Here is a 72,089-nt window from a genome sequence, read left to right on the forward strand (position 1 = left end):
GTTATATCATCCAGATCAGCCTTCAGGATTTGCAAGAAATAAGGACTCTCAGTAAAACCCTGAGGCATTACCATCAAATTGCTTTTCTTCCCAAGTGAAGGTAAAGAGGTATTGGCTCGATTCATCAGCTGAAATACCAAAGGATGTATTGCATGAGTATTACAGTAAAGAATTTACATCCAGTGATGTATTAGGGTTAGGAAAACCTAGATAGTATATTCAAAAGCAGAGACATTACTTTGCCGACTAAGGTCCATCTACTCAAGGCTATGGTTTTTCTTGTGGTCTTGTATGGATGTGAGAGTTGGACTGTGAAGAAAGCTGAGCGCTGAAGAATTGATGCGTTTGAACTGTGGTGTTGGAGAAGACTATTGAGAGTCCCTTGGATTGCAAGGAGATCCAACCAGTCCATTCTGAAGGAGATCAGTCCTGGGATTTCTTTGGAAGGAATGATGCTAAAGCGGAAACTCCAGTACTTTGGCCACCTCATGTGAAGAGTTGACTCATTGGAAAAGACTCTGATGCTGGGAGGGATTGGGGGCAGGAGGAGAAGGGGACAACCGAGGATGAGATGGCTGGATGGCATCACTAAGTCGATGGACGTGAGTCTGAGTGAACTCCGGGAGTTGGTGATGGACAGGGAGGTCTCACGTGCTGCGATTCCTGGGCTGGCAAAGAGTTGGGCACGACTTAGAGACTGAACTGAACTGAACTGAACTGAACTGAGGGATAGCAACGCAAAGCTCTACCCTTATTCCTTAGATTCTCTTACCAGTAACAGGGGAGTGTTACAATGACCAAAACAAGGGATAATGACGCATTGAAACTTGTAATCTTCTGTTATGGGCCTTATGCTTTGAAGGGCTTCTTTAGAAAGTAAGTAATCCTGGGAAGAGATTTTGAGAAGTCAGTTTGAATTTTGATGGGAGATGCAGAAGGAATTTTATCAACATTCTCTGGAGACTTTGCAGATAAGAAAAGCAGTAGCTGATTCAATAAGGACAAATGAATCACTGTTTCTGGAATCTACTCAAACTCTGTCAGAAATGGAGCAAATGAAAGATGTCAAAGAATCATTTTATTCAGCTGATGGTTTACTTTAATGACTCTGTCAATTTCTAGAACTTCTTCTTTCAGGAGAAGGAAATTCCAACATGATCCTTCTCTTAAGAAACCTTAGCCCAATAAAAGGATGGGGAAGGGTAGGGCGAAGATTAAGGAGAAAAGGGTTTATATCTTTCATAAGACCTAAACAAAGTGGAAAAGGAAGAAACATCTTGAGGTTCATTAGCACACCCATTATTTGAACTGTTTTAACACTGTACCAAAGGTGAGGATTGTTTTATAATATTGAGGTGAGCATTGAGTTTGTGGCTCTGGTATCACTTTGAACTGAGAGAGATTCATCCCCAATCTGGAGAAATGTGTTTTCAAGCTGATTAAGAGGAAATATTGGGAAGATCCCCTCGCCCCATAGATCCTCAGAATTCTCTTGGAGAATTGGGAGCATATTGGAAAGACTGGTTAGAGGTAACCAAAATGCTTAAATTTGTAACAGTGTCTTCTCTGGTGTTCTGGATGTTTAGAATAGCAGAAACTAGGAGGTTTTGTTTAGGAGCCTTCATTTGCTGGAGTTATCAAGAATTTTGGCAGTATTCCTTTAAGGTAACCCCTCTAGAATGTGAGAGTTGGTTTGCCAGATTAACTAAGTCTGCAGTGGTCATGGTTTCCCATTCCATCCTGGTCCTTATTACTAGAAGAGAAAGATCTCAGTTCAACCTATTAATATAAACAGAATTAAAAGTTATCTGGATGGAATCAACATCTGAAGGAAGACCACAGTTTTCTTTATAAACATTCTAAAGTAGATTATAAACATTGTGAAGAGGATCAGAAGAATTTGGGGTGCAAGCTTGAATTTTGTTCCATCAACAGACTTTGGGAAAGCTCTAGGATTTGCTCAGTGAAACTGCCCAGTGATTGCTGGAGCCTGTTCATATAAACAAGTTAGCAGACTGGTCTCCCATTTGTAATTTTAAAGATTTTTTTAGGATATTTCCAGTTAGCACATTTTATCCATTACTGGGCCTGGCCTTTACTGACTAGCATCTGAATTTAGCTGTTGAAAGTCAAAGAAACCAGGTTGACAAGTTTGAGTGACCAGATTAAATTCCTCAGAAATCTCTGAGGATCTTTGGTTACTTTGGGAAAATCTTTAACTGAAAAAAATAAAAACAAACAAACACAACTTGTCCTGTACTTCCCCTTTGATCCAAGGAATATAAGAATTAAAAGTTTAGACTCTGGATCCTCAGATGAATTAATTTTAGAGATAGGTTCTGAGAAAACTACAGAGTGCAGAGAGTTTCAGAGGAAAGGGCAAGTTTAGATAGAGAATTGTATGTGTGTGTGTGTTTGTGTGTGTGTGTGTGTGTGTGTGTGTGTGTGTGTGTGTGTGTGTGTGCTCAGTCATGTCTGGCTATTTGTGTATCCTCCCTGGCCCCGCTGGATTGTAGCCCATCAGGCTTCTCTGTCCATGGGATTTCCCAGGCAAGAATACTGGAGTAGGTTGCCATTTTCTTCTCCAGGGGATCTTCCCAACCCAGGGATAGAGCCTGCTTCTCCTGCATTGTAGCTGGATTCTTTTTTGTTGAGCCATGTGAGAATCCCAGCAAGAGCTTTAGTATGAAAGTGAAAATAAAAGTTGTTCAATCCTGTCTGACTCTTTACGACCCTAAGGAATTCTCCAGGCTGGAATACTGGAGTGGGTAGCCATTTCCTTCTCCATAGTTGGATCTTCCCAACCTAGGAATCGAACCCTGGTCTCCAGCATTACAGGTGGATTCTTTACCAGATGAGCCACCAGGGAAGTCCAAGAATTAGTCTGGGAGAAATCAAGGTTTAGAGGTAGTTGGTATAGAGCGGAAGAAGAAAGATAATGTCTGAGGTGGAGTTTGATATTGAGATTCCAAGGAGAGAGACACCATGGCATCAGAGGTGGAACTTGAGACAAAAAGTCAAGGACATTAGATTGAGGCTTCAGGAGCCATTTTACCTTTCTTTCATTTTTTATTTATCTCAGTTAATCTTAAAATCTTATTTTGCAAAGAGGTGATTTTAGACTCCTGATAACCCTGGCAAGTCTCAAAATACCAATCAGAGTAAGCATTCCTCTCAGTCCTAGAACTTTTTGAGCTATTATAGTCCAATTCATTTTTATGGAAATTAAGTCTGGAGGTTTCAGAATTTTCCCATAATGGCCATGGCTATTCTAAATTGGCTTTGGTAAGGGCAGTCCATTTAAGTTAGAAATGCACACGAGGAAGGACTGAAGTTTTTACTTACTTATTTGACTGCATCGGGTCATAGTAGCAGCACTCAGAATCTTCAGCCACAGGATGTGGGATCTATTTCTTCTTCTTCTTTTTTTTTTTTTTTTTAGTTGCTGCATGTCAATTCTTTGTTATGGCATGCAAACTCTTAGTTGTACCATGTGGGATATATTTCTCCAACAAGGGACTGAACCCTGGCCCCCTGCATTGGGAGCACAGAGTCTTAGCTACTGGACTCCCAGGGAAGTCCCAGAACTGAAGTTTTTAAACATCAAATGGTTGAGTGTCCCTGTTGGTTGTGCTCACTCCCTCCAGATATATAGATAAACCTTAGGAATCTCATTATTCAGAGGCTATTTCTCTAGAGTGAAAACAAAACAAAACAAAAAACAAAACACTTTCAAACAACTCAGAAAGGTTATAGCACAAACAGTTCAGTTTAAACAGCTTGCAAGCTAATACCAGTCAGTTCTAAGGAGATAGCTTGGTCCTGGAGGAGCCAGGGTAAAGACTTTCTTACCCAGTCTCCAGAGGAAAACTCCTCCCAAAGGAACAAGATAAAGTCTGAAAACTGGCACAGTTTCAGAGAAACAACCTTTGTTCCTAAAGGAATAGGTTGAAGGCTAGCCAGTTTCAGGAGAAACAGTCCTTGTCCTTAAGATAATGAGCCAAAGCCTTCTCAGTCAGTTTCAAAGAAATAGTCTGATCTCAAAATCAACTGAAGTGCCCAAAGAGTACTCCCATACAGAACAAGATCTTTTTACCAGAAAGATAAAATCTTTAAATTGATCTTGAATAAAGTTTGGAGAGCTTCAGACACAAAGGGGATTTGGGCTCAGATCCAGGAGCAAGTTGTATCTTTCGACTTCAGCGTTGGTGAATGACAGTGAAGTCCATTGCTGGAATCAGATTCATTTGCTCATCAGCCCTGGGGCCATCAGAGGTTTTCTGTGGCCCCTGTAAGTGCCACTAAATTGTTGGTCTGAAATAAATAGACTGGCAGATATTTCTCTGGCAAAGCTGGGTTTATTCAGGTTCAGCAGAGAATTTCAATTTAGGTCTGCAACCTTAGGGAGCCATGTGCAAGCCCCTGCACAATGGAAGGCTAGCACTTTGACAGAGAGGAAAAGGAAGTTGAGAGGGCTATAGTGGACAAAGACACATGGCTTTTCATTGGCTGAGTCCTCACCAGGAAAGAAAAGGAGACTTCTTGTTGGGCTCTGCTGTTATCACATGGTATAAGAGCTTCCCCTGCTGGTCTCTCAACTCTACTTAATTTGTTTATAATACTTATTTATTTACTTATTTTTACAGAATTCACTGGACATACATACAGTTGAAGAACCAAACCATAGGTCATACACCTGGCTCTATCCAAATATAGCAAATGTAAGACAATCAAAGCCATCTCCCAAATACACTGGCATTACAATGAAATATCAGAGTGGACTTTTCCCTGCAGATTTTCTGTTTCAAAGACAAGTTAAATGTGTGTTTTGTCTTTTTTCTGCAAAAATGTTGAGGGAGACATTTAAAGTTTTCTCTTGACCTCTTCTTTGTTTTCTGAAATAAAAAGAATCAAATAATTCAATAAAAAAATCTTAATACCAAAAAGAGGAAAGAAGAAAGCTGTGTATTGCCAGGAAATTAAACAAAACTATACCTGGAAGGAATCACAATGGGGTAGCTAATTAAACATTTGAAATCGTGGATGTATGAACTTATAATATTGGCTTCAAGCTTGATTGCTTTTCTTGTTCTCTTTAATGTAATTCACCAGAATTAAGGTAATATGAAGTTAATACATTAAACACACATGCATGAACACATGCCATGGTTCTATAAAGATAACAATATAGGCTATACTGAATTTAGAGAGAGGCTTCCCTGGTGGCTCAGAAGGTAAAGCGTCTGCCTGCAATGCAGGAGACCTGGGTTCAATCCCTGGGTCAGGAAGATCCCTTGGAGAAGGAAATGGCAACCCAGTCCAGTACTCTTGCCTGGAAAATCCCATGGACAGAGAAGCCTGGTAGACTACAGTCCATAGGATAGCTAAGAGTCGGAGATGACTGTGTGACTTCATAAAGAGGTATAGATTTTATACTCCTGCAGACAAGAGGCTTTTTTTTTTTAAGTACACAAACTCTGGGAAAATATAATTTATATGTAAGATGTTTCCTGATGACAATCTTTTCCACAAAATTTTTAGCACTTGCTATATGCAAAACTCCATGTTAAGTGCTATCAGAGACAAAATTGTGGCATTAAAGAGGAAAAATTATAATGTTTGAAAATGTGATGGAAACATTAAAGGTAAATAAAATTAGCTATGCAAATTGTGAAACAGTTTTATCATTCCATAATTTAAATGAAAGTATAAAAATTCTACATTTCTCAAGATAGAAAATTAAAAAAATACACTTCTTCAAATAATCTATCATAATAAACATCTATTGCCACATATACAGTATTATCATCACACTATGTCGTTATGGAGAATCTAAAGGTAAATTAGACATAGACTGGTCTTAAGCTGTTAAACCTGGAATGGCATTCCATCTGGGCATATATGGTAAGAAGCTGATTCTTAAAAATGAAGACTGAAAGGTGTATATGTAGCTATAAATATTTTTCTCACACATCAAACTGAAAAGTGAAAGTGAAAGTCACTCAGTCGTGTCTGAATCTTTGTGACTGTACAGTCCACGGAATTCTCCATTATTCCATTCTTTTTATAAACCATTATAATCCCAATGTACTACTGAGATTCATGGAAGTATAATATATTACATGGGATGAACAAGAATGGAACACCTCTTGGTTCCTTCATATACTGAATTATTGATTATTTATTGAATGTTTATAAGGAGGCATATTGTGCTCTAGATGACAGCATATCAAAGTAAACAAAAGTGCAGAGTCCTGCCTTCAAAGAATTTACCTTCTGGGAGGAAAAAGAAGGTAATGGATAAGCAAATATAAAAACTATGCTTTCAGAAATTGAAGAGTGTTATAAACATAAATTTAGTGATATAAAAGAATGAGTAAGAGGGGCAGTAACTCTAGAGAAGACCCATGTAAAGAGATCCAAATGAGGACGAAGTTTTGGTTATGCAAAAAGCAGTGAGGAAGTATCTTTAGCCAGAAGAACTATTAAATTTCAAGCACCAAAGTCTAGAAACAAGCTTTTCTAGACTTTGTTGTTTGCAAGGGACAATAAGAAGACCAGTGGCCTAAGGTGAGAAAGAAGGGTAAGAGATAAAAATGGAGGTACTTCCAGTTTTTGAAGGGCCTTGTAGCAATGGTAAAAAGTGTGGATTTTATTTTAAATAAAGTGCACTAGAAGCTAGAATAAAGTATATTGTTGTTGCTTAGTTGCTAAGTCATGTCTGACTCTTTTGCAATCCCTGGGGTGTAGCCTGCCAGGCTTCTTTGTTCGTGGGATGCTCCAGGCAGCCATACTAGAGTGGGTTGTCATTTCCTTATCCAGGGAATCTTCCCAACCCAGGGACTGAACCAGTGTCTCCTGTATTGAAGGTGGATTCTTTACTGGTAAGATACCAGGGAAGCCCTAGCATAAAGTATAGCAGAGAGGAAACCTGAAATATATACTTAAAGTTTGCTCTGGCTACTCTATAGTGAATGAATTGTGGGGGAATTAATCCTTAGGGCAGAGACTAATTTCTGTAATATTCACCTCCTCACTAGAGAGAGAGGAAGGAGTTCCATTGCAGGTATGCATCTCCTCTAAAAAGGATCATCCCCAGACCTGGATCCTTCTCCTTTGTAGCTTTCAGCGGTGCTATCATTCTTCATTATCTCCATTCACAAGCATCAGATCCTTATTCCAGCCCACAGAGGAAGAAAATGGAGAGTTAGCAATTTCTCTTAAGTGAAAGTTAACACACATAACTGCTACCCACACTTTGTACGTGACGTGAAGTCTCTCAGTTGTGTCTGACTCTGTGAGCCGTGGACTGTAGTCCACCAAGCTCCTCCATCCATGGGATTCTCCAGGCAAGAATACTGGAGTGGGTTGCCATTTCCTTCTCCACTTCCTAGGGTAGAATTAATTATGTGGCCACATACTCAGTTAAACTTTGTAATTCTATTACTACATGGAAGAAAGGTGGAAACAGAAAAACCAGGTAGAAAGTATATACAGCCATCTAGTCTAGGCTGTGGGGAGGATGGTGTCTTGGACTAGGAAAGTCACAGAGAAGAAATCACCTTAATATCCTAGGCATGCTCTGTGTTTTGTCACACATTGATCAAGCCGTAGAACTCATGTCTCATATTCAATGCCCGTCCGCCTAAAGAAATGCATCTCTCTTTTTGTGTGTGAGTCAGCCTTTAATGCATAGTTTGTATGCTGCTAATGATGTGAACTCCAGGGGCTAAATCACTTCACTTCAGTTTTTACCTCCATATTTACTACCTCTGTGACATTTAGTAAATCACTCAAACTTTCTGTTCATTTTTCACACCTGTAAGTAAGTAGGTAATGACGGTACCTACCTTTAAAAATAATTGTTTCTAAGAAGGCTTCCCCGGTAGCTCAGATGGTAAAAAATTTGCCTCCAATGCTGGAGACCAGGGTTCAATCCCTGGGTCTGGAAGATTCCCTGGAGGAGGAAATGTCAACCCACACCAGTATTCTTGCCTCGACAATTTCATGGAAAGAGGAACCTGGAGGGCTAAAAACCATAGGGTCACTAAGAGTTGGACATGACTAAAGAAACATAGCACATTATATAAAGTGACATTTATAAAATTTATAAATTATATAATGACTTCCCTGGTGGCTCAGATGGTAAAGTATCTGCCTACAATGCAGGAGACCCAGGTTCTATCCCTGGGTTGGGAAGACCCTCTGGAGAAGGAAATGGCAACCCACTCTAGTACTGTTGCCTGGAAAATCCCATGGATTGAGGAGCATTGTAGGCCACAGTCCATGGGGTTACAAAGAGTAGGACATGAATGAGAGAAAAAAAAAAAAATTAGGTTTAGGTTTAGGGTTAGGGTTAGAGGATTAGGGTTTATAAATATTATTTATACTGTAATTGTGCTAGGCATACAGTATGTACACAGTAAGTGCTGGGAGTTGATTTTTCAAAGGTAAAACTCCAGTTTATGTTTAAGTGGAACAAATACCCTAAAATGGAATTTCATACATCCTTCTTTTAATAGTCCTTTGAAAAGTTATGACCAACCTAGATACCATATTCAAAAGCAGAGATATTACTTTCCTGACTAAGGTCCGCCTAGTCAAGGCTATGGTTTTTCCAGTAGTCGTGTATGGATGTGAGAGTTGGACTGTGAAGAAGGCTGAGTGCCAAAGAATTGATGTGTTTGAACTGCGGTGTTGGAGAAGACTCTTGAGAGTCCCTTGGACTGCAAGGAGATCCAACCAGTCCATTCTGAAGGAGATCAGCCCTGGGATTTCTTTGGAAGGAATGATGCTAAAGCTGAAACTCCAGTACTTTGGCCACCTCATGCGAAGAGTTGACTCATTGGAAAAGACTGATGCTGGGAGGGATTGGGGGCAGGAGAAGAAGGGGACGACAGAGGATGAGATGGCTGGATGGCATCACGGACTCGATGGACATGAGTCTGAGTGAACTCCGCGAGATGGTGATGGACAGGGAGGCCTGGCGTGCTGCGATTCACGGGGTCGCAAAGAGTTGGACACGACTGAGCGACTGAACTGACTGAACTGACTGACTGAACTTTTATAGAACTCAGGCCTTACCTACTCTTTTTGGTTATTTGCTCTATTGTGTTTCTTCTCTAGGCCTCCACTTAAGGTGCCAAAGAAAGGAAAAAAAATATCCTTCTACTTTGTTATATAAAAAGTGCATACACATAAAAATTTTTCAGTTCAGTTCAGTCGCTCAGTCATGTTTAACTCTTTGCGACCCTGTGGACTGCAGCATGCCAGGCCTCCCTGTCCATCACCAACTCCTGGAGTTTACTCAAACTCACATCCATTGAGTTGGTGATGCCATCCAATCATCTCATCCTCTGTTGACCCCATCAATCTTTCCCAGCATCAGGGTCTTTTCCAATGAGTCAACTCTTCGCATGAAGTGGCCAAAGTACTGGAGCTTCAGCTCTAGCATCATTCCTTCCAAAGAAATCCCAGGGTTGATCTCCTTCGGAATGGACTGGTTGGATCTCCTTGCAGTCCAAGGGACTCTCAGGAGTCTTCTCCAACACCAAAGTTCAAAAGCATCAATTCTTTGGTGCTCATAAAAATGTTTATTTGCTGCTTATTTGCTTCTGGTGTTAACAATTACTATTTTTTAGAACTGGCATTGCTTGCTTATGTATCTATTTTAGATGTACTTTTAACAGTTTGATCAGATATGGCTCATTATAAGTTGATATATATTCTCTCACCTTAGATGTATATATGCATTAATAGGGTGATGGTCACAGTTGCCTCATGCCTCACTACTTATCTGCAGGAAAAGAGAGAGCTTTTGATATAGATTTGTTATTCAGTCACCCATTCATGTCCATCTTTTTTTAACTCCATGTACTGCAGCACATAAGGCCTCACTGCTCTCACCATCTCCTGATGTTTGCCCAAGTTCATGCCCATTTGATCAGTGATGCCATCCAGCTATCTCATCCTCTGATGCCCTCTTCTTCTTCTGCCCCCAATCTTTACCATGATCAAGGAATTTTCCAATGAGCCAGCTGTTTACATCAGGTAACCAAAATGCTGGAGCATTGACATCAGATATAGATATAGATCAATAAAAATGTTTGTCATGTTTCCAAGAAGGAATGGAATGGCTCTCTTCTTATGAACCCCCAAACCAGTTTTACAAAATTCAGGATATTGGCCTTAAAAATGTGAAACAAAAAGCAATAGTTAGCAAAGTATTCAGGATCAAGGGTCATGAGTAAAAGGCAGCTTGAAGAAGATCTATATGCTCAACTAAGAGAGACACCAGTGAGAAAAGATACATAAGTAAATTCATACAGCATCTACTGGACAATAAACCAGATTGGAGACAGGGGAGGAGAGAACTGAGATTCACACAGATCTGCACAACTGAAATATATGTGGAGTTAAATATCTGAAATGGATGTTAAAATATATTTTAGTTTGGGGTTAAAGAGAATTGCCCAGGTAAAATATAATAAACACATACAATGAACCTTGAGTCTGTTTAGTGGCAATAACTCAAGGTTCTCCCAAAGGCCACAAGATGCAAGGAAAGCATGCTTATTTTCATTATGTTTATTCTAAATACAATCTTCCTAAAGCTACTTAGGAAAATGGCTTCAATTTGCACACATTGAATTAATGGTTCATCCTATTGTTCATCATTCATGTGGAAGAAAAGAACTGAAGATTACATTATGGCAGAAAAGCACAATCTCAGGACACACTTCCCGGGAGAGCTGTGTACAAGACCAAATAGAAGAGGTGGTTTGAACAGGAAGGCACATTTTCATAAGTGATCACAAGTGACTGTAAACTGCTTTCTTCAGAATGAGGCACTTGGTGTATACATTTGAAGGGCAACATATTAAGTAATAAAAATGTTAGAAGAACATAAAATAATATCTGAATGCTCTCCAGAGAGAGAGAATATTTTAAGTAGGACAGAAAACCCAGAAACCACAAAAAGACTGACAGACTTGACTATACACAAGTTAAAATGCCTGAATGATAAATATACCCAAACAAAAGAAAACGACACACCATAAGTTGAGAAAATGTAATTATCATTTACATAATAAATTGATACTTGGCGTGTTCTTAATATTTGAGAGCCTTCTAAAAATTGATTTTAAAAAAGACACAATCAAGAGGATATAATGTCAAAGATTATAACTAGGCTATCCACGAAGAGGAAGTACAATTGGTCAGTAAACAAAAATTAAGAAGCCTCTAATTATATGACAGGAAATACAATCAAAAACAGGAATATAAAGTCTTTACTCATCAAATTTGAAATCTTAAAAAAAAAATCAAAGTCATGTATTCTGTCAGCAATGTACAGAATTGGGCTCTCTCAAAGGTCACTTTAGAAGATAATATGGTATTAGAATCTATCTTACATTTACAAAGTATCTCCATATAGGGATACACAAACAGGAAATTTTTCATTACAAAAATTGTTTATGATTGGGAACAACTAAAAAAAACATGAATATCTGTACCCTACAAATTATATTCTAATGATTGCAGTATAAGAGGAAAATTTAATAAATATAAAAATTAAAGAAAGAGGATCAGGGCACGGGAACAAAGATTGGTACCCTATAGCCAACTAAGTTACATGGTAGCATTTCGCTCATCTTGGGAGTGTGTTATATGTGATATAAACAATCTTTCTGGTTGAGAGTCCCTTGGACTGCAAGGAGATCCAAATAGTCAATCCTAAAGGAAATCAGTCCTGAATATTCATTGGAAGGACTGATGCTGAAGCTGAAACTCCAGTACTTTGGCCACTTGATGTGAAGAGCTAACTTATTTGAAAAGACCCTGATGCTGGGAAAGATTGAAGGTGGGAGGAGAAGGGGATGACAGAGGATGAGATGGTTGGATGTCATCACCAACTCAATGGACATGAGTTTGAGTAAACTCCAGGAGTTGATGATGGACAGGGAGGCCTGGCATGCTGCAGTTCATGGGGTCTCAAAGAGTCGAACACAAATGAGTGACTGAACTGAGCTGAAGTTAAATAAGAAAATGAGATGCAGTAATCTGAAATGGAAATTTGGGAATTTTGAATTTAAGATACTAGGTTTCAAAATCTAGCTTATTTCTCCGATCCTCCTTTTTCTCATCTGAGAACTCTCATGGAGTTCAAATGCTGAAATCCCAGGGCTGTTTTGAGAATGAAAGAGATAACTTTAAATCACAGAATGTATGTCCTTATAGAGTATACGTGCTTGATTTAGGGAAAGAAGCGCTGTAAATATGTGAAGATTCCCCCAGCACCAGCTTCACCAAGACTCATCTCCATATTGAAATAAGTAATTGGCACAGGATCAGGAGCAAAAGTCTGACTCATTGTTCATGCCAAACATGCAGATGAAGAAAAGTGTTATTTTTAATTTAGTTGCTTTGAAATATTGTTGTTGTTTTTCAGATACTTCCTGAGCATATAAATATTCATGAGTGCAAATCAAATATTTAGTTATCATCCAAATTAAAAGATGCAACACCCCTTAAGAGGAAAGGATGCTTTTAAAAAATACTTTTTAAAGTTTTGTAACTTTGATGTAAAATATAAAGCTTTAAAAGGGTATTGAAATTTATGGAGCTTAATTATTTTTCAACAGAGAACAAAGAAATTAAGACTGGTCTAAATGTCCCTATTTTCTAGAAAGTAATAATACAAGTTAATTCTGTCATGACTTGGGAAAGCTCTTTCACAAATACCTATTCTCACTCCCAATAATCCACAACCACTGTTAAAAAAGCCTGGAGTTTAAATTTATGCAAAGAGTGTATGAGACAGAATCACAAAAGAAATACTGACTCATACAAGTATGCTTCCTTTACATAGGAAGGGAGGTAAACCTGTACAACTTCCATGAGTTTTTCCCCATACTTTTTCTATGGAAGTTAATGGTTATGTAGAGTTGAGTGAGTGATGATTGGCTGCATGCCAAGTGTAGGAACATTCTTTATTCATATTAGCTGTTTATTAGCACTTAAAAAGATTAGTTTAAACTTAGTTGCAGATTTAGAATGACTTTTATAGTAGAGTTTCATTTTAAAGCTTAAATATAATACTCAATGAATTTATAAGGTTGTGTTGCATTTGAGAGAGCAATCCCAACTTCTAGAAGTCAATCCTAAGGCACAAGTATTTATACCATATATAAATTAGGTTACAAAGATATTCATCATAGCCTTTTTTTTTTTAATAAGTGAAAATAAGGTATCAATATAAAGTGTTCCACAATAGAAGATTAGCATGGGGTTTTTCAGGCAAGAATACTGGATGGAGTTACCATTCCCTTCTCCAGGAGATCTTCTTGACCCAGAGATCTGAACTGCTTCTCCTACCTCTCTTATGCCTCCTGCTTTGGCAGGCAGATTATTTAACACTGAAAAACCCAGGAAGATGTTATCAGACACCTACCTATTCAATGTAGTACTATTATCAACAAAAATGTTGAAAATGTATTACCTTGAGATGAAGTTTACAGTAATTTGGTAAGTGAAATAAGACTCCTTAATATATAAAATGTCAATATGTTTTAAACATATGCATATACAGACAAGTAAAAGCACACTGAATAATTTTCTAAATGAATCTAGGTAAACATATTGTTCACAGTAATTATCTTGGGAGATATTTTATATTTTAGCAAATATGTTGTGTATCAACATGATCTCATTGTTTTTAAAATCAATACATATTTCTCTTTAGTCACAGAAAGTGTGAAGTATGTTAGTTGCTCAGTCGTGTCTGACTCTTTGCGTCCCCATGGACTGTAGTCTGCCAGGCTCCTCTGTCCATGGAATTCTCCAGTCAAGAATACTGGAGTGGGTAGCCATTCCTTCTCTAGGGGATCTTCCAAATCCAGGGATTGAACCCAGATCTCCTTCATTGCAGGCAGATTCTTTACCATCTGAGCCACCAGGGAAGTCCAGTCACACAAAGCAGGATTACAAAAGTAGTAGCTGCTAACATTTGTTGATTGCTTACTACACGCCAGGATCTATTCAAAGTACATGCTGTGTATTTTTTCATTAATACTTTCAACAACCTTGTTATATTAGTACTATTTTTTTTTAATGTTTTACAGGTAAAATAAATAAATAAATAAAAATAAAATAAAATGTTTTACAGGTGACAAATCTTGGGTATGGAGCATGGCCACAGCAAAGGTAAGGGTGTTTACCCAGGCAACCTGGCTTCAGAAATAATCCAGAAATTTAGTTTACTTAAATATCTAATGGTCACATGAAGTGTGTGTGTGTGTGTGTGTGTATGCATGTATGTATGGTAACCTCTTGCTTATTTACCCCAAGGCTTTTGTAGATGTTCCCTGCAAGCCTCTGTGCTCCTATGGTATACACAGCAAACTTTTGTCTTTGAGCCAAATTTCTTTACATTTTTGATTTATTTAAATTTTTTGCCTTTAGACTTTTTAAGTTACTTGAGTATGATATTGTATTTTTATATCCCCAGCATACAGAAAATACTTGTCAAATAGAAGATTCTCAATCAATATTTGTTGAATGAATGAACGAATGAGTGATGTAAAAAATTACATTATATTACACTTGGCATGATTCATGCTTCTCTGTGAGTCTGATATTTCAAAATAATTCATGGCAAGCCCTTCAAATGAGAGGAGAAGAAAGCATGTCTTTGCTTTTCTGTATTCTCTCCTCACTCAAAACAATTGTAAAGTAAAAGCAGCAGGCACACACAGATCATTAATTTAGAGAGAAGAAGCCTTTCAAGATGAAGAACAAAAATACAAGCCTGTCTGAGAGGAAAATTTAAGAGGCAGAAGAAAGAACTATATCTCTTATATTTTTACCAAAGAGAAATTACTCCATTCAAAACTATTTTAAAGAGAGGGAAATACAGATGAAATGAGAATGAATTGTGCCAATTCAATGAATTATTTCATGGCAAAGTTGTTAGTAGATTTCAATCAGGTGATGCTTCAATTGTGATGAGGTTTCTGTTTCTGTTTTCGTTGTTGCTATTGTTGTTAGTCCCACTTCATAACTTAATTAATAAGCAAGGAAAGAAACAAAGTCAAGGTAACTGGGAAACAAAATTTAGACAGTGTTTTGATCGTGGATCTACAGTAATAGCATCTCTCACCCCCACTTTGACTTTCTCTAACCAGTCTCATTGAGGACTAGGAAGCAGAGAAAAGCAAGTTTTCATTCATCTAGGATAAGCACAGACATGTGTTTAAATTCTTTGAAGTTACATAAAGTAATGTGAATAAAGACGAAGAATCATACAATGACCAAATTTCAGATGACAATCAAATTTCACTTTAAAGAGTGGGGATATTTACCGCTGGTCATGATTATTTGATTCCTGTTTGAATGAACAGTGCATGCAATGAATAACTGCTCATCTGCTTTATAACAGGAAAGAACGTTTAAAATTAGCCATCTTTAGTTCTGTCATTTTGATTCTTGAAATAGCACAATATAACACCAATAGTGTATAGAAAGATAAAATACTGCATTCACAAAGTGTAAATTCTAATATAGGGATTAAGAAATATATTGTTAAATATATTTTTACATTAAGGCAAATAGATGTAGAGAGCCTTTGATACTGGCTTGTACATTATTTTAGTACAAATTACTTTTGGGTATTCTTAAAAATTTTTGTGTCCTATTCTTCAAAAATTGCTTTAGGACTAAACTTTCTACTTTAATTATGGTGTGTGTGTGTGTGTGTGTGTGTGTGTGTGTGTGTGTGTGTGTGTGATGTCTTTGTTTAGTTAACTCTTTTGCTGAATGTCAAACCTACCTGTTTACCAGCATTGTTTCCAGAAGTTTCAGGGACTATTTTTGGATCTGTTTCAGAATCTATCAAGTGATAACTTGTTTTACCCAGGCTGTAGTTCCTCTGCTTAGAAACATGGCCACCACATGGAACCCATGGTAGTCATTAGTGGCCTTCTTATTCCCTACAAGGTGTAGAGACCACTTAATCCTGATTTATATGGGAAATGTGATCACTCTTTGTTTTAATGCTAGCAGCTTGAACCAGTCATTTCATCTGCTCTGAAGCAAAAGCTGTCTGAGCTTTTATATTAAATAAGGATCATAAAACCAGTACTAGTAAATGTCACAAAGAGGGCCATTTTGTTCAGTTTCCTGGGTTTGCTTTAATCTACCGAGTGTAATAAGATTTGTTAGTGGACTGTGAGCTCCACTGAAAGTGGCCAGTTCAGAAGGAGAGATCCCTAATAAGTCATTTCAGAAGCTTAATGTCTGCCCTCATTCACTTTGGAAGGAGATCAAGGAACATGCCATTTGAGATGCATGACTTGCTGTCCTGAAAAAAAAAAAAAAAAAGCTTTTGGCAGGAGTAGGATGGAGAAAGAAAGTGTTTAGGCAGCACCCCAGAGATCTATTTAGCAAACTCCAACATCAAAGTGTTACATTTCCCAGCCCACTGTAAGACTTTAATGTCGAAAGGAAGTACAGGACTGTATAGCCCCTAAGTGAAAGCTAAAGCTTGGATATGCAAGCATACTCATGTGTTCAGTGTGACAACAAAACAGTTTAACAAGCTCTGCCAATGGTGATCTCGGATGTCATTTTCTCATGAAAAGAAATGCACATTAGTATCCCTTGGTCAACTGGAGTATCTGTATTAATTTTTCCAACTCCAGTAGACATTTCTGAGTATAGTATGCATCAGACAGGGTTTTTCAGGGGTGCTAGTGGTAAAGAACTCACCCAATGTGAGAATAAGAGATGCAGGTTACATCCCTGGGCCAGGAAAATCTCCTGGAGGAGGGCATGGCAACTCATTCTAGTATTCTCACCTGGGAAATCCCATGGACAGAGGAGCCTGTGGGCTACCGTCACAAAGACGTGGACACGACTAGCTAAATTCCTGTGCTATAAATAGTATCTAAGTGGGATCAGTCAAGTAGTTTAATATCATGGGCCTCTTTTGTATCCCATGCCCAATGTTTTCTTTCCCAATTATGGCTACTTCGGAATGAAAATGAAAGAAACCAAAACATTTTTGTTGTCAGTTGAAAGATGTCCATGGTTTTTAAAAAGAAAATTTCTCTGAAGTTAGCTATGAAAATGCTTCATATACACACTATAAACTCAGTTATCTTTAGTAGTGTTTCAGGCCATAATCTTTACAATTTAGGTTTAGAGAATTGCTTTATTTACAATGACAATTCAAGAGAAGAAGGGAGAGATTTATAATAGAGGTAGTAATTTTTTCTTTTTTGAATTTTTTACCAACATATGATTTTTCTATACAACATGTCTTGCTGAGTCTGATTCTTGAGGGATTTAGTGTTATTGATAGAAGAAGAAAGAATAGAGTTGGTTATGTGGATAATTTATTTGATTTTACCATGCTGCATGTTTTTATAAGAAAAACTTAAAAGAAAATTAAACTCATTAAAAAAGCACATAAATTGTTTTTGCAACAAAGCAATTAAGGAAGCCTGCCTATCCAAAGTGATGGGTAATATTCTAAGCACAAAAAGGGCTAAATTGCCTTCTGTTTGAAAATTGTGTGCTATCTCTTGAGATTTAATAAGAAAGGGATGTTTGGGATTAATATGAAGATTCAGCACCCTCTTTATTTATGAATTACTAAGAATTTGCTACAAGTTTTAAAGTTAGAATCAATTCAAATAAATTTCTCTATGCATAATTTTTCTCTAGTCTGTCCCTGAAACTAAGCAAAAACATTTTAAAGTAAAACATAAAAATTAAAACTCAGAGATTACTTTCTATTACTTATGAAGATACAACCAGGGCAAAAGGTGCATCTTAACTTTTAAAGTATTCACCAAAATTAAAAATAAATGGATTCAGAAAGTTATTTTCCTGTCTCTATATCTTTCCCTAGACTGTATTAAGCACATATGATTTATGTCTATTTACATTCAAGCAGCAGTGATATACATGGAGGAAAGAACAGAATCTAGACAGAGCATGGCATGTGTGAGTAACTGCATGAAGGTTTTTTTTTTTTTAATTTTTAAACAACTTTATTTATCTAAAAGTTTTACTCCATATCATGCATTTTTTTTTGTTTTACTTTATTTCATTTATTTATTATTGAAGTATGGTTTATTTACAACCTCCTGTTAGTTTCAGGTATACAGCAGTGATTCAGCTATATATATATATATATATATATATACACACACATACATATGTATGCATATACATAACACTATATGTATCATGGTATAATTGATTATACATTGATTATCACTGTATAATCATACTGTATGTATATGTATACATATATGTATATATATATTTTTCTTTTTTCAGATTCTTTTCCCTTATAGGTTATTACAGAATATTGAGTATCATTCTCTGTGCTATACAGTAGGTTCTTGTTGTTTATTTTATACATGCTGCTGCTGCTGCTGCTGCTGCTGCTGCTAAGTCGCTTCAGTCGTGTTCGACTCTGTGCAACCCCGTAGAAGGCAGCCCACCAGGCTCCCCTGTCCCTGGGATTCTCCAGGCAAGAACACTGGAGTGGGTTGCCATTTCCTTCTCCAGGGCATGAAAGTGAAAAGTGAAAGTGAAGTCGCTTAGTCGTGTCCGACTCTTTGCGACCCCATGGACTGCAGCCCACCAGGCTCCCCCGCCCATGGGATTTTCCAGGCAAGAGTACTGGGGTGGGATGCCATCGCATAGTAGTGTATATATGCTAATCCCAACCTCCTAATTTATATCTCCCACTACCCCCCTACTCCTTTGGCAACCATAAGTCTGTTTTTTGTTGTTGTTGTTGTTTTATATTTTATTTATTTATTTTACTTTACAATACTGTATTGGTTTTGCCATACGTTGACATGAATCCACCACGGGTGTACATGAGTTCCCAATCCTGAACCCTCCTCCCACCTTCCTCCCCATATCATCTCTCTGGGTCATCCCAGTGCACCAGCCCCAAGCATCCTGTATCCTGTATCGAACATAGACTGGCAATTCATTTCTTACGTGATCGTATACTTATTTCAACGCCATTCTCCCAAATCATCTAACCCTCTCCCTCTCCCACAGAGTCCAAAAGTCTGTTCTTTACATCTGTGTCTCTTTTGCTGTCTTGCATACAGGGTTATCGTTACCATCTTTCTAAATTCCATATATATGTGTTAGTATACTGTACTGGTGTTTTTCTTTCTGGTCTACTTCACTCTGTATAATCAGCTCCAGTTTCATCCACCTCATTAGAACTGATTCAAATGTATTCTTTTAATGGCTGAGTAATACTCCATTGTGTATATGTACCACAGCTTTCTTATCCATTCATCTGCTGATGGACATCTAGGTTGCTTCCATGCCCTGGCTATTATAAACAGTGGTGCGATGAACATTGGGGTACACGTGTCTCTTTCAATTCTGGTTTCCTCAGTGTGTATGCCCAGCAGTGGGATTGCTGGGTCATAAGGCAGTTCAATTTCCAGTTTTTTAAGGAATCTACACACTGTTCTCCATAGTGGCTGTACTAGTTTGCATTCCCACCAACAGTGTAAGAGGGTTCCCTTTTCTCCACACCCTCTCCAGCGTTTATTGCTTGTAGACTTTTGGATCACAGCCATTCTGACTGGTGTGAAATGGTACCTCATTGTGGTCTTGATTTGCATTTCTCTGATAATGAGTGATGTTGAGCATCTTCTCATGTGTTTGTTAGCCATCCATATGTCTTCTTTGGAAAAATGTCTATTTAGTTCTTTGGCCCATTTTTTGATGGGGCCGTTTATTTTTCTGGAATTGAGCTGCATAAGTTGCTTGTATATTTTTGAGATTAGTTGTCTGTCAGTTGCTTCATTTGCTATTATTTTCTCCCATTCTGAAGGCTGTCTTTTCACCTTGCTTATAGTTTCCTTTGTTGTGCAGAAGCTTTCAATTTTAATTAGATCCCATTTGTTTATTTTTGCTTTTATTTCCAGTATTCTGGGAGGTGGATCATAGAGGATTTTATTGCTGAAATTTAAACTGTGGAAAATGAAAGCGGTCACATAGAAGAAGTTGATGACAAGCAGAGAGGCCAGGAAATGAACACTTTGACTGGTTATGCTAGAGAATTTATATGTCATCTTGTAAGAATCATCATTCCAATGAGGAACTTTAAGTCTAAAATTGATGTGGTCAAATTAGCATGGATGATTTTAATACATATTTAGAAAATATAATTGAGAAAAACAAGAGTTAGACTATAACTAAGGAGACTGGTTAGGAAACTATTACAGTAGTACAGAATTGTAATAACTATACCCTGAACTAGCATAATAGTTATAAGGATAAAAGATCAAATTCAAAATATACGTAGAAAGTAAAACTGGAACAATATGGTCATGGGGTGAGGGAAGCAGTAGATTCTAAATTCCCATTTTGGTAAAGAGGAGAATCCTGTAAATATCAACTGAGAAAATGAGAGTAAATTAAAGATGATACTTAAGCAAATAAGATATATTAACATACTCTATAATTAAATGTTAAATTTTTTTCATGTATTTTTTTTTTTAACTTTTGGTTATTGAAGTTGAGAATCAACACCTTACCTCTCCTTGAGAATTGCTTTGGCTCAAGACAGACATCTCATCACAGGTCAGTCCTCTTTCCAGCAGAGCCTTCATTTAATGCTTGATCAGCTTGAATGTAAGAAAGTCCAGAATCTTCACCCCAACTTGGGAACTCTGAAAAGGTTATTTCATTTCCAAAGCTACTTATGGATCAGAAGATGCCTTCATGTACCTGCACTGAAGCCCGATTTCACCCTCTGTCCAATCCTGTTTCCTCACCCTCCCTTTTTTAGATGTTGAATCCAAGAGTACAGTCAGCCTTCTATATTCACAGGTTTCCCATCTGTGGATTCAGCCAAACATTGATCAACAATATGCTTGAAAATGTGTTTTCTTCTTAGATGAAAATACAGATTCTGAGGAGAAGCCTACTTTTCAACTATCCATCCCGCTTAAATGACTGTCAGTTCTCCTTTGACCAAGAGGATCAACCAAAAGTCATAGATGTGAAAATACCTCATATTATCAATGAACCACTGGAAACTCCTTTCATCTGATATCTTGTTATGTGGAAAAATTTTATATAGGTAAAAAAAATTTTTTTATATAGATAAAGCCACTGTCTTTAGGTTCTTTTCTACATGTAGTCAAAATTATACTACATTACATTGTAGTGAAAATGTGTATATATGTTGATATTGGAGACCTATTAATATTATTGAAATTGATTTCCACCTGTGTTTCTTTCTTTATTATTATTATTTTACTTTACAATACTGTATTGGTTTTGCCATACATCAACATGGATCCACCATGGGTGTACATGAGTTCCCACTCCTGAATCCCCCTCCCACCTCCCTCTCCATACCATCCCTCTGGGTTATCCCAGTGCACCAGCCCCAAGCATCCTGTATCCTGCATTGAACCTAGACTGGCGATTCATTTCTTATATGATTTTATACATGTTTCAATGCCATTCTCCCAAATCATCTAACCCTCTCCCTCTCCCACAGAGTCCAAAAGTCCGTTCTGTACATCTGAGTCTCTTTTGCTGTCTCGCATGCAGGGTTATCGTTACCATCTTTCTAAATTCCATATATATGTGTTAGTATACTGTACTGGTGTTTTTCTTTCTGGCGTACTTCACTCTGTATAATAGGCTCCAGTTTCATCCACCTCATTAGAACTGATTCAAATGTATTCTTTTTAATGGCTGAGTAATACTCCATTGTGTATATGTACCACAGCTTTCTTATCCATTCATCTGCTGATGGACATCTAGGTTGCTTCCATGTCCTGGCTATTATAAACAGTGGTGTGATGAACATTGGGGTACACGTGTCTCTTTCAATTCTGGTTTCCTCAGTGTGTATGCCCAGCAGTGGGATTGGTGGGTCATAAGGCAGTTCAATTTCCAGTTTTTTAAGGAATCTCCACACTGTTCTCCATAGTGGCTGTTCTAGTTTGCATTCCCACCAACAGTGTAAGAGGATTCCCTTTTCTCCACACCCTCTCCAGCATTTATTGCTTGTAGACTTTTGGATTACAGCCATCCTGACTGGTGTGAAATGGTACCTCATTGTGGTCTTGATTTGCATTTCTCTGATAATGAGTGATGTTGAGCATCTTCTCATGTGTTTCTTAGCCATCTGTATGTCTTCTTTGGAGAAATGTCTATTTAGTTCTTTGGCTCATATTTTGATTGGGCCATTTATTTTTCTGGAATTGAGCTGCATAAGTTGCTTGTATATTTTTGAGATTAGTTGTCTGTCAGTTGCTTCATTTGCTATTATTTTCTCCCATTCTGAAGGCTGTCTTTTCACCTTGCTTATAGTTTCCTTTGTTGTGCAGAAGCTTTTAATTTTAATTAGATCCCATTTGTTTATTTTTGCTTTTATTTGCAATATTCTGGGAGGTGGGTCATAAAGGATCCTGCTGTGATTTATGTCAGAGAGTGTTTTGCCTATGTTCTCCTCTAGGAGTTTTATAGTTTCTGGTCTTACGTTTAGATCTTTAATCCATTTCGAGTTTATTTTTGTGTATGGTGTTAGAAAGTGTTCTAGTTTCATTCTTTTACAAATGGTTGACCAGTTTTCCCAGCACCACTTGTTAAAGAGACTGTCTTTAATCCATTGTATATTCTTGCCTCCACCTGTGTTTTGAATGTAGGGATTAATAAACCATTTTGATTAGAACTTCAGAGACCTTTCTTAATTTTGGTATTTGTTGATTTTTATCTTTGTGAATCACTAACCTTTTTTTTGATCTTGATAATACTTTCTTTCTTCCATATTTGTTTGCTACGACTTACTTTAGTCTTCTGTGATGGTTACATTTATGTGTTAGTTGGCCAGACCATGAAATGTCTAGATTCTATCTGTTTAAACATTACTTTTGTGGATCTGTGAGGGCAGAAGAGATTAGCATATGAAGTGGTGAACCGAGTAAACTAGTTGTCCTCCCAAGTTTGGGTGAGCATTTTCTTATTCTGTTGAGGACTTGAATATAACAAAAAAGCAGAGGAAACCTGCATTTGTTCTCTTTCTGACTGTTGAGCTGGAACATCAATCTTCACCTGCCACTAGCATTACTAAGTTCTCAGGCCTTCAGACTTGAACTGAAATCTACACCATTGACTCTCCAGTTCTAAGACTTTCTAACTATCCCATTACTGTCTTGGGTCTCTAGTTTGCAATGACAAATTGTAAAACCTCTCAGCTTTCATAACAATGTGAACCAATTCCTTATAATAAATCTCATTATATATAGATATATTATGCATAATATAATTATATAATTATAATATATTTAGTTATATGCAAGTTAATCAAATCTATAAATATATAGATACATATCTATATATGTCATAGTTAGATCCCTCTTTGTATGTGTATACATATATACATACATATCTTATATAAATATATCTATCTTTTCCATTAAATATATTCTATTGATTCTCTTTCTCTGGAGAACTTCAATAGAACTTTCTTAAAAATCCACTAATATTACATTTATTATGCTCAATTACTTTTTCAATGTTTTTATACAACTGATGGTACTCTTTCTGTTTTATTTTTCTTATTAGTGCTGTCCTGTCGTGGATTTATAATTTTTAAGTATATTGTTCTGCCATTTAAGATGATACATACACAGAATGAAGAGAGAAATCATACTTCCTATTTCTGGACCTATTGTAAATGTATAGAGGTCAAGACTTCATGGTTTTAACTTGCAATTACATAAAATATAACAAAGCAACAAAATAGAAAGCTCATAAAAAACTCACACCTATGATTTATTTTCAATAAAAGTGGCCATGTAATTCAATAAGCAAAGTCTTTTTCATCATATGATGGGAAAATTGCAAATAAAATGCCCCCCAAAATGAATCTCAATCCTTACCTTAAATAATTTATAGTACAATAATTAACTGAAAAGAGAGATGGCATCAGTGGTAAAGAATCTGCCTGGCAATGCAGGAGCAGTAAGAGAAGTGGGTTTGATCCCTAGATTGGGAAGATCCTCTGGAGTAGGAAGTGGCAACCCACTCCAGTATTCTTGCCTGTAAAATTAAATGGACAAAGGAATCTGGTGGGCTACAGTCCATGGGGCCTCAAAGAGTCAGATATGACTGAGTGATTGAGAACATAGCCATAAGTGGAAGAGTTAAAACTACAACATGTGAAGAATAATACTTACGTTGGACTTTCCTGGTGGTACAGGGAACGTGGATTCATTTCCTGATCTGGGAAGATTCCACATAGAGCATTTAAGCCCATATGCCACAACTACTGAAGCCCGCATGCCTAGAACCTGTGCTCAGCAAGGAGAGAAGCCACCAAAGTGAGAAGCCACACACAGCAATGAAGAGGAGCTCCTGCTAGCCACAACTGGAGAAAGCCTGCCTACTGCAACAAAGACAGAGCACAACCCAAACACAAACTTTTCCAAATAAGATCTAGAACTAACAAACAACAATATTAAAAGATGCTTAATACCATTAGTCATTAAGGAGATGCAAATGAACAAAACAATATAATATCATTAATCTCTTTTAGAATGATTTAAAATTAAAAAAGACTATACCAAATGCTCTTAAGGATATGGAATAATTGAAATTCCCACCTGTTTATAGTAGCAATGCAAAATTACAAAGCAACTTTGGAAAACAGTTTGGAAGTTTCTTATGAAATTAAATATATTACCTATCATTTAATCCAGCATGCCCACTTCTGATTTTTACCCCCCCAAATGAAAACTTGTATCTGCAAAAAGATAATTTCCTGGTGGCTCAGGTGGTAAAGAATCTGCCTGCAATGCAGGAGACTCAGGTTCTATCCCTAGGTCGGGAAGATCCCTTGGAGAAGGAAATGACAACCCACTCCATTACTCTTGCCTGGAGAATTCCATGGACAGGGAAGCCTGGTGGGCTACAGTCCCAGGGTCACAAAGAGTTGGATATGACTGAGCGACTTTCATTTTCCACTTTTTATAGAAAAGATGGGCTTCCTAGGTTGCACTAGTGATAAAAAACCCGCTTGCCAACGCAGGAGACAGAGGAGATGTGGCTCAATCCCTGGGTTGGGAGGAACCCCTGGAGGAGGGCAAGGCAACCCACTTCAGTATTCTAGTCTGGAGAATTCCCATGGACAGAGGAGCCCAGCAGACTACATACAATCGATGGGGTTGCAAAGAGTCTGACAAGACTGAAGCAACTTAGCACAAACCCATAGAAAAGACAAAAAAAAAAAAAATTATGGCAGAAAACAAATGAATTGTTACCAGGGACGGTGGGGATGGAGAAAGGACAGAATATAGAAAAAGCCACAGGTAAATTTGGGGGGCTATAAAAATATTTTAAATCTTAATGTGACATGAACTCACAACTGAATATATTTGTCAAAACTTAACAAACTGTACATTTTAGGATCACATTCACCATGCCATAAATTAATATACATCATAGTTTTAAAATAAATTGTATGTTTTGCATATTATCAATTGATTTCATAACATATCTATTCAATAAGTACCTAGCACTTTTCTAAAGCATCAAGAAGAATACATTTTTCTTCAAAAAATCTTTTATTAAAAGAAAATTATATGTTAATCATTCTTAAATAATAGCTGCTTTTACAATGATTATACTTTCTGCTTTTGAAATGTATTTCTACTGATCAATTGTGAACTGTAGGAAGGTAAGAACAATGCACATATAAATTTGCTTTGTAATACATCGGGAGTTTGGTCTTGTAAAAGTTTTAATATCATGAGGTATGTCTGGTTGTAAACCTATGTATTCCTAAGGGATCAAATGTACTTCTGTTCTTCTCTGACTCATGACAGAAGTTTCAGAGTGCAAGTCTGAAAATTCCTGTATTTGTTTCCTAATTAAGTGGAAATCACTTATTATGGGATTCCTGTCTTAAAGGATAACGAAGCATAACAGCAAAACAGAACAAAAATATTCATTTTGGTAAAAAAAAAATTATAATGCCTATATTATAAAAAATTAAAGCCATACATACATATGAACAGCATTTTGAGAGAGATAACTCTGTTTTTATCTTGGATTTGAAACAGATTTTTATGCATCAATTCTCTAAAATATATACAACTGTTCACCTCCTTCACATGTACTTATATTGCCATTGTTTATTTTTAAACAATCCAGTTTCTAGGTCATTTGAAAGGACCAATCCTACAAAAGAGATCATATTGCAAAGACAATGAAGCTGATAAAGAAAAAGAATTTTACTTATGATATTATATTTCTATACTATTAAAATTAAGTTAACATAAAATAATATAAAAGCTAGGCATACTGGATAAAAGGAATTTATCAAATAGAGAATATTTACAAAATATCTTTCTTCAGAGAGTTTCAATGTTCACATACATTATCTCATGTTTGATAATGCAATATGAATAATACCTCATTAAAATTATGGCTGGGATTAAATAGGAGCACACTTAGGAAGTCAAGGAGGCTGCAAAATATGATAAAACCATATTTTATAAGACTTCTCATTTGACTAAAAATTAGTTTGAAATCTTCAGTGTGGTCACTGAAAAAAACTTAGTCTGTCTTTGAGATTAAAAAAAGATCTGCTGAAGAAGAAATAATATAGTTATACTTTATATTCATTTTGTGATACAGAAGACACATTATTTTATGCTTATATTACACAATTAAATTTCATTATAAAAACAAGATTAGAAGAGAACTTTGTAATTTAAAAACATACATATATGAATTTTTATAATAAAACACTTTCTGGATGATAATGTTTCTACGCTTCTAGATCATTAAATATCACAATGCACAGAAGTCAATTTTAGGCTTGTTTTTAAGTTTAAATCAAAAGAATTTGCCATTTAATCCCCAAAACATCTGTAATTTATTCTGCTATCTACAATGCTTGACACTGATTACCTCTATTCAGAGTAGGCATGCAAATGTTTGCAAAACATGAAAATGAGAGTTGTGGGTATGCAAACTGATAATAGTGGGCACTCTAATTTCACCATAACTGGTAAGGTAAGACAGTGTAACACCAAAGCCCACCAGAAAATATGAAAATAGATAAAATTCTACTGTAGTAATTTTTCATCCAGTATACCAGAAATAACTCATTTATTTAAATGTAGTAGCTTAAATGCAATTACATTTTTTGCCAGTCACCACACTAATGCATCATTTCATAAAGCAAAAATCATAAGGATCAAATCAATATGAATATTTCTCTTTCTGTACATGACTGCTTATTGCTTTTTGAATGCAGTTACTTTGATGTAATTTACAAAAATTAATCTTCATTTTTCTTCTAGCATTTCACAGTAAAATGAATACCTCCTGTTAAATCCAATTCCAATATAATGCCAATGTAAAATTATTTCTATTTTAACAGTGCTATCTTGAATCCTATGAGTCAACTAATTTCCTAAGTAATTCTATGGAATGATTTCTTATTAAGACTATTAAATAATATTAATACAGATGGACAATTAAGAGATTCTTTAAAATGGTTTTGTAAAATTCTAAACTATTTAGATATAATATGGAAAGAATGCCATGATAAAATATGATGCCCTTCTAACTATTCATTATAAGCTCCAGAATACTGTGCTAATTTTTCTCCATTTAGAATTTCTAAAATTCATAAAAATAAATACTGAAACATATAGAACAGAGTGAGAAACTATGTTTTTTGTCTGAGTTTTAAAAAAATTATTGGAATATAGTTGATTTACAATATCAATATACAGTTGGTATTCCTATACAGTAGGTCCTTGTTGGTTATCTATCTTATACATAGTAGTGTGTGTATGTTCATTCCAAGGTCCTGATTTATCCCTCCCCCTCCCATGTTTCCCCGCAGGTAACCGTAAGAGAAAAGTGAAGTCACTCAGTCATGTCTGACTCTTTGCGACCCCATGGACTGTAGCCTACCAGGCTTCCCTGTCCATGGGATTTTCCAGGCAAGAGTAACAGAATGGGTTGCCATTTCCTTCTCCAGGGGATCTTCCCAACCCAGGGGTTGAACCATGGTCTCCTGCACTACAAGCAGATGCCTTACCCTTTGAGCCACCAGGGAAGCCCTAGGTAAACATAAGTTTGCTTCAGTATCTATAAGTTTGTTTTTTCTTTGTAAATAAGTCATTTGTGTCATTTTTAAAAAAAATTTTACTTTATTTTACTTTACAATACTGTATTGGTTTTGCCATACATTGACATGAATCCACCACAGGTGTATACAAGCTCCCAATCTGAATCCCCCTTTCACCTCCCACTCCATATCATCTCTCTGGATCATCCCCATGCACCAGCCCCAAGCATGCTGTATCCTGTATCGAACATAGACTGGCACTTCGTTTCTTACATGATAGTATACATGTTTCAATGCCATTCTCCCAAATCATCTAACCCTCTCCCTTTCCCACAGAGTCCGCTCTACACATCTGTGTCTCTTTTGCTGTCTCGCATACAGGATCATCATTACCATCTTTCTAAATTCTGTATATATCTGTCAGTATACTGTATTGCTGTTTTTCTTTCTGGCTTACTTCACTCTGTATAATTGGCTCCAATTTCATCCATCTCATTAGAACTGATTCAAATGTATTCTTTTTAATGGCTGAGTAATACTCCATTGTGTATATGTACCACTGCTTTCTTATCCATTCAGCTGCTGATGGACATCTAGGTTGTTTCCATGTCCTGGCTATTATAATCCGTGCTGCAATGAACATTAGGGTACACGTATCTCTTTCAATTCTGGTTTCCTTGGTGTATATGCCCAGCAGTGGGATTGCTGGGTCATAAGGCAGCTCTATGTGGAATTTTTTTAAGGAATCTCCACACTGTTTTCCATAGTGACTGTACTGGTTTGCATTCCCACCAACAGTATAAGAGGGTTCCCTTTTCTCCACATCCTCTCCAGCATTTATTGCTTGTCGACTTTTGGATCACAGCCATTCTGACTGGTGTGAAATGGTACCTCATTGTGGTCTTGATTTGCATTTCTCTGATAATGAGTGATGTTGAGCATCTTTTCATGTGTTTGTTAGCCATCCGTATGTCTTCTTTGGAGAAATGCCTATTTAGTTCTTTGGCCCATTTTTTGATTGGGTTGTTTATTTTTCTGGAGTTGAGCTGCATAAGTTGCTTGTATATTTTTGAGATTAGTTGTTTGTCAGTTGCTTCATTTGCTATTATTTTCTCCTATTCAGATGGCTGTCTTTTCACCTTACTTATAGTTTCCTTTGTTGTGCAGAAGCTTTTAATTTTAATTAGATCCCATTTGTTTATTTTTGCTTTTATTTCCAGTATTCTGGGAGGTGGATCATAGAGGATCCTGCTGTGATTTATGTCGGAGAGTGTTTTGCCTATGTTCTCCTCTAGGAGTCTTATAGTTTCTGGTCTTACATTTAGATCTTTAATCCATTTTGAGTTTATTTTTGTGTGTGGTGTTAGAAAGTGATCTAGTTTCATTCTTTTACAAGTGGTTGACCAGTTTGGGTGCCCAATTTCACCACTACTATTCAACATAGTTCTGGAAGTTTTGGGCACAGCAATCAGAGAAGAAAAAGAAATAAACAGAATCCAAATTGGAAGAGAAGAAGTAAAACTTTCACTGTTTGCAGATGACATGATCCTCTACATAGAAAACCCTAAAGACTCCACCAGAAAATTACTAGAGCTAATCAATGAATATAGTAAAGTTGCACGATATAAAATCAACACACAGAAATCCCTTGCATTCCTATACACTAATAATGAGAAAGTAGAAAAAGAAATTAAGGAAACAATTCCATTCACCATTGCAACGAAAAGAATAAAATACTTAGGAATATATCTACCTAAAGAAACTAAAGACCTATATATCGAAAACTATAAAACACTGATGAAAGAAATCAAAAAGGACACTAATAGATCGAGAAATATACCATGTTCATGGATTGGAAGAATCAATATAGTGAAAATGAGTGTTCTGCCCAAAGCAATCTACAGATTCAATGCAATCCCTATCAAGCTACCAGCGGTATTTTTCACAGAACTAGAACAAATAATTTCAAGATTTGTATGGAAATACAGAAAACCTCTAATAGAAAAGTAATCTTGAGAAAGAAGAATGGAACTGGAGGAATCAACTTGCCTGACTTCAGGCTCTACTACAAAGCCACAGTCATTAAGACAGTATGGTACTGGCACAAAGACAGAAATATAGATCAATGGAACAAAATAGGAAGCCCAGAGATAAATCCACACACTTATGGACACCTTATCTTCAACAAAGGAGGCAAGAATATACATTTGTTTCATTTTTAAAATTAGATAATATGTGTGGGCCACATCTTTTGATATTTGTTATTCTCTGCCTGACTTCAGGTAGAATGATAATCTCTAGGACGATCTATGTTGCTGCAAATGGCATGATTTTATTCTTTTTGTATCTGAGTAGTATTCTAGTGCATATATGTACCATATCTTCTTAATCTACTCCTCTGTTGATGAACTTTTATAAACATTTAGGTTGCTTCCATTTCCTGGCTATTTTAAATGGTGTTGCAATGAATATTCAGTAACATAATTCTTTCCGAATTATGGTTTTCACAAGATATAAGCCCAGCAATGGAATTGGTGTATCATGTGATAGTTCCTTTTTAGTTTTTTAAGGTACCTCCAAACCAATCTTCATGTTTGTTATATCAATTTACATTCCTACCAACAATGCAAGAGGTGTCCCTTTTCTTCACACCCTCTCCAGCATTAACTGTTTGTAGGTTTTTAAATGATGGTCATTATGACTGGTGTGAGGTGGTATTTCAATATAATTTTGATTTACAAATCTAATCACATGGACCAGAGCCTTGTCTAACTCAATGAAACTAAGCCATACCCTGTGGGGCCACACAAGATGGGTGGGTCATGGTGGAGAGGTCAGACAGAATGTGGCTCACTGGAGAAGGGAATGGCAAACCACTTCAGTATTCTTGCCTTGAGAAGCCCATGAACAGTATGAAAAGGCAAAATGATAAGATACTGAAAGGGGAACTCCCCAAGTTGGTAAGTGCCCAATATGCTACTGGAGATCAGTGGAGAAATAACTCCAGAAAGAATGAAGGGATGGAGCCAGAGCAAAAACAATACCCAGCTGTGGATGTGACAGGTGATAGAAGCAAGGTTTAATGCTGTAAAGAGCAATATTGCATAGGAACCTGGAATGTTGGCTCCATGAATCAAGGCAAATTGGAACTGATCACACAGGAGATGGCAAGAGTGAACGTCGACATTCTAGGAATCGGTGAACTAAAATGGACTAGAATGGATGAATTTAACTCAGATGACCATTATATCTACTACTACGGGCTGGAATCCCTGGAGAAGCCATCATGTTCAACAAAAGAGTCCGAAATGTAGTATTTGGATGCAATCACAAAAACGACAGAATGGTCTCTGTTCGTTTCCAAGGCAAACCATTCAATATCACAGTAATCCAAGTCTATGCCCCAAAAAGTAATGCTGAAGAAGCTGAGGCTAAATGGTACTATGAAGACCTACAAGACCTTTTAGAACTAACACCCAAAAAAAGATGTCTTTTTCATTATAAGGGCCTGGAATGCAAAAGTAGGAAGTCAGGAAACACCTGGGGTAACAGGCAAATTTGGCCTTGGAATACAGAATGAAGCAGAGGAAAGAATAATAGAGTATTGCCAAAAGAACACACTGATCATAGCAAACACCCTCTTCAAATAACACAAGAGAAGACCCTACACAAGGACATCACCAGATGGTAAACACTGAAATCAGATTGATTATATTCTTTGCAGCCAAAAATGGAGAAGCTCTATACAGTCAACAAAAACAAGACCAGGAGCTGACTGTGGCTCAGATCATGAACTCCTTATTGCCAAATTTAGATATAAATTGAAGAAAGTAGGGAAAACCAGTAGACCATTCAAGTATGACCTAAATCAAATCCCTTATGATTATACAGTGGAAGTGAGAAATAGATGTAAGGGCCTAGATCCGATAGATAGAGTGCCTGATGAATTATGGAATGAGGTTTGTGACATTGTACAGGAGACAGGAATCAAGATCATCCCCATAGGAAAAAAAAAAATGCAAAAAGCAAACTGGCTGTCTGGGGAGGCCTTACAAATAGCTGTGAAAAGAAGAGAAGTGAAAAGCAAAGGAGAAATGGAAAGATATAAGCATCTGAATGCAGTGTTCTAAAGAATAGCAAGGAGAGATAAGAAAGCCTTCTTCAGTGATCAAAGCAAAGAAATAGAAGAAAACAACAGAATGGGAAAAACTAGAGCTCTCTTCAAGAAAATTAGAGATACCAAGGGAACATTTCATGCAAAGATGGGCTCAAAAAAGGATATAAATTGTGTGGACCTAACAGAAGCAGAAGATATTAAGAAGAGGTGGTAAGGATACACAGAAGAACTGTACAAAAAAGATCTTCATGACCCAGATAATCATGATGGTGTGAAAACTCTTCTAGAGCCAGACATTCTGGAATGTGAAGTCAAGTGGGCCTTAGGAAGCATCACTACGAACAAAGCTAGTGGAGGTGATGGCATTCCAGTGGAGCTATTTCAAATCCTGAAAGATGATGCTGTGAAAGTGCTGCACTCAATATGCTGGCAAATTTGGAAAACTCAGCAGTGGTCACAAGACTGGAAAAGGTCAGTTTTCATTCCAATTTCAAAGAAAAGCAATACCAAAGAATGCTCAAACTACCGCACAGTTGCACTCATTTCACATGCTAGTAAAGTAATGCTCAAAATTCTCCAAGCCAGTCTTCAGCAGTACGTGCGCCATAAACTTCCAGATGTTCAATCTGGTTTTAGGAAAGGCAGAGGAACCAGAAATCAAATTGCCAACATCTGCTGGATCATGGAACAAGCAAGAGAGTTCCAAAAAACATCAATTTCGGCTTTATTGACTAATCCAAAGCCTTTGACTGTGTGGATCACAATAAACTGTAGAAGATTTTGAAAGAGATGGGAATACCAGACTACCTGACCTGGTTTTTGAGAAACCTATATGCATGTCAGGAAGCAAGAGTTAGAATTGGACATGGAACAACAGACTTATTCCAAATAAGAAAAGGAGTACGTCAAGGCTGTATATTGTCACCCTGCTTATTTAACTTATATCCAGAGGGCCTCATGAGAAACGCTGGGTTGGCAGAAACACAAGCTGGAATCAAGATTGCTGGGAGAAATATCAATAACCTCAGATATGCAGATGACAACACCCTTATGGCAGAAGGGGAAGAGGAATTAAAAAGCCTCCTGATGAAAGTGAAAGAGGAGAGTAAAAAGTTAGCTTAAAGCTCAACATTTAGAAAATGAAGATCATGGCATCTGGTCTCATCACTTCATGGGAAATAGATGGGGAAACAGTGGAAACTGTGTCACTCTTTAGTTTTTTTTTTTTGGGGGGGGGGCTCCAAAATCACTGTAGGTGGTGAATGCAGCCATGAAATTAGAAGAAGCTTACTCCTTGGAAGCAAAGTTATGGCCAACCTAGATAGCATATTCAAAAGCAGACACATTACTTTGCCAACAAAAATCCATCTAGTCAAGGCTATTGTTTTCCAGTGGTCATGTATGGATGTGAAAGTTGGACTATGAAGAAAGCTGAGCGCTGAAGAATTGATGCTTTTGAAGTGTGGTGTTGGAGAAGACTCTTGAGAGTTCCTTGGACTGCAAGAATATCCAACCAGTCCATTCTAAAGGTGATAAGTCCTGCTTGTTCTTTCAAAAGACTGATGCTAAAGCTGAAAATCCAATACTTAGGCCACCTGATGCAAAGAGTTGACTCATTGGAAAAGACTCTGATGCTGGGAAGGATTGGTGGCAGGAGGAGAAGGGGATGACAGAGGATGAGATGGCAGGATCTCATCACTGGTTCGTTGGACTTGAGTTTGGGTGATCTCCGGGAGTTGGTGATGGACAGGGAGGCCTGGCATGCTGTGATTCATGTGGTTGCAAAGAGTGGGACATGACTAAGCGACTGAACTGAACTGATAATTAGTGATTTTGAGCATCTTCTGATGTGCCTTCTGTCCATCTGTATGTCTTGAGAAAAAACTGCTTTAAAAGATAATTTATTTATAGCCATAAAAATTTCAAAGAAATTTAATACAGAGAACAAATACACTTGTTTTTCTTCTTTTTTCCTGTATGGTCTTCCCTGATGGCTCAGCTGGTAAAGAATCTGCGTGCAATATGTGAGACCTGGGTTCGATCTCTGGGTTGGGAAGATCCACTGGAGAAAGGAACAACTACCCACTCCAGTATTCTGGCCTGGAGAATTCCATGGACTGTATAGTACATGAGCTCACAAAAAGTCAGACACAACTGAGCAACATTCACTTTCACTTTTCATTTTTCCTATACATAATACATTTGATAATACTAATAATGGGATATGCAATATAATTTATATTTATTTGTATAATGATATTAAATTTATATTTTTGAAAATTGGCAGAAAATCATATTATATTATTCATATGTATTTATTTCAATCAAAGTTACACATGAATGTGGCTTTAAACAGCTATATAAATGATTCTGACTAAAATTAAATGCCTACTATAATCTTTCTTTCCTGCTGAATAGAACAGAAAATTCTGAAGAAAATACAAAAAGCAATTAGCCAACAGAGAAGATTCTGGGATGATAGTGTCATAGGAAGCATCAGGAATTTGTCTCCCCATCTAAATAATAATCACACTGGCAGAATTTGCCTGATGTATAGTTGTCGTTCATCACTAACTTCATGTCTAACTCTTTGCAACTCCTTGGACTACAGCATGCCAGGTTTCCTTGTCCTTCACTATCTCCCAGAGTTTGCTCAAACTCGTGTCCACTGAGTTGCTGATGCCATCCAACCATCTCATCCTCTATTGCTCCCCTTTCCTCCGTCCCTCAATCTTTCGCAGCATCAGGGTCTTTTTGCATCAGGTGTCAAAGTATTGGAGCTTCAGCTTTATCATCAGTCCTTCCAATGTGTATTCAGGATTGATTTCCATTAGGATTGACTGGTTTGATCTCCTTGCTATCCAAAGGACTCTCAAAAGTCTTCTCCAGCACCACAATTCAAAAGAATCAATTTGATGCTCAGCCTTCTTTATGGTCCAACTCTCACATCCACACATGACTACTGGAAAAACCATAGCTTTGACTATATGGACCTTTGTTGGCAAGTGATGTCTCTGCTTTTTAATACACTGTCTAGGTTTGTCATAACTTTTCTTCCAATTTCATGGCTTCAGTCACCATCCACAGTTATTTTGGAGTCCAAGAAAAGAAAATCTGCCACTGTTTCCACTTTCCCCCATCTATTCACCATGAAGTGATGGAACCAGATGCCATGATCTTAGTTTTTTCCCTGATGTGACCATTTTGTAATTCTGGAGTGTATAGAAGGATTGCATTTTGTGAGGAAGACTTGGAGGATAACTTGAGACTAATTTCTGTTAATTTCAGCTCTTAACACATTAGCAGCTACCCTTATTCCACCCCAGACCTGTGGTAGGTAGTTGGGCACATAGTCCTTGAACAGCTTACACACAGCTTGCAAGGGGTAAGGTTTGAAAAATAGAACCTATCTTCCAAACAAGTGGGATCTATGCTTTGATTGTTGTTTCTGATCACAAAGGTACAGATTGCAAGCCCAGTGTACATTTTTATTACTCTTCCTTCCATGTTGCAAACTCCTCCCTCTATAGCTGAAATGACTTCTAGGAAATTTAAAGTTCCAGTGCCTTTTCTCTCCATGCTCTATGTTTTTAAAAACATTTTTTTTTCTTTTTTTGTGAGTCAGATTTTAAAGACTAGGACATACAGAAGCAAATATATAAACAGAGGAAATGAGGAAATAATCATGCAAGCCCAGGAAAAGGTGCAGACTTAGAAAAGACCAAAGAACACCTGACTTTTACACCTCAGGTGATTCTTATTTAGTACAGAAACAGCTCACAATAATACAAAATAAAGATATAAGAATTTTAAAAAGCAGTAACAAAAAACCAGCAAACCTTGTTGAACAAGAAGAATCTGATTTTCAGAATTAGCTTGCTATTAAATATAAATGTCCAGTTTTCAACAAAAAGCCACAAGGTATTCTAAAAAGTAGAAAATTATAGTACAAACAAAGGAAAAAATAGATTTAAATAACCAATACTATACTATACTAAGTCACTTCAGTCATGTCCGACTCTGTGTGACCCCATAGATGGCAGCCCACCAGGCTCCCCCATCCCTGGGATTCTCCAGGCAAGAACACTGGAGTGGGTTGCCATTTCCTTCTCCAAAGCATGAAAGTGAAAAGTGAAAGTGAAGTCGCTCAGTCGTGTCCAACTCTTCGCGACCCCATGGACTGCAGCCTACCAGGCTCCTCCATCCATGGGATTTTCCAGGCAAGAGGACTGGAGTGGGGTGCCATCACCGAAACCTGGAAAAGGCCCACCAGTAGATCAATTTAGAAAAACTTTAAGACAGCTGTTTGACAATGTTTAAATAAACAAAAAAATATGTAAGTAAGCTAGAGAATGATTAATAAGCAAAGTGGAAATATCAATAAAGAGAAAATATTGCAAAGGAAAAAAATCTGGACTTGAAAAGTACAATCTCTAAAATTAAAAATTTATTAGAGGTATTGGAATACAGATTTGTCCAAGAAGAAGAAATTATCAGTGAACTTGAAGATGGAAAATGGAAATTATTCATTATAATGAACATAAAAAAGACTGAAAAAGTAATCAGAGTCCAAGAAAATCATGAGACACAAACAAACAGATCCAAATATTCATTGTGGGAGCTCGAGAGAGAAAAGGTAGAGGAAACAATGCTTGTAAACTTTCCAGATTTAATGAAAGACATAAATAAAAATATCAAAGAAGTTCAACAAATTCCAAATATTATTAACTCCAAAAGGAACACCTAGACATTTTAGTCAATCTTTAGAAACTGAAAGAAAGAAAAAGAGTCTTGCAATCAGCAAGAGAGAAATGACTTATCACATACAAGAAATCATTAAAATATTATGAGCAGATTTCCCGTCAAAAATAGTGAGGTTAGAGATCAGTGGACCAATATATTCAAAGTGCTAAAAAAAGTTAACCAAGAATCCTATATCCCTTAGCAATGTTCTTCAGGAGTGACAGAGAATAAATGATTATCTAATTAAATAAAATCTGAGCTTTTTTACCACAAAAACTTCCCTCAAAAATGTTCAAGAGAATTCTTCAGGGTGAAATAAAAAGACACTAGACAATAACGTGAAATCATATAAAGAAATAGAGAACTCAAAAAACTTAAAAACATGAAAAATGCATTAAATTTGTAAAATACATAAAGCCAGTAATATTGTAATAATATTTTCAGTTCTACTATGTTTTGAATGTGATCTCAGAGACCTATATGTATATATATTAAAATCATCTAGATGCTAATACTATTGTAACTTTGGTTTATAACTCTGTATAATTTTTGGTTTCTGCATAATTTAAGAGATTAATGTTTAAAAGAGTTTATGTTTTCGTACACATAATGTATAAAGACATAATATTGTGACATCAATAACCAAAGAAGTGTGGACAGAGCTGTAAAGGAGTCATGTTTTTGTATGTTATTGAAGTTGAGGCTAATTATTCAAATAGTGTGCTATAAACTTAGAAGGTTAGATGTAATCTCCATGGAAACCCCCAAAATAGCTGTAAAATATATACAAAATGAAATAAAAAGAAATTTAAATATTTTCTTACAAAAAATTAGTTAAACCCAAAAATGTTTATAATGCCAAAAATGGGGAACAAAATGTATAGGGTATATAAAAAATAGCAAATGACAGAAGCAATTCTCTCCTTACTGATGATCACTTTAACCATTAAAGGATTAAACTCTCCAATCAAAAAGCAAGAGAATGGCAAAATGGATGAAACATGATTTGATTTTATAGTATCTACAAGAGTCACATTAGATCCAAATATGAATAGATTGAAAGTAAAGGGATGGTAAGTGATATTCCATGCAATAGTTCCATGCAAAAGAGAACAATACGGGCTTTACTAATATCAGAAAAAAATAAGATTTTTAAATAAAAAAAGGAGAGATGGGGACAATAGATATTTAATAAAAGGTTTAATACAGTCAGTTGATTTAACAATTATAAATATTTTTGTATCTAGTAACATACCATCAAAACATATAAAGCAAAAAAAAAAAAATGAGCTTAAGGGACTAGACAATTCTACAAAAATGGTTGGAGATTTCAGTATTCAACTCTTAATAATTATAGAACAACCAGATAGAAGATAAGTAAGTAAACAGAAGAACTAAATAATACAAAAAACCAACTGAATCCTATAAACATACAGAGAACACTCTACCCAATAATAAAAGCATACACATTTTTCTCAAGTGCCCATGAGACATTTTTCATGATAGACCATATATTAGGCTACAAATCAGAATCTAAATGGACTTTTTAAATTATTGAATAAAGTAACTACCCAACTACAGCTGGATAAAGTTTGAATTCAATAATAGCAAGTAAACTGGGAAATTTGCAGACTGGTGGACAGCAAGCAATGCAATCAATCAGTGAATAAAAGAAAAAGTTACAAGAGAAACAATTAGCTGAGGACTATTGAAAGTACTCAAAAACACATGTATCATGAAGGGTAATGAAAACTTGGACAAACAATTATCATAAAATAAAAATTACTTCTGTTGCCGCTACACTTCTTTATCTCTGTTGGTTTTGGATCAAGGCTTGCCCCCAGTCATGTTGATTCTTGGTGACACAGTAGCCAAAAGTCTAATATAGAACCAATTTTCTAGCCAGGAAAAGTTAAAAGATGGCCCCTGCCCCTTGAACAGATGTCAAGAATGTGGGGAAAACTCTGAGAGAGATAACGAGCTGAAAAAGATGTTTTAATTATGTATATAAATCTACAGGTCTTATCTTGGGATTTTATCAGAGCTATTTTGCAACAAAAATTATGAAGTCCAGGCATGAAGGCTTAATGAAGTCCTGAAAGAAGGAAAACTAAGAAAATTTTCTTCCACTGAGATTGTTCTAAAAGAAAAACTAAAGAATATAATTTAGTATAAAGGGAAAAATATAAGAGAATTACTTGGAAATTTGAGAATGAGGGAGGAGCAACAGAAACAGCAAATCTTTGGGTATATGTAAAAATAAAAATTCCAATGGTAAATAAATAATACCTAAAGAATTCATATAATCAAAAACAAGCCACAAAGGTAGGACCAAAGGAAAAACAAAACAGAGTGGACAAACAGAAAAAAAAAAAGTACAATGAAAGCACTATATGGAACCTTATAAAAAATTAAGTTAAATCTAAATGAGATCTAAAAAAATGGAAAGAGATTGTCAGATTGTGAGTTAGAAAACATAACCCAACCACCTGATGTCCATAAAAAATTCTTTTTAAATAAAAATTAAAAATAAAATGATAGAAAACGATGTACACCAACACCAAGAGAAAGCTGAAGAGGTTGCATTAATATAAAATAATGTATATTTGAGTAAAAAGAATATACCCAGGGATAAAGAAGACATAATAATCCTAAATGTGTGTACATCAAGCAACAGAGCTCCAAAATACATGAAACAAACACTGGCAATACTGAAAAGTGAAGTACCTCACATCACATATGTAGTTCGTGACTTTGACAGTCTTTCCTCAGTAATAAACAAAACAATCAGAAAATGAGTAAAGATATCAAAGACCTGAACAATATTTTCAACCAAATTTATCTAATTGACAATTATGGAGACTATTTTACCCACCTGTAATAGAGTACACATTTTCTTTTTCAAGAGCATATGGAACACTAAACAAAACAAAACAAAACAAAAACCTAGACAATAAGACAACATCAACAGATTGTAGGTAATTAAAATAGTAATTAAAAAATATCTGACCATAACAGAAAGAAATAACGTGTGAAAAAAGGCCATATTTGATGAGATAAAAAGTGAGAGGGAAGGAAGAAAATGGAGGCAATATTTTCCTAGATTTCTTTCTCAATGCATATTTCTGCTAGTGTAAGAAAGATAAAGGGGATACAGTGTGATATTAAGAGAAAATATTTCCTTCCTTATTTATTTCCTTCCTTCTTTCCTTTCTCATTTACTTATTATTTTCTAGTGTGTGTTTACTTAATTTTAGGAAATGCTAGTCATGTCTCCCTGTCTACTAGCTCAATTCTGTATACATAGCATACTAAATATCCAAGCTGAGAAGGGATGGCAAAAGTAAACAAACATATGACATTTTGTGTATAATTTCTTGGGAAGGCTCTTGCCAGAATGTAGAGCATCTGCTTCAATCAAGTCTTGATTTTTTTTAAGGTTAGATGCACATACTTTTCTCAACTTTTACATGTACTGTCAATGAATTTTGAAAAAGTTATACAGTTGTGTAAGTACCACCACAATTAAGATGTAGAACATTTTGATAAACCAGAAAAAGCTTTTTGTGCTTGTTTGCATTAAGTTCTTCCCACCCTTGCCCTTGGCAAATACTGATCTGTTTTACATATGGGGATGGGTAGCTTTTGTTTGTATTTATTTATTTCTTTTTTTCTTTTAAAATAATTTTTATTTTGTATTGGAGCATAGTTGATTAACATTGTTGTATTAGTTTCAAGTGTACAGCAAAATGACTCAGTTATACATATACAGGTATCTATCCTTTTTCAAATTATTTTCCCAATTAAGTTATTACAGAATCTTGAGCAGAATTTCCTCTAAATAAATAGGTCCTGGTCATTTATCTATTTTAAATATAGTTGTCTGTATATGTCAATCTCAAACTCCCAAACTATCCTTTCCCCCTACCTTTCCTCCCAATAACCATAGTTTATTCTCTAAGCCTGTGAGTCTGTTTCTGTTTTGTAAATAAGCTTACATGTATCATCATTTTTAGATTTTACATATAGTAATATCATATATTTGTTTTCCCTCTGTCTGATTTATTTCACTTATTAGGATAATCTCCAGGTCCATCCATGTTGCTACAAATGACACTATTTCATTCTTTTTATTGGCTAAGTAATATTCCATTTTATATATGTTTTACATCTTCTTTATCCATTCATGTGATCATTGCACAAATAAATGAAATAGAAATGAACAAAGCAATAGAAAAGTTCGATGAAACCAAAAGCTAATCTTTGAAAAGATAAACAGAATTGATAAATCTTTAGCCAGACTCTTCAAGGAAAAAAGGGAGAGGGTTCAAGTCAATGAAATTAGAAATGAAAAGAACTTACAGTGGACAGTAAAGAAATACAAGGAATTGTAAGAGACTACTATAAGCAACTATATGCCAATAAAATGGACAACCTGGAAATAAATGTACACATTCTTAAAAAGGTATTACTCCCAAGATGGAACCAGGAAGAAATAGAAAATATGAATATATCAATCACAAGTACTGAAATTGAAACTGTGATTTAAAAGCTCCTAACAAACAAAAGTCCAGGACCTGATGGCTTCATGGGCAAATTCTGTCAAATATTTAGAGAAAAAAATAACATTTATCCTTCTGAAATTATTTCCCCCAAATTTCAGAAGGAACACTCCCAAACTCATTCTATGAGGCCATCATCACCTTGATACCAAAACAAAGACACTACAAAAAATGGAAAACTACAGGCCAATATCACTGATGAAAATATACACAAAATGTCAACAAAATCCTAGCAATCCAAATCCAACAATACATTAATACAATCTTTTGAGAAGCCTCAGTATAAAGCAGATAAATGCAGATTTATTGGTAAAGTAAATTTAGGAGGTATCTCTAGCCATGATGTGGATAAAGCTTCAGGAAACCCAGCTATCTTAGGAAGATGCTGAAAACAATTATACCTTTTTCTACTCTCCTAAATATGGATGTTTTGAAACTACAGAGTACATTATTGGTGAGTTAACAGGTTGCCTCTTCATAAAATATTCAATCTTCCTGAAAAAGGAAAACTGTAAATCTAGAGGAATACATTTTTAAAAATTCACATAATTATGCAGGCAATACTGTAATCAAGTTCACAGGTGCTATTAGTATTGATTTTGGTAATATTAAAATCTATTCATCATTGGTGATAAATCTAATGTGAAAACTTTCTACACAGACAGCTGATAGAGCTCATGATTTCATTTTGCCTATGGACATTTGTACCCAAAACCTTTAAACATATTATCATTTCTTTCTTGAATGAAAATATTGACAAACTCTCTTGTAATACTCTTGGAAACATTTTAATCTATATTTGTTTTAGGCTATTTTTTTACTTTTTCATTTTTTTCAAATTGATGTATCCTTTATATAAGTGAAATGCACACCTTTAAATTATGTTAGTTTTAACAGTTGCATAACCACCATCAACCTAGAAAGTGTATTGTGACTTTTATTATCAACCTCTGAACCCCTACAAAGTGACAACTACTTTTCTAATTTCTATTACCAAATCTTCATTTTGCCTGCTCTAGAAATTCACATAAATGAAATCATAGAATTTGTATAGTAAATAGTATGTATATAGAGCATATTTTTGAGATTTAACTATATTGTTCTATGTTCCTTTCTATTGCTCAATAAACATGTTACAATTGGCTGGTCCCTTGACTAATTTATGGACATTTGCTTTCTGTGAGTAAAACTGAAATGAACATACATGTGCAGATCATTTATGAACATATATTTTCATTTATCTTTAATATCTGGGAGTATTGCCATAGAGTAGATTATATTTAACTTTACAGAATCAGGCTAAAGTATCCTCTAAACTGATTGTATTAAAGTTCTAGTTGATCTCCATCCTCAACACTTATTCTCAGATTTAAAATAGTTTATGATTTTGACATGAATTTTCTTTACTACTATTAAAATCAGACAGAAACAGAGATCATAACTGAAAATTATCTGAGCAGACAGACCAGTTAGTCACTGAAACACAACTTAGTTTAATAATAGCTTATTTCGCAGGATAAGTGAGGTTAACTTCACCTGAGTCACTACTTGCTTTTGCTTTTTGAAAAGATAAAGTGAAAGAAAGTGAAGTCGCTCAGTCGTGTCCGACTCTTTGCGACCCCATGGACACCAGGCTCCTCCATCTATGGGATTTTCTAGGCAAGAGTACTGGAGTGGGTTGCCATTTCCTTCTCCAGGGAACTTCCCAACCCAGGGATCAAACCCATGTCTCCCACATTGTAGACAGACGCTTTACCGTCTGAGCCACCAGAGAAGTCTTGAAAAGATAAATAAAGTCTTGAAAAGATAAGTAAATTTTAAATAGCAACCAAAATTGATATGAGATAACCAGTACTCAATTCCCTTTTATTTAAGAAAATTTTAGAGCGGTAGGTGGTCAGCGGTTCCGCGGCACGTGGGTCAGCCCGTGCTCGAGCGCTTGGCCCAGGGCAACCTGGAGCCGCCGGCCTCGGTGGCTGAGGCGGTGTCGTCCCTGACTATCGCCGATGCATTCGTTGCAGCAGGCGAGGGCGCCGCCCCGCCGCCCCAGGCGCTCCCTCGGAGGTTCATCTGCTCCTTCCCCAGCTGCAGCGCCGCTTACAACAAGGCCTGGAAGCTGGACGCGCACCTGTGCCGGCACACGGGGGAGAGACCATTTGTTTGTGACCATGAAGGGTGTGGCAAGGCCTTTGTCAGGGACTACCATCTCAGCCGCCACGCGGTGATTCACACCGGAGAAAAGCCCTTTGTTTGTACAGCTAGTGGCTGTGAACAGAAATTCAACACAAAATCAAACTTGAAGAAACATTTTGAACGCAAACATGAAAACCAGCAGAAACGATATGCATGCAGTTTTGAAGGTTGTAAGAAGACCTTTAAGAAACATCCGCAGCTGAAAACCCACCAGTGCCAGCACACCAACGAGCCACTGTTCAAGCTATATATGTCAAAAAGAATGTTCTTTTGTGGCAAAAACATGGACAGAGCTTCTAAAACACATGAGAGAAACTCCATAAAGAGGACGTAAGGTGTGGCATGTGCCAGAAAATGTTTAAGCTCAAGGACTTCCTGCGGCAGCACATGAGGATGCAGGCCCCCGAGCGGGACGTGTGCCGGTGTCCACGGGCAGGCTGCGGCCGCACCTACACCACCGCCTTCAACCTCCCGAGCCACATCCTCTCCTTCCACGAGCAGCAGCGCCCCTTCGTGTGCGAGCATGCTGGCTGCAGCAAGACCTTTGCCATGAAGCAGAGCCTCAGCAGGCATGCCATTGTGCATGACCCCAACATGAAGAAAATCAGTGTGAGGCCGTCTCGTGGGAAGCGGAGCCTGGCCTCCTGGCTCAGTGGGTACCTTCCTCCTAAGAGGACACAGGGCCAGGCTGTGCCTTTGCCCAGGAATGGGGAGCCGCTGAGCTGCATGGAAGGCCACGCGCTCTCCACGTCGCCATGCTGACTGCAGCTGCATATCTGCCTGCGCTGTATGGAGGACCACAGACCAGCCAATGCAGTTTCTCTCCCCTGGAAGCATGTGTTTATTAAAGTCACTGGGGCAGGACACCAGATGCTCCGTCCTTCCCGTCTCCCCTGTTCAGAGCGTCTCCTCTTGGGGTGCCCGGAGCTGCTCTCCATGCAGCCTCCTCCTTTTTGCTCAAGGGACGAAGAACACACATCACAGCCTTGCCTCCTCTGATGGGCTGCGGCCGGGATGACACAGCCTGGACTACTCGATTACACATCTCCTCCTAGAAGAGGAAACAAAAGGCTAGTATAAAACCAGCACCTCTGATTGTTTCCAGTGTTCATGCTTATCTGATACCCATAAAAGCCAACATTCTTGAATTGCTATATAAGGGATTTGCTAAGTCAAATTGTACAGACCTGCTTAAGCTGATCGAAAACTGTACAATAACCAGGTGGTTATACAAACTCCATGGAACTAGTCCAACACGCTAAAGGCTTGATAGTTTTGAATCCCCCGTCATGACACTGAGAGGCTGTTTGGCCCAAACCACCCACACACAAAAAGTGTCAAGTGGTGGGTTTGGGCACTGGCAGGGTGCCCAACCTTATCCCCCTAGGTTGTCAGCTCAGTGCTGTTCCCAACCGTCCTTCACAGTCACTGAGGTGGTTAGAAAAAGACACATGGTTCTAGAGATTCTGGGTGGGCTGGACTGGGCCCAGGGCCTGGGTCATTCTAGTCTGGAGCTAGGGCTGAAAACCACTGGAGTAAATGCTGCCTTTATCTACTGCTGTGTAACTCCAAAAGCGAAATCCACAGATCCTCTACAGACTTATCCTGGGACTGTAAACTAACACTTCCTTGAAGAGTTTGACTTGACTGCTTCTCAGAGGCATTTATAAAGAGGAATCGGACTTAAAAAGATGAACCCATACAGTCTCTAGTTTTCCTATTTAAATGTTAGACCCTCTACAGTCTGTGAAGTAGAATAGTATATAGCCCTTAAGTGAGGAAGTAGTGTTCTCACATGGTGAAGTACTTAACGCTACGGTGGAAAGAGTGTGTACATTTTGCATTTTGAAAACCCAATTAGCTGCCACTAAGACTGGGCAGAATTATTACTTTTCTCTGCCTTTACGTTTTCCACAGCTTATTTATAAGTTCAGAAAACAAGCAGTCGCTCAGGCCTGTTTTCACTTACCATTTTGTCCTCGGGCTCATCTGCACTCTTCCCTTTCTTTACTGTAATCTGGACTTTGTACTTTTTTTCGATCCACTGCTGAATCTGTTTACTCTTTGTGTTCAGATCATGTTGTCCAATATTTGAAGAAAAAGTCAGTTCCTTGGTCACGGTGGGTCATAGGTTGAAAGAGTGAGATCTGGGGCTAGTATGTGAGGCCTGGGTTTTATCACACACACGTCCTAAGGTCTACGCTGCTATAGGCCCTCCTGTCTGCCTGGTATTAATGGTTTCACCCTCCAGTTAAATAGAGGAGACAGACACAAGGTGAAATACCACTTTTGTAGTTGCCAAGTAAGAGTACCTGAACAGGGAATGCTTCCGTTTATCATTACCATTGTTTGATGAAAGAACAAAGGAATGGTCCTTTAAAGAGAACCAGGTACTTTTTTTTTATTTTGGGTGGTGGATAACAGGTGTTCACTGTACTTTTTCTTTATCCTTTTTAAATTTAAATGAAAATAATTTTTCTTAAAAAAAAAAGAAAATTTTATTGTAATCAATCAGTGTAAAGAATAAGCCCTCATTGCCTTCACACTATATGATCTGTTTTATAGAAATAGACCTTGAGCCTATCCCATCCTTTAGTTGAGTGTTCCTGTTTTGCAAACTGCCTTTCTGTGTATGCACAATCAACTTTTACTAATTACTGCTCAAGTGGATCATTGGTTTTATTTTTGTGTTTTTTTTTTTATTAACTTTTGACACTGTTAATGATTTTGAAGATTTTGTGCATCTTATCGTGTGTCATGGGCCATATATATATGTATATATATATATATATACATTATTTTTGTACCTAGTAAAATCAATTAGATGTATAACTTTGAATCAGTTTCCAGACTACCTTTTTTCATATCATTTCCCTATATTTTCATTCTTGCATAAACATCACCCCGTCTTGATTAGCATAGCTTTATAGTAAGGTTTTAATTTGGATAAAGTTCTTTTTACAAGATTGTCTTGGCTATTTAGATATGTTGAAATTGCATAAGAATTTTAGAATCAGTTAATTTTGACAAAATTGTGTACTGGGTATTGACTGGCACTAAATTGAAATTATAGATTAATTTGATCATAATGGCCATCTTAAGATTGAGCTTCCCAATCCATAATCATGTTATAGCTTTCCTTTCATTTATGTATTCTTAGATTATTGACTGTAAGCCTGTCTTCTTTTCTAAAATAAGCATTTAAAGGTATAGACTTACTCTTAAGCACTATTTTGGCTAAATTCTTCAAATACCGATGGATTTTAAATTACCATTCCTATGAATCATACACACATATGTTCACACACAAATATCATTTTCTTTGTAATTTTTATTTGCTTCTTGGACTATTTAGAATTGAGTGACTTACTTTCTAAGTATTTAGAGGTTTTCTAGCTATGCCAATGTTATTTAATTCTACTTTAATCTTACTATGTTTAGAGAGCATATTCAGTACAGTTTCAGACTTAAAGTATTTTGAAAATTGTTTTTTGGCTTAAAATAAGATTTATATGAATATTACATATACATTGCCTTATTTAGAGATGTAGTGTTCTATTAATTTCTATTAGGTCACTTTAGATAAGAGCATCCTTCAAATCTGCATTTTTACAAATTGTCCATCACCTACTAAAAGCTATGTTAAAATTCACAACTATGAATGTGGATTTGTCTATTTATCTTTGTATTTCTGAAAATGTTTCTTCCATATATCTTAAATTTCAATTATAGTTGCTATATATGCTGAATTTTATTTGTCAATATTTTCTTTCATCATCATCCTTATAAAATGTCTCATTACTAGTGGTAATACTCCTTTCCTTGCCTACATTATTTGACATTGTTATAGTCCCATGAGGGCTTCCCTCATAGCTCAGTGGGTAAAGAATCTGCCTGCAATGCAGGAGACTCTGGTTGGATTCCAGGCTGGAAAGATCCACTGGAGAAGGGATAGGCTACCCACTTCAGTATTCTTGGGCTTCCCTTGTGGCTCAGCTGGTAGAGAATCTGTCTGCAATGCAGGAGACCTGGGTTCAATCCCTGGGTTGGGAAGATTCCCTGGAGAAGGGAAAGGCTACCCACTCCAGTATTCTGGCCTGGAGAATTCCATGGACTGTGTATTTCATGGGCTCACAAAGAGTCAGACATGACTGAGTGACTTTCACTTCACTTCATAGTCCAACTAGCCTAGTTATGCTTAGTGTTTGAATCTTTTACTATCCTTTGACTTTTCATAATTTATCTAACATCTATTTTTCCCTAGCTTGAAAATACCAACTTTAAATGTTGAGTGTTTAATCCATTTACATTTATAGGATTGATGGGGGTGGGGGGTGGGGTATGTTTGATTTAGAATCTTTTTGCCACACTGTTCTTTCTCTTTTTCTGCCTTCCTTCTGTTTTCTGTGTCATTTCAGTCTTTTTTTTTTTTTTTAATGCCAGTCTCTCTGTTCTATGGGCTTATTATTCAGAACTCTTTTGGTTGTCATTGATTCTTCATTGCTTTCTTAGACATTACAGTATGCATTTTAGAATTATCACAGACTACTTAATATTGTGTCTAAGTGTAATTGAAACCAGGCCTTTAATTTGCCTGCTGTGAGGCTGAAGAAAGCTGCCATGCTAAGCACTGAAATTAATTGAATGTTACTAGCCTTTCTTCATCAGGTATTCTGAATGCTGCAAGTGTTCCAGTAGACTACAAAGTTCAAAAATAGTTGATTCCATAGTTCTTGCTAACCCAATAGTTGTTTTATTGGAGGGAATTATTCTTAAAGCTTCATATTCTGCCATCTTCCATGACATTACTGGAATACTAGGTTTTTGAGTGTGGGACAAAGTAATGTTTACTTTTGCCTCCAAATTTTCCAATGAAAGCCTAGGCAAGCTTATCCCAAATTGCCTGCTCAGAGATATCTCCTTGAATAAAAGTAATTCTTAAATATATACTTTTCAAATGTATTAAAGTAATTTTCACAGGGTTACCTCACTGGAAGCAGTATTACACATTATAGAAAATTGAAGTTTGTAAAGTTTGGGGAAATTGCCCCAAGAATGCAATCAGCAAGACAACCTACATGTTTCACATCTTGTTTATCTTTTCTTTATGGTACCATACAAAGTTAGCTAGTTTAGGTGTGGAGTTTGAACTCAAAGGTCTAGAAAAAGTGCAGGAATATCCCAAGGAAAGCTTAATCTGCATTTGATTCATTTGAGGAAAATGAGGAAGAGTTGAAAAAGGACTGTGGAAGATTGGTATATTCTTTAAAATGTGATATATAATATTTTAATATGAGCATTTCACTTTGACATTTATAATGTGATAGTATTTAATGTAACAGAATGCTACTGCTGCTACTGCTAAGTCACTTCAGTCGTGTCCGATTCAATGTAACAGAATAAAAGAATATAAAACTACTCCTAAAATTTAACTCAGAAAATTATTCCTTTCATAAATACTACAACCACATTCTTTTTTTCCTAAAGGCCTCTCTATGCAATATTAATATATATTCTTTTTATGCAAACTCATTTTGACAGCAATGGTGCAAGCATATGATTCATTTCCATTTAGATTCCTTACTTATTAAAAATAATTTAAGAAAAGAGTTCAGCTAGCATAATTTATTAGGCAGTACAAAGACATTTGTATGATGCTTATAGTTCAAACTTGATTTAACATTTTATAATAATTTTTAAGAGAAAAGGAAAAAATACATTCATGCTGACACATGTCTTGAAATTCAAAATATATGCTAAATATGAATAGATATCATACACTTTTCTCTATAATGATTTACTCTGCAGTTGGAGAGAGTACCTTTTAAGAAATTTTCATTTGAATAAGAATGAAAAATTCTGAACATTAAAACGTACTAAATTGATTTCAGTTAAAAGATGTTAATGCTGTTTTAGCCCTCCATCCCTTCCATATCCATTGTCCAAGAATTGAAGTGATTTCAGTCCATTATCATGACTTTTATTTCTAAGTGGTATGATATATCTGAGATTGATATGAGCTAACAGGAATTGCTAGGCCAAAGAATCGCATAAGGGAACACTGAAATCCATAGCAAGTTGGAAGAATAACATTGGCATCGAGATAGTAAAGTTGTATATAAAATGAATTATTTGGTGTTTCATACTGTACACAGCAGATTGATCTCAGTTACCTTGATAATTTAAAGAAAAATTATTTAGAATATTATCTCCATTTTATTTTGGATTGATCTGAATAATGCTGACCTTGGAAAAAGAGAAAATGAATTTTATCCGTTCATTATCTTTGCAATCTTTATTGAGATCCTTCGTGAACCTTGTATTCTGTGCTGAAATTTCAAAACAAGGATCTCACAGTCTAGTGACAGAGCCAGACAAATTAACAGATGCTTAAAAGAATGGTGTGACTGGGGCTATAAGAGAGGAAAACTCAGAATGAGTGGGAATATGGAAAGCTATTTAATGGACATAAAGGTAAGAGTCTCACTTGGGTCTAAAAGGAAGTATTTTGGCTGAATAATTCCTCATTCATTTCATTTGATAACTCTTCATCTTTTACAGAACTCTGATGTTTTTGCTTTAAAATAATTAAACTTAAATGACATTGTCACAAAGTAATCTCATCTGCTTCCCTGGAATTAGTAATCAGATGTTCATTTAGAGTAGGTATGACATAAACTTAAATTGGAATAAATAATATAACATGAATTTCTGTCTCATGTAAAATTTCAGATAGGTAGGGAGCCTCTACATGTGTGCGTACTCAGTTGTGTCCAACTCTTTGCAACTTCATAGATTGTAGTCTGCCAGGCTCTTCTGTCCATGGGACATCTCAGGCAAGAATACTGGAGTGGGTTGCCCATTTCTCTTGCATTGGCAGGAGGATTCTTTACCGGTGCACCACCTGGGAAGCCAAGGGAGCCCCTAGGCTATCTACAATAGTTCTGTCCCATAGCTATTCTATTTTTTTCAATACATGGCCTTAATTGCTGAGGCTACTTCATGATCAGAGATGACTGCTTCAGCCACAACTACTCTATCTACATTTCAAAGAGAAGAAAACACAACAAGAAGGGGGTAGTTTGCATATCTCAGCATGGCTTTTAAGGGAGGATTCCAGAAACTGATGCAGTGCACTTCTATTTACGTTAAATTTACTTAATCATACAACTACAACTGGTTCTTCTCAGGTGGCTCAGTGGTAAAGAACCCACCTGCCAATATGGGAGTTGTGGGTTCAATCCCTGAATGGGGAAGATCCCCTGGAGGAGGAAATGGCAATCCACTCTAGTATTCTTGCCTGAGAATCCCATGGACAGAGGATCCTGGGGGCTAACAATCCATGGGGTCACAAAGAACCAGACACGACTGAGCAACTGAATAACAAGAATAACTACAACTGTTAATAGCTGCTTTAGAAGCTTGGGATATGTAGTCATTTTAAGTTATCATTTTTATAGAAAAGTTGACAAATAGTGGAAATCAAAGTGTCAGTTAATGTTAGATGTTGGTACAGCAAGGATGAATGTTTTGCTAAGCCACTAAATAGAAAAACAACATATAAATATGAGTAATATAGGAGGAAAATAAAATTAAAATTACCTTTTATAAACAAGACAAGGAAAAAAAGTCAAGACATTAAAAAATAGAAGGGAAATAATTATTTTATAATATATCTCCAGCATTTTTTTTTAATCAAAAACTAGCTGTGGTATGTTTTTGATGAGACTGTATAAACTGGAAAGAGTATAAGGTGAACTCAGTAACCTGAGGATGAGTAAAACTTCCTCCTGAAGGGCAAGACCAATTCTATCTCTTGCTGACTGTGTGACCCTGGGAAATTCTCTTCAAACAGCTAATCTTCAATCACATTTATAAACTGTAGAAAATAAAATATAGGACTGGAACTCTGGTTGACTTCTGTGTAAGTTTTAAGTGGGCACTTCCAAATACATTTTGTAGATAACTAACATTATTTTAAATACAATATTTTTTTAAATCAAAATTATTTCAAAATATGAATGATGAACAAAATTTCAAATTTTTACATTAACTTAAGGTCTGACCCTGTCCTTACAGGTCATCTCAATTACCCCAACTTCATCCCTGTCCTGGTAAAATGTCTGCCTCACAAAGTTATTATAATATTCAAAAAGTACATAAAAACCAGTTAAAAGCTCAATAAAACAAGATTATATCAATTATCTGATTTCAATTTGAATTTTACATTACTTTCTTAAGAGAAGTACTAACATTTGGCTCTAAGTGTTTAATTTACTTCAGAAGTGGAAACATCACAATACAAAAGTAACAATAAAATCTGTGATACTAACTAGGATTTCTACTGCATAAAATAGAACTGATATTTTACATGAAAATGCAAGTTCTCAGTTATGATCTTGTTACAGACTGATTCAGCATTCTACTGTCATTTACTTTTTGGCATAGCTGCTCTAACAGGTTAATGGTGCTTTTTCACTTTTATTATTTATTAAGAATAACAAATTCATGTTTGAATGCTAATACATAACTTGGTGAAAGGTGTGGTACAAGTGGAGAAAAGAAATAGGCTTTTCATCATTAAATAAAATATTATTATGGTTTCTTTTAGTCAAAATTTGATACAGTTTTCAAATTAAAACTAACAACTTGCATACAAAAGCATAGTTTGGAAATTGGCACTGGGGAAGAACTTCTCCTCCACGTGCCAAACATAGGAAGGGTTTTAGAACTTCTTTAGAAGCAAAATTAATTTTTACAGAAAATTTTAGACAAGACCTATGAGGCCTGAAATTGTCATATTAGCACATGTGCTTTCACAAGTAGATACAGAAATACTAATAATTCCATTTTGGCAAAACTTTAATTCAAATACAAGTTATTGTTTAGTCAAGAACAGATAATTTAAGAAATGTCTACACAATACCATATTAGTAACTCTTATATAGGAAAATTAAATATTTTAATTAAATATTATTTAAGGAGGCTGTTTGAAAATTCACTACCTGTATTAAAATCTCTACTTTGCAGTTTAATCACTATGTAATGTTGAGTAATCTGCATAAACTCTGTATGGTCACTTTTTTCCATCTGTACAATGTAAATAAAAATATAACTGACCTACTAAATATATAGCACTTACTAATGTGTATGTCACAAAGTGTGAAATAAATGTGGACTTTAATATTTACTAACCATTACCTCATTAATATACCCAGAAAACTTTTTTGAGACTATAACATAACTGCCAGGCACATGATCCTTCTTATTCTACAGGATTGTCTTCTTTGCTGTTAGTTTGCTCACTAACTTTTTTTCACTCATATGTCAGACACATTGCATAACTTGGAATATTTCTTTTGCTCTCAACAATAGAGAATTAGCACTTTTATTAGAATATCACCAGTTTTATGAGGGATATACTAAACTATGTTTGGCCTCTGAACACTCATAACTTTATTTGAGTAAACTATGTATTTATAATTTGTGTTTATAATTTTGTCTCTTCTCTACTATTGCTTAAGGATAGTGGATGCATCATCTCCCTCTTTTTATGCAGGTCTCGAGAGTACTGCACTGAGAACAGAGATTCACAGAAACTGTCATTTGAATTGATGGATCAATAAGCTTGAGCTGCATTAACTAGAACAATTGGTAGCTGCAATCTGTTCCCTTAAATGGAGGAAGGATGGGAGATCTATTACAAATTGTTTGGATTATCTTGTAAGTGTAACTGTCATATACAGAAGAGGTGAATTACAGTAATGAAGATTTCAAAGTTCATCATGGATCATGATAAGGACTCATTAATATCCAACATTAGTTAAGAACCCTTATGCAAGAATTAAAGTTCTGTTGGGGAGGTTAACAGTTTAAGTGACAGAATATTATCCTCTATTTTAATAAGGTATTAAAATTTGCATTTTATGTTTCTTCAACTATAAATTTTGATAGCTTCTATCGAACTTCTTGTAATATAGCAAAAGTATTTTATTTTGTTTAAGCTAGGATATTGCTAATATGTTGGAAAAAATCAGAATTGGTGGTCTATTGCATGTGTGGCTTATAAATGGAACTTGTTCCTATTTCTTTCTCTGAACATTAGCCACTGTTTTTCTTTTGCACTGGCTAAAATACATGGGTATATTTTGTAGCAAAAATAAAAATAATACTTTCCCTTCCCTTCTTTTGTTGTATCTTTAATTTTCAGTTCCCTTACAGATAGCTCATATGACAGCTCTATCACTCAAACACTTCATCTGAGACAGTATTTTTTCTCATATCAGTACCACTTGCCTATGGCCATGGTGATCTGAGACAGATTTATTATTTATTTCTGACAGATTATTTGTGACACCTCTTATATTTACATATGATACTATGGCTAGTTCTTTCACTGCTACTTTATCTTCTCCCTTCACCCAACTCCATGCTTCTTTTTTTTTACAAAAAGAGCAAAATGCATGATAAGGTCTGTTTTCTGATAAACATTTGATGATATCTGAAAGATGTTTTGTGTTGAAACAGGTGGTAACAAATTAACTAAATGAGGACTGTATTTGTGAAAGAGAGAGTGAGAAGCTGCAAAACATAGAATTGTGGTTGTAGCTTTTACTCTGGACAGAAGGGGTATATCCTGTGGCCCGTATTCCAGATGCTTTTTTACACCATTTCACATGCCCTGCAGCTGCTACTTCTGTTGTGATTGCTGCATCACCTCCTGTCCTTGCCCACTTGAAAGTGAAGAAAAGGATCTAACAAAATGAACAAAACAGCGCTCTCTGTGATTCATTTTGTTTTTGTTCTTTGGTTGAAATACCACAAATCACAGATACTACCCCTCTCCCCAGAACTGTGTCTCTCCTAGATCTCTAATTATGTAAGATTATAATTTAGTCCAGAAGCTTTAAAATGCATTGTATATTATGAAAAGCAAGTACAGTTCATATTCAATTTGACTTCTTCACAAATTTTTAAATATCAAAGTGATTAGGTCAGATTTAGGACCAATTCCCTGAGAAAGTTCATGATTAAAAGGCTCAGTGAGTCCCTGGCCATGAGATTATCAAGCAGTCAACACACTTTTAGAATTTTATGAAGAAGGAGGAAAGAGGTCACTGCTCTCTGCTTTCTATATTGCCAAACTGATGTGTACATGGAGTTTGGGTAATATAATACATATTCATGCTGACAGCTAATTTTCAGGCTAATGCAATTCAAAACAGAAAAGATAATGAACCCTAAAAAAACAGAGTTTGTAAATGGAAATGCTGACAGACTCTTAACTCTAATAGCTATGCTATTGGGCACTACAAAAATAACAAAGCTAATTTTAATGAAGATTTGAAAGTAGATGAGGCATTTATCTTTGGTAATTATGGTGCTTCTGTAGTACTAATATCTAAATGGAATTTAAACCATTTAAATGACCCAAGGGAAGGGGCAGTTGTAGGAATAATTCTCAGTGTGATTCCATAAAGGTAACATGTATATTTCAAGAACATTTTTCCCTTGTGGAACCAGCCACATGCCAATTATAAATAAATATACTAATCCTTTGTAACTTTGATTTGAGGATATGTTTCCAAAACAATCTAGTTGAAATTTTCTTAAGTGATGCTTTTTAAAATTAATTTATTTAAACCATTGTTGATAAGGAGGAAGATGTGTTACAAGCATTGCTCTCTACCTATTTAACTTTTGGTATCTTACTAAATCCAGCAAATTGATTGGCATGCCTTTAGACCTGCCCTCTAACTCTTTGGGCTAGTTTTATTCCTATATACTACAAATATCTGTTAAGAATAGTTCATATGCTAAAAAAGTATATTTAAACCTCTGGGAATTCAAATCCAAATAGTTTTCCTCCTGTGTGGACTTTCAACCTAATCACAGAGACAGCTGCTGCTGCTGCTAAGTCGCTTCAGTCATGGCCGACTCTGTGCTACACCATAGATGGCAGCCCACCAGGCTCCCCTCTCCCTGGGATTCTCCAGGCAAGAACACTGTAGTGGGTTGCCATTTCCTTCTCTAATGCACGAAACTGAAAAGTTAAAGTGAAGTCGCTCAGTCGTGTCCGACTCTTCGCGACCCCATGGACTGCAGCCTACCAGACTCCTCTGTCCATGGGATTTTCCAGGCAAGAGTACTGGAGTGGGGTGCCATCGCCTTCTCCTCCACAGAGACAGAGTCCTATATAAAATACTATTATAAGCAAAGGCTCAATTCAGTTCAATCCCTCAGGCATGTTGGACTCTTTGTGATCCCATGAACTGCCTCACGCCAGGCTTCCTTGTCATCATCAACTCCTGGAGCTTACTCAAACTCTTGTCCTTAGAGTCGGTGATGCCATCCAACCATCTTATCTTCTGCCCTCCCCTTCTTTCCCACCTTCAGTCATTCCCAGCATCAGGGTCTTTTCCAAAGTCAGTTCTTCCCATCAGGTGGCCAAAGTATTGGTTTTAGTTTCAGCATTAGTCCTTCCAATTAATATTCAGGACCAATTTCTTTTAGGATTGACTGGTTGACATTGAATGGTTCACATCATTTGGTGGCAAGAAGTAGAAATGGTAATTGAACTTTATCATCTATCTTTTTCAGTAAAAATATTTATTTTAGAATTGTTTCAGATTTACAGAAAAACTGTGAAAATACAAATAGAGCTCTTAAATATCCTGTCCCCAATTTCCCTTATGATCAGAAACTCATACCACTATGGTACATTTGTGACAACAGTAAAGTAATATTTATGCCATATTATTAACAAAAATCTATGTTCCCATTTCCTTAGTATTTAGCAAATGTGCTTTTTCAGTTCTAGGACACAATTAAGGATGCAATACTATATTTAGTTGTTATGTGCCCTTAGGCATCTCTTGACTATGGCAGTTTCTTGGATTTTCCTTATTTTTTATGAACTAGACAGTTGAAGACTACTGCTTAGATATTTTCTAGATTATCTTTCTATTGAAATTTGACTAATGATTTTCATAGTTAGATTGGGTTTATGGGTTTGAAGGAGGAGCATCAAGGTGGTCAAATTCTATATTCATCATATTATATCAAGTGCACATACTATAGAGATGGCTTACTGTTGATGTTGACCTTAATTACCTTGTTCAGGTAGTGTTTGGCAGGTGTCTCCACTGTAAATTTTCTCTTTTCCTCTGTTAGATACTTACTTCTTGGAAACAAAGTCACTATGCCCAGGATACACACAGGGAAGGGGTAGTGAGATTCGACCTGCTTAACAATAGAGTATTCAAACAAATTATTTGGAATTCTTCTCTGTAGGAAAATAATTCTTCTACTCCACCTATTTATTGAATCACTTATTTATGTCAGTATGGATTCAGGGATATTTATTGTATACTTTAAGGTATAATCCAACACTACTTTATTTTGCTTCTCAAATTGTTCCAAGTTTGGCCATTAGAAGCAATTCCAGCTGGCTCTGGTATCCTTTTGAAACCCTTGCATTGTATATTTTCTTCCCCAGTCATTGAAATAATCATTTTTTTTTTCCAAAGAACTTTAGTTTTAGAGACCAACATCTGGGTGCTGGGTATGCTTCTTGCCATCATCTTATTTTTCATATAGTTCAATTTCCATAAAATTGCATTTTGTGTAGCATATGAACAGAGAGAAATGCTATATTATTATTGAGTTCCTCTAAAGGGTGAGTTCATTATTCTGGCTTTTGAAATTTATTACTGCTGCATGATACCTTTGCCTGCTATCCCTGATGTAATTTTACACAATTATTTGAGCTTATGTTTTTTGTTTCTGTTTATACACGAAGAAAAAAAGGTCTTCTTGATCTTAAACAATAATGTTTCTGAGATTATATATTTATGTATAATAAAAATAGCTAATGGTTGAACATTAACTCAAACACAAGGTACCTTTCCATAATACTAAAGTACTATGATAAACTACCTCTTGCTTGTCATTGAATTCATGATACTATGGTAGCACTCACTATTAGTTTAAGAATTAAGTCTGGTTATAATCGGCCTTAGTTTCTGGTCTTAGTCAAAATGTGAATCCTTAGTCACAAGGCCAGTAAAAGCACTTCAGGGGAATGAGTTTATATTCTTACAAGACAATCAATGTGAAGAGTCTAAATTCTTCAATTTTTTGATAACATTGAAAGATGAAGCTTGTTCAGTAAGAAAGCTTGGTGTGATAATATTTTTCATATGTTCCTTAAGTAGGTATTAAATCCTACTATGTGCTAGCAATACAATAAGTAATAGTGATAATTACTTTAGCATTTTTCCATATCAAAGGGATTTATATTTAGAAAGGAAAGAAATACATTTAAGCAAAAAAAAAAAAAAAAAGAATAAAGACATAATTAAATGTATGTGGAATTGAGTGAGATGGGCTTCTTAGACTTTAATGTGTCTAAGAATCATTATGGAATTTCATTAAAATATATATTCTGATTCAGTAAATTGAAATCTATAAAAGCATCACTCAAGTATACTGAGAAGCAACAGTGTGGATAACAGTAAGGTGCAAAGTGTGTGTGTCCTAGGTTGCTTCAGTCGTGTCTGACTCTTTGCTACTCTATGGACTGTAGTCCACCAGGCTCCTCTGTCCATGGGATTCTCCAGACAAGAATACTGGAGTGAATTGCCATGCCCTCCTCCAGAAAGTAAAGCACAAAAGAATGGTTTATTTTTGAGGAGAAGAGTCTCACTCAGTTGTGTCTGACTCTTTGCGACCCCATGGACAGTAGCCTGCACCAAGCTCCTCCATCCATGGGATTTTCTAGGCAAGAGTACTGGAGTGGGTTGCCATTTCCTTCTCCAGGGAATCTTCCCGACCCAGGGATTGAACTCAGGTCTCCCGCATTGTAGACAGACGCTTTACCATCTGAGCCACCAGGGAAGTCCACAAATTAGAGTTAAAATGAGTATCTGGATCAGAAAAATAGGACCAGAATTTTGGTAAAATATTAATTCCAAAACATTTCCACCTTTTGTTTGTGATATGAGATTTAGTTAGAAGAAATGTATTTTTATTATATAATCTGTCATCCAAAATATATATATTTGGGGCTATGTTTTTTTTTTTTTTTCTTATATTATGGACAGATTTTTTTAAGAAAACAGCAACATTTCTTAAAATTCAAGTCGTCTTTTTCTGAATGCCTTTACCAGAAGGTGTGTGTGTGTGTGTGTGTGTGTGTGTGAGAGAGAGAGAGAGAGAGAGAGAATGAGATGGGGTGTAGAAATCTTAAAAGGTACCTCTTCTGAGATAGGTTTTGCCTAAATACTTCAAGTTTATTTGCTTGCATATAGATGAGTAGAGTGGAGAAGGAAATGGCAACCCATTCCAGTATTCTTGCCTAGAGAATCCTGTGGACAGAGGAGCCTGGTGGGCTGCTGTCCATGGGGTCGCATAGAGTCAGACATGACTGAAGTGACTCAGCATGCATGCATGCATTGGAGAAGGAAGTGGCAACCGACTCCAGTATTCTTGCTTGGAGAATCCCAGGGATGGAGGAGCTCAGTGGGTCACACAGAGTCAAACACGACTGAAGTGACTTAGTAGCAGCAGCTGCAGCAGCAGCAGATGAGTAGAAATTTGAAAGATCAAATTACTTTTTGATGACAGATACACTATCTTTCTACAGCATGATAATATGTACTCTTAATTATATTTTTAATTTCCTGAATTCTAGAAATAGTTTCCCGATGTATTTCCACAGTTCATTAATTAAAAATGTACAAGAATTGGGCAAGAGGTTTTTTGTTTTTTTTTTTTTTAAGGAGAGAAATATTCTATTTTCTTGGCAGCCCGATTCCATTAACCTTTTATCTTTTAACTGTTCTTTGATGTGTGTTCTATAAAACAAGTAGAATACTCCTTTTGAGATAAATTATTCAGTCAAAACATTTCTGTTACCATATAATGTAATAAAACAGCAAGCTATTGATTTGGCATTGCAAATGAACTAGTTTTATTTCTTTTTTCATATCATAATTTATCATATTCTATTTGTATTTATGCATGGATCTTGCAAGCCAATACCATTTTACTCACTTGAGCTAGAGTTTAGTTGAAATATATTGTCAGAAAATTGAAAAGAAATATATCAGATAGGTTTAAATACATGTGGTCATTAGAATTCCATAACGTACAGATGAAGTATATCTAGGAGAGACTCCAGTCTTCCAGCTGTGATAGAAGATGAACAAGATACCTATAAACATAAAATAGCCCTAAGTTAATTAAATGAAAACTCATGTAGCACTGTGCTGCATGAGTATCTTCTTCAAAGCTAAAAGAATGGGGAGCTGAATAAAGGTGCCTTCATTGTTCAATCAGCTATACATAACTACTGATACTTAAAAGGAGATTGGCACTGATTATCACTGCATGCAAATCTTTGTAGAATTCACCTGGATAAAAATCACCTGATTTTTTAAAAGCCTTAAAATAAAATAACCTTGAAAAAATTATATAATAATGAAGACTTCCAATACAACTTCATGATCACTATTCACATTTATTAGAATCACACAAAAGAATGTTATTTGTAACTTACTGAGGTTCACATAATACTTAAAGTTTGAGATCCCTGTCTCTAGAATCAAAAATCAACTCCACTAAGATTATTGTACAAGGTATTTAATTTCTTCAATCCATGGTTTCTTCCTCGTTAATTTAGGAGAATGAATGCCTACTTCAAAGGGCTGTTTTATGAGAAGATTGTATGGAACAGTGTACACTCTGAGTTCTTGGCGCAATAACTGGAATGTTGAGTTTTATTATTATCGTTACTGCTTTAATCCAATTGCTAGATTCCTTAGTTCAATTTTTGGGAGAAAATATTTTCTGTTGATATTTCCATTCTGACCTAATGCTATTTCAGAAGAAATGAAAAAATGTGGCTTCCAGTATCTCTGAACATTTTATGCTTTCCATGTTCACTGCTTCATAAAATCCCAGACTTTCCTCTTGTTTGTTTGCTAACCTTCCTGTGCTCCCCTCCCCATAATTCCCATCATTGTCTCCATTATCACACAACCAAGGATTTATTTTTTTTTTGTCACTCTCTATTAGTTTGCATTTCTAAGAAGCATATACATGGAAATATACATAATATATTTCACTTTTCTGACTTTTTTCACATAGCATAATTATTTTGAGGTTCCCCCATAATATAGCAGAGACATCACTTTTCGGACAAAGGTTCACCTGGTCAAAGCTATGGCTTTTTCAGTAGTCTTGTATAGACCAATAGTCTTGTTGGACCATGAAGAAGGCTGAGAACCAAACAATTGATGCTTTTGAATTGTGGTGCTGGAGAAGACTCTTGAGACTCCCTTAGGCAGCAAGGAGATCAAATCAATCAACCCTTAAGCAAATTAACCCTGAATATTCATTGGAAGGGCTGGTGCTGGAGCTTAAGCTCCGATATTTTGGCCACCTGATGCAGAGTTGACTCACTGGAAAAGACCCTGATGCTGGGAAAGATTGAAGGCAAGAGAAGAAGGGGGCAACAAAAGATGAAATGGTTGGATGGCATCATTGACTCAATGGACATGAGTTGGAGTAAATTCAGGGAAATAGTGAAGGACAGGGAAGCCTAGGATGCTGCAGTTCATGGGGTCGCAAAGAGTCATACATAACTTAGAAACTGAACAAAAACACCAACGTGATATAGCGTACATTTTATTGTTAAGTAGTATTTCAATGTGTAGATATACCACTGTTTATACGCCCATTCAAGAATATTTGAATTGCTTTCAGTTCGAGGCTATTCTTAAAAAGCTACTATTCATGTTCAAATCTTTGTACAGACATGTCTTTCATTTTTCTTGAGAAAATGCCCAAAAGTTAGATGGCTGGATCCTATTGTGTGCTAAGTGTGCTAAGTCACTTCAGTCATGTCCCACTCGGTGACTCCATTGACTGTAGTCTGCCAGGCTTCTCTGTCCATGGGATTCTCCAGGCATGAACACTGGAGTGGGTTACCATTTCCTTCTCCAGGGGATCTTCCTGACCCAGGTATCACACCAGCATCTCTTACATCTCCTGCATTTGCAAGCAGGTTCTTACCAGTAGTGCCACCTGGGAAGCCCAGATCCTATTGTAGTTGTGTATTTAAATTGTTAATAAACTCCCAAATTGTTTCCAGTGTAGTTATTAGGTTTATGAAATTCCCATCTATTTCAACTTTCCTGAGAGTTTGTACCAGAAATGGATGGTGAATTTTGTCAGTTCCAAAGATCAGAAAAGCTAACTTAAGATGGCAAAGAGTAAAATCTTGGGAGTGAAGTTCTAGATGGTACTATGCGACAGACCTAAGACTTAATCTGGTATAAATCATTTAATCTGGTATAGGACGATGGAAGACCCTCCAAAAAGTTATGTAAAATATTATCTTATATAGAGAAGTTACATATATATTGTTACACATACATTTATTTGTGCATATATCTCAAATAATCTAAAATAAGACAGGAAAAGTTCCACATAAATGAATGTATAAGAAAAAAATTAATAACATTACTATCTCTGCAGTGAACAATGTTTTCATATTCATCCTGATATAAGCATTACTTATATTAAATTTCCTAAATGGCCTACAGAAAATACACGTTGAAATCAAATTTAAAATTATGACAAGAAATATTAATACATAATAGTTTTAGCTTTACTATGCAAAAAAAAAAAAAAATGAATGTGCAGTTGATAGAATTTGGGAGAGGAATTTGAATAGAACTGATGAAGAGAAAGCTCATTTTTAAAGTGGGAATGGTAAGAGATACTAACTATGGCTATAAAGAGCAAGGAAAAAACCGTCCATGTTTCTAAAACCCTCAAGGTTACAAAGATAAGCAATATCATGAATAAAGTTTGAAAGATATTATTAGGGGTGATGATACCACCCTTATGGCAGAAATTGAAGAAGAACTAAAAAGCCTCTTGATGAAAGTGAAAGAGGAGAGTGAAAAAGTTGGCTTAAAGCTCAACATTCAGAAAATGAAGATCATGGCATCTGGTCCCATCATTTCATGGCAAATAGATGGGGAAACAGTGGAAACAGTGTCAGACTTTATTTTAGGGGACTCCAAAATCACTGCAGATGGTGACTGCAGCCAGGAAATTAAAAGATGCTTACTCCTTGGAAGAAAAGTTATGACCAATTTGGACAGCATATTGAAAAGCAGAGACATTACTTTGCCAACAAAGGTCTCTTTAGTCAAGGCTATGGTTTTTCCAGTAGTCATGTATGGATGTGAGAGTTGGACTGTGAAGAGAGCTGAGCACTGAAGAATTGATGCTTTTGAACTGTGGTGTTGGAGAAGACTCTTGAGAGTCCCTTGGACTGCAAGGAGATCCAGCCAGTTCATTCTGAAGAAGATCAGCCCTGGGATTTCTTTGGAAGGAATGATGCTGAAGCTGAAACTCCAGTACTTTGGCCACCTCATGCAAAGAGTTGACTCACTGGAAAAGACTCTGATGGTGGGAGGGATTGGGGGCAGGAGGAGAAGGGGAGGACAGAGGATGAGATGGCTGGATGGCATCACTGACTTGATGGACATGAGTCTGAATTAACTCCGGGAGTTGGTGATGGACAGGGAGGCCTGGAGTGCTGCAATTCATGGGGTCACAAAGAGTCGGACACGACTGAGCGACTGAACTGAACTGAACTGCTATATTACATATATAATATACATGATATAATTGTATTATATATGCACCATATAATTTCATTACATCCTTTCTAAAACAGAACCCCATATGAGGACTAGTGCTAATTATTTGACATGTGCCATCTCATAGCAGCAAAGACAGTGAAAAATGGCAGTGAAATTCTAAGAATGGAAAGGAATTCAAGATGATGTATCAATTTTATGTGCACTTTTTGACAATGATCCAAAGAAACAAGAGTCATTGTTTAGAAAATAAAATTGCTTGGCTCTGAAGGAAGAATTCTCAAGGCCTAGTGACACCCAAATCATAACTTGGAATAGTCTGTCCAAGAGATAAAGGAGAGGAAGCTTATCCTCCTTTGTCTCTCATGTTTTCCCCCAAGGAAGTTAACTTCCATTATCACAAGTTTAACAATCTGAGTCCTGTGGCAGCTCCTCCACTAGCCAATTCATATATTCCCTGATGTGGCATTTTCTGGTATCTGATATGGTAAAGGAGTCAGAGTTGGGACTTCATGTGGCAAAACTCCAGAGACCCACACAAAATAAGTTGGTGGTGGTGACAGAAGAGTAAGTAGCTGATGATCTAGGAGACAGATTAAAACCAGAGAATCTCCATAGTCAACCTTTGGAGATCTAGCAGAAATGGAGCGGGGAATGTGTTTACACTGTTTTCTGTGGTGGCTCCCCTTGGACTCACTCAAATGGAAGTTGACGGTTAAGGAAGTCCACTGATGTAGTCATGTGGCACCAGAGTGATGGGCAGGGAGAGACGTTTGGGGCACAGAATTGGGCCTGAGAGGAGGAAAAAGTGGACAGTGCATCTTATGGGCCAAATGGAAGATGCCAAGAGCCATTTTCACTGTTTACTCAGCACTGCTCTTTGATTCTTACACTCTGTTCATTGTATAATAACGGTGCTTGTAAAGGTTTACTTAACACTGACATCCTCAAAACGTGTCACTATTCTTTCTTCCTCTAGTCTTCTTTTTAGAACAGACAACAGAAGATTGACTTTGTGTCACCTGCAAAGTGCTTCTTTTCTCTCCTTCACTATCACAACTCAAATTTATTTTTTAACAAAGCGTCAACAAGTATTAAGTACACTTGCTTGATGAATACAAAATTATTTTATAAAAAACAATGAATGATAATATATTATCTTGAGGTAGAGAATTCTGCAATTAAAATAATGAAAGTAATATTTTCCTATGGGTTAGGACAATTTTGACTGGAAGAAACCACAAAGGAATATGTAAGGATCATTGTTTGGCTTGAAATGAGCCTCGCGATTTGTAACTGTTTTCTATAAATGTTTTAATGTAATAATGCTGATAATAAAGTAAATAGTTAATTGTAAATCCCATTGGTGTTAAAATACAACTTCAATTAATGCCATTTATTAATATTGACAGTATTGATATCATGTAGATTTTGTGACTTATACAGATGGCTTATATTCTGAGCTAGTTGTATGAATTTGGGCAAACAATTGATCTTTCTGAATCTTAACTTTGTAATGGCTAATATCTACCTTACAGAGCTGTAGAATGAATGTATTTTCTTCTTTTCTACCACAAGAATTAAACATGCAAATTTGAATGGTAAGCACATTATTCAAATACAATATGGTAAGTGTAGTATCATTCAGTATAGAGAACAGTATGTGTAAAAAATACAAAACAAAAAAGAAGGCAAGGATGATATATCTGAGTGTTCAGTCCTCCTAATATGGGATATTCATATTTGTACATAAATTGTTAACATTTTCAACAATATGTGGAATATAAACAATTTAGGCAGTCATATAATTTATGCATACTTTTGTCTGATACAAACATGAGTGTAATGTGACTTCTGACAAATCAATTTTGTTTTTATTTAGTCTCATGCTGTTAAAATAATTCTTAACTGTATATGGTTTGTGCATATTTCATTACAATAATCTCATGGGAACATTTTATGCATATTTCATTATAATAATCTCATGGAATCCTTTTTCAGGCAAGAAAACAGTTCCAAGAATAAAAAGATACAAGATAGAACTATTGACCTAAATCAGAAATTAATTATTAAAATATGTGAGGTATGGGCAAAGATTTCACATGAACTTGACTTTTGATTTCCTCAATGAATTATACCAAAAATTAAATATGTAACCTATATGATTTTAATAATATTTACTTGCTACTGAGGTCATGGTGTCTGTCTCCCTTTTGAGATTTAAATTTAGATCAAAATATAACATACATATTTCTTAGATGTTTATGTGGGAAAAGCTCAAACACTCTTAAATAAAAAAAGCAAGAGGATTCTTCATTTGTAGTTAGCAAGATTATTATCATTGATGTAAGAAACAATCTGCTTTCCAATGTTAAGTGTTGAGTTGGGTCCTGGCACAGAAAAATCAAGAACTTTTAAAAAGTAGTATCTTTTGTACCTAAAGAGAGGACAAAGGAACCAGGACAAAGTTTTGATGTGGCTGAGAGAAGTTAATTTTAAAACTAACATCACAATGTTTACTATGCTAAAGCCTTGGACTATATGGATCACAACAAATGGTGGAAAATTCTGAAAGAGATGGGATTACCAGACCACCTTACCTGGTGTGGAGTTCAAAAAGAAACATTTAGAACTGGACATAGAATAACTGACTGATTCAAAACTTGGAAAGGAGTACATCAAGGTTGTATGTTGTCACCCTGCTTATTTAACTTATATGCAGAGTACATCATGAGAAATGCTGGGCTGGATGAAGCACAAGCTGGAATCAAGATTGCCAGGAAAAATGTCAATAACCTCAGATATGCAGATAATGCTAACCTTATGGCAGAAAGAGAAGAGGACCTAAGGAGCCTCTTGATGAAAGTGAAAAAGGAGAGTGAAAAAGCTGGCTTAAAACTCAACATTCAAAAAACGAAGATCATGGCATCTGGTCGCATCACTTCATGGCAAATAAATGGATAAACAATGGAAACAGTGACAGACTTTTTATTTTCTTGGGCTCCAAAATCACTACAGATGGTGACTGCAGCCATGAAACTAAAAGACACTTGTTCATTGGAAGAAAAGCTATGACAAACCTGGACAGCATACTAAAAAGCAGAAGCATTACTTTGTGGACAAAGTTCTGAATAGTCAAAGTTATGGTTTTTCCAGTAGTCATGTATGGATATGAGAAATGGACCATAAAGAAAGCTGAGCACCGAAGAATTGATGCTTTTGAACTGTGGTGTTGGAGAAGACTCTTGCTAGTTCTTTGAATAGCAAGGAGATCCAACCAGTCAATCCTAAGGGAAATCAGTCCTGATTATTCATTGGAAGGACTGATGCTGTAGTTGAAGCTCCAACACTTTGGTCACCTGATGAGAACTGACTCACTGAAAATACCCTGATGCTGGGAAAAATTGAAGGCAGGAGGAAAAGGGGTGCCAGGGGATGAGATGGTTGGATGACATCACTGACTCAGTAGACATGAGTTTGAGCAAACTTTGGGAGTTGGTGGTGGACAAGGAAGCCTGGTGTGCTGCAGTCGATGGGGTTGCAAAGAATTGGACACGACTGAGCCACTGAACTGAGGTGAACATCACAGTATTGTAAAGTAATTAGCCTCCAATTAAAATAAAGTAATTACGTTTTAAAAAGGTAAAAATAAATTGTGGAGATAAAAAATTTGAGTGACTGTAACATCAAAACTCTAATAAAAAATACACTGCAAAAAGTTAAAATAACAACTTTTAAAACAGGAAATATTTAATAAAGTCATTCTATTTTCAAGGCATTTGAGGAGTAGCTAAAGCCAGTGGTAATTTTTCTATTAAACTGCTTTGTTTGTCGTAAACAATGAAAAGGATAAACCATATCCTGAGAAAAAATATTAGCAATGCAGATATCTGACTTAGAACTTATATTCAGAATATATAAAGAACTCTTATAACTCCATTTAAAAACAATAAAAATGGGCAAAAGTTAAAGACACTTCACAAAATAATATATAAAAATGATTGATAAGCACATAAAAAAGTGGCAAGCACTATTTAATCATCAGGAAAGTGCAAACTAAAATCACAATAATACCATGGTATAGTAGACCCACAATGATGGTTAAATATAAAGATTAATCATTGTTGCAAGGATGAAGAGCAATAGACTCTCCTAGATTGCTGGTAGTAGTAAAATTATACACAGATTTTGCAAAACAGAATTTCTTATAAAGTGAAAAATCATTCAGCACTTCAATTCTTAGATATCTTACCATGAGAAAAAAGAAAATGTCTACAAAGTGACTTCTACACAATTGTTTATAGCAATATTATTAATAATGGAAAAGAAGTAAAAAAAAAAAAAAAGAGCAGTCAATGTCCTTCAGTAGGAGAATGGACACACAAATTCGAGTATATTTATACAGCAGTATATTTATTACTCAGAAAACAAGAAACAAGCTATTGATTATTAAGGTAAAATACATGCTGACTTTTTCAAATGTTTTGTTGTTACCTAATAAAATAATGTAATTACATTTTTTTCTTTGATGTTTTAATATGATATGTCAACACATGAAATAATTATTTTTATAAGTTAAAAATGATCACATATCATCAATTTTATGTTTCAACCTCTATGCCATTTGGTAATTTTCAAATATAATATTTTTATCATGCCTGAAATTAACTTTCTAATCTAAAGTCTTATTTTCCTTCTAGTATTTTGGAAAATTTTCTTCTTTCTTTGTAGTATGAGTTTAGTAGTCTGTGAACTCGCCATTTATTAGAAGTTTTATATAACTCATCTGGGAAGGTGCCTAGATTTACTACTCTTTTTATATTAGTGTTTCTTACTTTTTGTATGATTTCTTTATTTTCTTCTGTTACTTTTGTTACTGTATTTTATCATAACACCATTCATTTTATTCAGGCCTTTAATAATAAGACAAAGAAAAAAATCTCAAATATCTAATGTCTCTGTTATCCCACAAATAAATTTTCATTTGAGGGCATTGCTTTATTTCACTCAGTAGCAACAAGTGACATTTGTCAAATAAGCATAAAATCTACATTTTCAAATTGCTGTTGTTCAGTTGTTAATTCATGTCTGACTCTTTGCAACTCCATGGACTGTAGCATACCAGGCTATTCTGCCCTTCAAATTCATATCCTTTGAGTCAGTGATGCTATCTAACCGTTTCATCCTCTACCACCTCCTTCTCCTTTTGCCTTCAATCTTTCCCAACACCAGGGTCTTCTCCAAAAAGTCAGCTCTTGGCATCAGGTGGCCAAATTATTGGAGCTTCAGCTTCAGCTTTGGTACTTCCAATGAATATTCAGGGTTGATTTCCTTTAGGATTGACTGATTTGATCTCCTTTCAGGGTCAGGCCTGGTCAGTATTTGGATGGAGAAATAGGCCTTGTTCTAGGCAATGATTTTCTTGAATTTTCCTATGGTATTTAGCCCTCCTAAGCTTATGTGATTGCATGTGCCACATTTACTTGCAAGTGTGCATCAGATTTATCTTCCTTATTAGATTTTGAATCATTTGGGACAAGAATCATATGTTACTAATCTTTGTTATTAACATCTTTCAGTGTCATTCAGAAAAAACAATAACAAATATTGAGAAGAAAAAGGGTTTACAAACAGGTGTCTCTTGAGGTTTTTCAATTCATTAAAGGGAAGGTGTACTTTTCATTAAAGAAAATGATCTCCTAATGGATAGAGAAAACTATGTAATCATATTATCTTACTGGTGGAAGAAATTTAAATTAGCTGGCTAGAATGACTAGGTTCAACATATATATACTCCTAATGAGATTGAGGGCTTCTATATGTGAGCTTTCATTTCTCTTTTTAAAGAATCTCAGTTGCTTCCTTAGTGTGAGATAGCTGTGGCTTGAGAAGGTATTGTTATTTTCTGGGAAGAGTTCCTTCTTGGATCCTGAAACCTCCCGAAAACATGGGATGTGTTTTTCTCATCATCATTATACTTGTATTTAATAAACGCTTGATGGGTGGATGAATGCATGGATGAATGATAGATGAATTAATGAATAGCATATGACCTTGGGCAAGTTATTTTTCATTCTATAATTCTTTGATTGCCTCTGTAAATTATTTTCTCATCTATGGTTCATTCCTCTAACCCTTGATATTTTATCACTAATTAATACCTCAACCCTGGATCACCAAAACTATCTATTTTCTAAATCACATAATCATGTTGTCATTTAATTATTCAGTTCAGTTCAGTTCAGTCGCTGAGTCGTGTCCGACTTTTTGCGACCCCATGCATTGCAGCACGCCAGGCCTCCCTGTCCATCACCAACTCCTGGAGTTCACTCAGATTCACATCCATCGAGTCAGTGATGCCATCCAGCCATCTCATTCTCTGTCGTCCCCTTCTCCTCCTGCCCCCAATCCCTCCCAGCATCAGAGTCTTTTCCAATGAGTCAACTCTTTGCACGAGGTGGCCAAAGTACTGGAATTTCAGCTTCAGCATCATTCCTTCCAAAGAAATCCCAGGGCTGATCTTCAGAATGGACTGGTTGGATCTCCTTGCAATCCAAGGGACTCTCAAGAGTCTCCTCCAACACCACAATTCAAAAGCATCAATTCTTCAGTTCTCAGCTCTCTTCACAGTCCAACTCTCACATCCATACATGACTATTGGAAAAACCATAGCCTTGACTAAATGGACCTTTGTTGGCAGAGTAATGTCTCTGCTTTTCAATATGCTATCTAGGTTGGTCATAATATGTAAATAGTCAAATATTACCATCTGTCCATGGATCATACATTTAACCTTGTAATATATATTTTTATTTTTTATGAGGCAATTTGTCCTGTATTTTTAGCCTATAAAATATTATAAGCTAAATATTGTATCCATTATATACATATAAAGATGAAGTCAGACAGGTCAATTTCCTAGAGAGAACTTCTGTACGGGTTGTTTAAGCTTGTTAAAACAGAAAGGTTTCTTGTGAAGAGTAAGAGATAAATCTGGAGACATGAATAATGAGGAAAAAAGGGAAGGGGGTAGTTAATGGAGTTTCTATCTCAGTGAAAATATTCAATAGAGGGTAAATGTCAAATTGAAGATGGATTTACCACAGCAATAATTGAATTTCTCCTTCTGCTTGTCAAGTGCTCAGATCCACTCCCAGAGGAAGCAGAATCAGTCAAGAAGTGAATTCCAATCAAAAGAAGTCAAATTAAGTGGCAATATACATAAATAATTTGGATCATGGGGTCTTAATAATAGAATTTAAAACAAAACACCTTCTACTTCAGATTTAATGCTTTCAAGATTTTTATTTAGGTAGAAGAAACAAGCTCTCTGCTATTTACCTTAAATTTTGAGTATTCTGATAGATTTGTGATAACTTTATATGCTTATTGATGTGTGTCAGTAATTTTACAGTAATTAGTTAGAACTCTCATGGTTCTGGTCTTGGCAGAGTTGGTAGTATGTAAGATTAATCAAGATTCTTACCAGGGAATGGTTTGGGGCCTCACTGGTAAAAATAGCAGTGCAAAAGGGACCAAGACTTTGATTTGATTTCTGTGTGAATCAGTCAAATTTTGTCTATTTTATTCCACTGCCACATGATTCTAAAACCATCTGGCAAAATATTAGAAAAATAGTAAGTGCTTTTGAATTACATAAATTTAATCCAATTTGAAATCATCTATATATTTACCTCCCTCTGTAACAGGATCATCAAGAGCTTAGTTGAATTGACAAGTCAATTGAAAGCCTTGTCTTATACATGGCTATGACATACATGATCTCAGTATCTAAAGAGAACCACATATTTTTTTTCATTTTATAAGCATCTTATTGTCAACTACAACTGCAAAAGGAAAGAGTGTAGAAATTGGATCTAGGCCTAATTTTGGGCTTATTAATTCTCTTACTTTAGAAAAAAAAATCCATGTTCCTACAATATTGGCTATACAGAGAGAAAAGTGATAATCTTCAAAGCATTTGACATAAATTTAAAATAATTCCTTTCAGAGTTCTTGTTTAATAATAATTTTATTTCTGAGATAGTCCCCACTGATTCTAACATTATTCAAATTGATTAGTTCATTAAAAGGGAATGTTAATGGGAGGGAAGACCTAATTACAAATAAGCCTCAATGCCTACTGTATTGCTATTAGAGCAAATGTTGAGGTTGAGCCTTAAAGCCCCAGAGTACAATGGTTTTGTATCTACAAAGTATTATTATCCCAACATTACAAAAAATTAAATCGTAGACAAATTATTTTCCTTTGAATTAAAAAAATTTTGTCTTCTTCTACTATGGTGTAAGTTTCAAGATCTTTAGCCATAGGATTTTTCCTTTATGTCAGTGACAAGTACAACCCAGAAGCTAACATTAAATTAGATTGTGAAATTATCAGAAAATTGTTAAACTCTTTGCAGTCAATTAATATCTCAGCATGATGTAAAGAAAAGTTATTTGAGCTTTTGGGGAAAAAAAACTATTATGTTTTAAAGCTCAAATTTGTTATATATACATATAAATATATATATATTTAGCATAGCTTTGAACATGGTCCTATACTTCTCTACTTCTCAACTTCATTTTCTGTAACACCGCACTAGTAATATTTTATAGAGTTGTTC

General features: G+C 35.9%; 1 pseudogene; it reads left to right on the plus strand.

Annotated features, from left to right (window-relative positions):
• Positions 1-14,190: 14,190 nt before the first annotated feature.
• On the plus strand, positions 14,191-44,651 carry LOC138070060 (transcription factor IIIA pseudogene; annotated as a pseudogene).
• Positions 44,652-72,089: the final 27,438 nt, after the last annotated feature.

The sequence above is a fragment of the Capricornis sumatraensis genome, chromosome 2 (genome assembly GCF_032405125.1).
Source record: "Capricornis sumatraensis isolate serow.1 chromosome 2, serow.2, whole genome shotgun sequence".
NCBI lineage: Eukaryota > Metazoa > Chordata > Mammalia > Artiodactyla > Bovidae > Capricornis > Capricornis sumatraensis.